A 64,205-nucleotide genomic window follows, 5' to 3' on the forward strand; every position below is an offset into this window, starting at 1 on the left:
GGCCGTTAGGCTCCCGTCGCTTAAAGTCTGTTTATTTGGCCTTCACCGGCCGTATCGAATGATCAGAGTATAAGTCCCGTGTTTACCGGATAGAGTCGGATCAGCGGTGAACTATCGTGATCGCATCTCCGTGATTTCGCGTATTTGTCTAACTTTATTCTTGTTATCGAGTAATTGGGCGAATGGCCCTGCTACCGCCTTGAACCGTCTCCGCCGTATCGGCTCAGGCCGAACGCTGCACATCTTTACCCTTGTAAGCCAAATTATGGAAATACATTATTGTTAACTATTAAGTATTGAGTTGTCCTTGTGTTCGCCTCTCACTCTAGATATCTACGTTAAGTAAAAGAACTGCGCCCTTCCTGCCATACTGAGCGGGGAGCGGCCGAGCAAATTTTGAGAACTATTAAAGTTACCGATACCGCGGTGCGATTATTCGCACCTGGCGCCCATTTCCGGTTACCGTTATCGCGTGAGTTACCTTGCTCCCGAATTGTGTGGAGTACCGCGAGTTACCGAATCGTGCAGTTATTGCCGATTTCGCGAGTTACCTTGCTCCCGACGAGCGTGGAGTACCGCGAGTTACCGAATTAAGCATCTGTTTCTGATACCGTAAGTTACCGAGTCGAGCAGTTATTGCCGATGCCTCGAGTACCGATTTCCATTGGGCGTGCTCCCTCGGATCTGGCGTGATTCCGAGGCTAGTTCTCGTCGCAAAACATAGGTCTAGAAACGTTTTATTATCACATCACATTAAAGAAACAAAAATTTATTAGCACTGTTCTATTACGCAACCTCTCATTAATATTGTTTTGCAACAACTCGAGAATTTCCATTACAGAACCCATGTACAAAAATCATATCTGCGTACTGTTTGTTCGAGAATACTTGTTTCATTTTAATACAAAATTGTACTGTGTACTGATACAATGAGACTGAAACAATGATATCTAATTTTTAGATACAAAGTAGCTCATTCATCGAAACTGATTATTTTCAATGATTTTAAATAATAAACATAGCTAGAATAAATTTATTAAACATGGCCGACCCACTTTAACATCGTAATGTATTAATAATGAATACGCTGTACATTTGATATCTTCAATCATTTTAATAAATCCTATATTTTCAGACCTATGTTTACATAATTTTCTTTATTTTGTTTCTACTCATAGAACATAAGACAAAGTTTGATCCTTTAATTTTGACATTTATATTAAATTAAACAAATTGTTTTTGAAGGTGATAAATATATGACAATACCTTTTTCTTTTAATTTTAGACAGGAGATTTATTGTTTTCATCGGACGATATCATAGTGAATTTGACTCATAATAAGATACAGCATATTTTTTTACACGATGCCGATAATATCATAAAAAAAGAAAGCAAAACTTATCGTAAAGTAAAAATATTAGTGGAAAATAATCCATTAAATTGTGATTGTGACGTGTATGATCTTCTACGTTATAACGACGGCAAAATGCTTAAGGTTCAAAGCCATTTTCAGATAAAATCAGACAATTTAACTTGTCATAGTCCGAAAGAATTGAAAAAAGTTCGGGTATATTCCAGAAATTTCATCTGTAAGATAAAAAACACAGATTCCATTACTGTGTGTTTCGAAAAGTGCGATTGCTTTTTGAAGCCTGATGATAAAACTTTTACATTTGACTGTTCTAATAGAAATTTAACAATTGTGCCAAATGATACAAAAAAGTCTAATATTTCCTCGATACAACGTTTAACAAGATCGATTGACTCAATCTTGTATTTTTATTTGAATTTCTCTCGTAATCGGTTAACGCAAATACCAGACTTGAACAAATTGGGACTGCAATCAGTGAATGAACTTTCTTTATCTTACAACAACATATCTAATATTTCTTTAAGTGATTACAACCAGGGAGATTTGACTTTATTGGATGGATTTTTTATGAATTTAACGAAATTGGAAGCTTTCGAGATGACAAATAATGGACTAGTCACATTACCGGAAGATCTCTTTTGGGGATTATCTTCGCTGAATGTGATTATGTTGAGCGACAATTACCTGCAAAGTTTGCCCGTAAAAATATTCCAGGATTTGGCACAGTTAAAAAAGTTATCATTGAATTCCAATAATCTAGAAGTTTTGCCTGATTATATTTTCTTAAATACTAGTCGATTAAGAAAATTGAATTTGTCAAATAATCGCATCACTTCTATTTTCGAGTATGTTTAAACTGCTTTTATTATATGATTGTTAATAATTATTTACGTTCTATAATTTTGTTGATTTAGAAATCTTTTTTATATTTTAGACAACTATTTGTTGGATTAGAATCGTTGGAAGAACTAAATATGGAACGAAATCGTCTAAAAATTGTTTCCGATTATAGTTTTAATTTTTTAAAAAATTTGAAGATTATCAAATTGTCTCATAATAATCTTACATTACAATCTAAGTTGTCCGATTATTTCTATGCCGGATCGTCATCGTCTTTCTATAATTGCACTTGGCTGAAAGAATTATATTTAGCTAACAATAGCATTTCGAAAATATTTGGAGATGGGATTATTAACCACGATAAACTTCACATACTGGATCTTAGCTATAACAATATATCTTCTATAAAAGTAAGTATTTGGAACAGCACTTTGAAAAATGCTAAATATAGGATGTTCTAAAGTTAAACGATTAAATTTCACCAGTTTGATCAAAAAGTAGAAATAAGAGAAAAATGTTATATAAACATAGAAACGTTTTATTATCACGTCACATTGAAAAGACAGAATTTCGTTGGCACTGTTCTATTAGACAACCTCCATTGTTATTTTTTTGCAACAATTCGAAAATTTCCATAACAGAAACTATTTACAAAAATCATATTTATGTACTTTTTGTTAGAGAATACTTGTTTTATTTTAATATAATATTGTACTATGTACTGATACAGTGAACTGATTTTAAGACTGATACACATTAGTTCATTTATCGAAACTGATTATCTTGAATAATTTTAAATAATAAACATGGCTAGAATAAACTTATTATAGACAAACATCGCCGATTTACTCTACCATTGTAATGAATTAACTGTGGAATATTGTTTTTATTTTATGTTTTATCTAATAGATGGCAGTATGGTATAGGATGGAGGGCAGCACTAAGAATCGAGCTTGCATTTTTTGAGCCATCTGAGTAACACACCTTGTTTTATGTTCTTATTATTATCTGAGACAGTAAAGAGAGAATTGTATTCATTATCACAAAAATATATTGTGAGTTTGATATCATCCAAGTGTTACTATTTTATTCCATCAAACAGCCTCAACTCCCACAATTGGTAGCAGAGGACCGTGGTTCGTTTTTAACCTCTTTCTTGAGGCTGTCGTGTGTTGAGAAACTTGCGTGATAAATAAAAAAAAAAAGAGGATGGCAGAGAATTGGAATCTTACGAGCGTGGAACAACTTGATGATACAAACTATTTCTTATGGAGCGAAAAAATTGAAGGAATCTTAAGAACTAAGAAACTTTGGAAAAAAGTAATAAATGTGAAGCCGCCAGAGAAGCCCGAAGAAGGCGTAAATAACTATGATGTGAAATTCCGGCAATGGAATGAATGGGACGATGATAATTACGCAGCACGAACAGTAATTATAAACACTATGAGTAAAGCGCAGTTGTTGAAATATAGCCATGAAAAAAGCGCGGATAAACTGTGGAACTTGATTAAGAATAATATGGCAGCAGAAACGGAACAATTAAAGGCAAGATCACTATGTGAATTATCAAATCTGCGAATGAAAAAGGATGAAAGTATAGACGCATACATAAACAGAGCTGAAGCATTACAAAATCAGTGCGTACAACTTGGTAGAGTAATAGAAGATTATGAATTGAGGATGTACATCATTAGAGGATTAAGGCCCGAATTTGACCAAAATGTACGAGTATTAGAAACTCAAAAGGAGATAACAATTAATGATATACGTTACGCGCTAAAACAAGAAGAATCAAGAAGATATAAACGAAAAGAAGAAAAAACATCAAGAGATGAGTATGTAAGGAAAGCGAGAGAAAAATCAAAAGGTGATATCGTATGTTATAATTGCGGAATGAAGGGACACATTTCAAGCGAATGCCGGAATAGACAAAAATGTTTTAACTGTCAAGGACTCAATCACATTGCGGCAGATTGTAAGGAACCAAAAAGGAACATACCGCGAGGAAGAGGTTATAGAGGTGCATCGAGAGGAAGAGGAACAGGACGAGGTTTCGGACGGGCTGAGGTTACATTGAAAACTACAGATGAAGCGGTGTTATCAGTAAGAGACAGAGTACATGTGAGTACAACATGCAATAAACAAGATAATAAAGAGGTAATGCATAAAAATTATATGTGGTTATTAGACTCTGGCGCGACAAGTCATATGGCAAATAGCGAGGTTATGTTTGATAATATAGAAAAAGATAGAAGAGATATCTCGTTAGCAGACAAAAACGGAAAGAAATTACTTTCTAATGGACGAGGAGAGATAGTAATGACGCAACATATAAATGACGATAAAATACGACTCAAAAACGTATTATGTGTACCAGATATTAACATGAACCTTTTATCTGTAGCAAAAATAACAGACTATGGATATAGTGTGGAATTTAATAAAAATGAGGCCATTGTCTACAGGAATGGAGGTGAAATAAAAATGACAGCTGTGAGAGAAGAAAATGCGTACTATGTGAGATCATCAATAATAAAAAATGAAATAGCTGCAACAGCGGATGACATTGATATTTGGCATAAGAGGTTTGGACATGCAAATAGGAGGCTTATTGAGGAGATGAAGAAAGAAAATCTGGTGATAGGAATGAACGAATGCAAAGAGCAGAGGCAGTGTGAACCATGCGTCGAAGCAAAAATGTGTCGAAAAGCACATCCTAGATTGATAACTAAAAAAACAAATAAGATTATGGAGCTATGGCACATGGATTTAATTGGCCCAATACATCCCTTGTCACGAGGCGGTAAAAAATACATATTTACGATAATAGATGATTATTCCAGAGTAATATTTGTTGAACTATTAAATAAAAAGGGAGAAGCAATGGAAAAACTAAAAAATTTAATTATTTTGAAGGAAAACCAGTCTGGACAAAAATTGAAAGCAATCAGATCTGATAATGGAGGAGAATTCACAGGAAAAGAATTAGCAGAATGGTTAAAAAAGAAAGGAATAAAGCATGAATTCAGTCCCGCTAGAACCCCACAATGTAATGGGGTAGCAGAAAGGGCAAACAAGTCCATAATAGAAATGACCAGAGCAATAATGGCGGATTCAAAGATGCCAATGGATTTCTGGGCTGAAGCAACGTGTACGGCAATGCATATCAAGAACAGGAGCAAATCAAGTGTGCATGGAAAAACTCCTTATGAGATGTGGAATGGAAGAAAACCAAATGTCAAGCATATGAAAAGATTTGGGTGCATGGCATATTTAATGAATAAAGGAGAGCAAAGAAAAAAATTTGATTCCAAGATAATTAAAGGAATATTAGTAGGATATGCAGCAAATAATACTTACAGAGTTTATATTCCAGAAACAGGAAAAATAAAAACGGATTGTGACGTCAAATTCGATGAGAGTAAAAAAGGATGCGAATTATTGAATAAAGAAGAATGGCAAAAACATATAATAGATGAAAAATTGACAATTGTAGGAATGGAAATAGAAGACAATGAAAGAAGGGGAGAACAAGCTCAAATTCAGGAATATGAAGAAAATGAAAGGACAGAATCTGAAAATAGTGACTATGAAGATGCAGAGTCAGAAGAACTTGATGATAGGTGCGAGACAGAAGATACAGAAGATGAAAATGAAGAATGTCTAAGAGAAGATGTGGATGTGGATGAAATCCAAGTACGACCGACAGAAATAAAGACTAAAGGAAGACCAAGAGGAACTACAAAAGCTATGATAAAAATACAAAAAAATCTAAGGCGTGAAGAAGAGGAAAGAAAAAGGGAACAAGAAAATGTTAGAAGATCAGAAAGAATAAAAAATCAACATTCTGCGATGATAATTACAGATAAGGATATTCCAAAAAATGTTCAAGAAGCAGAAAGATCAAGCAACTGGAAATGTTGGAGACAAGCTATCAATGAAGAATTGACATCAATGAAGAAACATAAAGTATGGGATACTGTGCCTAGACCTAAAAATAAAAGAGTCATCAAATGCAAATGGGTGTTTGACATAAAGGAAGACCCGAATACAGGGCAACGAAGGTATAAAGCAAGACTCGTCGCACTGGGATGTGGACAACGTCCAGGGGTAGATTATGGGGAAACGTTTGCTCCAGTAGTGAGAATAGAGACAATAAGATTGTTATTCAGTATAAGTGCACAAGAAAACAGGAGGTTGAAGGTCTACGACGTAAAAACAGCATTTTTACATGGAAGATTAAAAGAAGAAATATTTATGGAATTACCAGATGGGCTACAAGTTAACAAGGAACAAGTCTGTAAATTAAAGAAGAGTATATATGGATTGAAGCAAGCTGGAAAATGCTGGAATGAATTTCTTACCGATGTTCTAATAAAATGTGGATTAAAACAGTCCAAGGAAGACCCATGCTTGTTTTATGCAAAAAGGGAAAACAGATTCTTATACTGCGGAATACATGTGGACGATATGTCGACTGTGTCAAGCGATGATAAATTTGAGAAAAGTTATATAGATAAGATTAAAGAATACATAGATATTAAGGACCTCGGGGAAGGAAAAGTTGTGTTGGGAATGCAAGTGAATCAAGAAAAAGGAAAAATATACGTACACCAGAAAAATTATATTGAAGAACTACTTGAGTTATATGGAATGAGAGAATGTAATGCTGTGAAGACGCCGATAGATGTAAACACAAAGATGGAAAATTGTGAGGAAAGTAAGAAAGCTGACATTCAAGCATATCAGGAATTGATAGGAAAACTTATGTACTTAAGTGTACATACACGACCAGATTTATCATTTGCACTAAGTTGTTTATCACAATTCAACAATAATCCAAAAGAAATGCACATGACAGCATTAAAGAGAATTCTTCGATACTTGAAAGGGACTATTGATTATTGCCTTGAGTTTAAAAGGGAAGACTCAATAACAAAAATAAAATGTGAATCTGATGCATCGTGGGATAGAACAGAAGACGCAAAATCCTTTACTGGATTACTATTATATGTAAATGGAAACTTAATACATTGGAGAAGCAAGAAACAGTCCATAGTTGCGTTGTCTTCAACAGAAAGCGAATTAGAAGCAATGATGGAAGGATTAAAAGAAATAGTGTGGAGCTCTAGATTGTTACATGAGATTGAACCTTCGGAAGAAACATCAAAAGAATTAAATTGTGATAACTTGAACGCCATTAAATTGGCGAACGGTGGAAATTTCAAAACTAAATCTAAACTGATGAACCGAAGATGCCACTACATCCGAGAGACCGGGAGAAAGGAGAATATTATAGTAAGACATGTACCAAATGATAGTATGACAGCAGATTGTCTAACAAAACCACTGACAGGTCCAACTTTATCTAAACATATAAAAAAGATTATGAACACTATGGATTGATAAAACCAAGGGGGCGGATTGTGGAATATTGTTTTTATTTTATGTTTTATCTAATAGATGGCAGTATGGTATAGGATGGAGGGCAGCACTAAGAATCGAGCTTGCATTTTTTGAGCCATCTGAGTAACACACCTTGTTTTATGTTCTTATTATTATCTGAGACAGTAAAGAGAGAATTGTATTCATTATCACAAAAATATATTGTGAGTTTGATATCATCCAAGTGTTACTATTTTATTCCATCAAACAGCCTCAACTCCCACATTAACAATGAATCCGTATATTTGATATCTTTAATTATTTTAATAAGATCTATATTTTTTTTCAGATTTATATTTACATAACTCTCATTTTTCATTTTTATTCATAGAACATATGACAAAGTTTAATCCTTAAATTTTAGGACACTATGTATATTAAATTTACGAAATTGTTTTTGAAGATAATAAATATATGACAATATATTCATAATCATTTTTATTTAAATTTTAGACAGAAGATTTACTGTTTTCATCGAACGATATTATAGTGGATTTGACTTATAATAAGATACAGCATATTTTTTTACACGATGCCAAAAATATCACAAAAGTCGAAAGCAAAACTAATCGTACGGTAAAAATATTAGTAGAAAATAATCCGTTAAATTGTGATTGTGACGTATATCATTTTCTTCGTTATAACGAAAGTGAAATGCATAACATCCAAAGCTATTTTCAAATGGAATTAGACAATTTAATTTGTCATAGACCAAAAAAATTGGAAAAATTACGGATAAAAGACTTGATATCTGATTCTAAGCAATATCTGAAAAAGTTTACCTGCAGGATAGAAAACACAGATTCCATTACAGTATGCTCCGATAGGTGCGATTGCTTTATGAGGCCAGGGGATAAAACTTTCATATATGACTGTTCTTATAAAAACTTAACTAATGTGCCGGATGATATAAAGGAGCCTGATATTTCCTTGATTTGGAGTTTAACAAAATCGATTGACGCAATTTTGCATTTACATTTGAATTTCTCCCATAATCGGTTAACGCAAATGCCAGACTTGAAGAAATTAGAACTCAAATCATTTGATGAACTTTCTTTATCTCACAACATTATATCTCATATTTCTTTAAGTGAGTTACCGACAACATTGAAGGTGTGCAATGCAACTGTATTTTGTCCACAAAATAATTCATATAAAAAGAGTTTATGCAAATTGTAAGAATCTTATATTGTAAAAACATCAAAAAATTCGCAAATTATCTGGTTATCAAAATTTGACAAACTAATTTTTAATTTTTTCCATATTAATATACATAGAAATCTATGAAAAATATACATGTATATATACAATACATGGCTGATATAAAAAATATTAATCTTGAACTATGTAGTAAAAAATATTGAATTATACCATTAAAATTTGAAATTGATATATTTCAGGTTCTGGAACTACACAATAATAAATTGTCAAAAATACATTCTGACGTGCTGCAGTTTTGGGAAAACTCTGCCAATTTAATGCATTTGACGTTACATGAAAATCCGTGGAAATGCGACTGTGAAGCTAGAGATTTTTATAATTTTGTTTATTCAAAATCTGAAATAATCAACATGTCTAAAATAATATGTCACAGAAAGAGTATATCCATATCAAAAATGATCTGGGACGATTTTTGTCCATCTAACATAACAGTGATTATCAGCATGAGTGCAGTAATTGCTCTTATTGGTTTAATTATTGGTTTAATTTTTGGTTTGTATTTCAAATACCAAACACATATTAAAGTATGGCTATATGCGCATCATTGGTGTTTATCCTTTGTAACGGAAGAGGAATTGGATAAAGACAAATTGTACGACGCATTTGTGAGTTTCTCGCACAAGGATCACGAATTGATAGTGGACGAGTTGATATCGAAGCTAGAGAGTGGCCCGACACCGTTCAAATTGTGTCTTCATTATCGAGATTGGTTAGCAGGCGAATGGATACCGGATAATATTGCTAGATCTGTGGAGAATTCTAGACGAACGATAGTTGTACTGTCGCCAAATTTTTTGGAAAGCATCTGGGGAAGAATGGAATTTCGGGTTGCTCATCGTCAAGCGTTAAACGAAGGTCGGACGCGAGTGATACTGATTTTGTATGGTGACATCGGGCCTACAGATAATTTGGATCCTGAACTGAAAGCGTACATATCTATGAACACGTACATTCAATGGGGAGATCCTTGGTTTTGGAATAAATTAAGATACGCGCTGCCGCATCAAATCCAGACGACCTAAAAATAATCCCGCTCTTCGGGAAGTTTTCGAGAATTGTGAATTACAAACATATTAAAATAATAAGGAACTCATTCACTGTATTTTCACTTGCAATCACTTAATCGAATATAAACTGATTTTTATTATAATTTTCAGCTATAATTATGAATAATGAAATTGATACAACTGCAAGTAAAAGATTATTTTTTATAATACATAAAAAAAAAGAGAAGATTTTACAGCGAGTAAAAATAATAAATATGATTTATTACAAATATTTTTATGAGATAAATATTACAATTATTATAAATATTAAAAATTAAATATTATCCCACAATTTATACAATCTAGTAATGCAACCTGAAACAAAAATAATACAATTTTGCTATGTATGCGGAAAATTATCACTGTCTGTTTGAAATTTTGTGAGATCCGAAGCATCGAGCAAAACGTTAGCTTCTTGGCAAGGTCAATCTATCATAAGAAATAATATATATAATGTATGCAGAAGAAATAATAGGTATATATACATATTTAATGTATGCAGTAGTTTTTAAGAAATATGTAACATATTTACATAAATATTAAAGGTATAAATAAATATAGATATACAAACTCTATAATATTGAATCTGACCTGAACTTCTTCTAAAATTAAGTAAATCTATTCATGAGTAAATAAAACACTCTTTTTTACTGATTTACGAAAATACATTAAAGCAGTTAGCATGGCAATTACAGTTAGTACTATGCCAGTTACTGTTCCAGCTGTAAGTACGATTCATCGTGAGATTGTTATAGTAAAATATGAGAAGTAGAAAGTAACTAATTAAAAAAAAATTTGATTGTAAAATTTATTTGTAGCAAAACATCTTTACAAATAAAATTTAAAAAAATAGACTTTGTTCTTATATCTTGCTTTATTTAACGTCTAAGTATTTTAATCAAAATTGTCTTACCTTGTCTTGCCACTTGTCTTTAGTTTGTCTTACTAAATTGAATGTTGCTGTAATCTTCACGTAATTAGATGTCTCATTTTTTAAATTTAAAATGTGAAATTGAATATTCCAAAAACTTATATACCAATAACCTATATTTTTTATATGCCTTTTATATGTTTACAAAATATTTTTTTAAAATATAAAGAAAAATAATAAAAAAGTGGAAAAGAAAAAAGGACAAAATAAAAAAATCGGAACAGTATTCGCAATTACTTGAAATCAATCTACATCGGATCTACCAAGGAGTGATAATTCTCCAACTTTATCGGAGACGTAAGTTCAAATTATGGTCAACCGCATAACGGATAACTGATTGTGGTTGACGGTGTAATTTGAAAGTACAGTGGCGTGCAAAAATTTCCGACCAGTGACATTTTGTATTATAATTTATAAAAAAAGCCTAATAAGGTTTCATTAGACTTTTTTTTTAAATTAGAGATTACAAAATATCACTGGCCGGAAACTTTTGCACGCCACTGTATATCGTTTAGAAGTGTAAAATGCGACTACAGTTCCACAAATTAGATCGGCACGTTTTTCATATATTAGATTGTCTACCTATATGCTTATTTTATAATTTAAAAAAAAACAGTTACAAATGTATCGAAAGTAGTACAGAACACTGATTCTGTGCATTTAATAATTATTTAATAATTGCTATTGTTTTTCGACAAAAGAGAAAATCTAAACGTAATCCACATCCCAGATAGCACAATGAATTCACAAAGTATTCTTCAAATTTTCTTCTTTCCTGAATTGTAATTCTTTAGGAATTCAAGAGGAATAGTTTTAGAATAGATAAAGGATTACAAAATACTTAGTAAACATCAATTAACAGTAACATTACACCAATATTATAATTTTACTCAACATTACTCAATAATGTAAGTACATTATACATGTTGTATATAACAATTACATTATTGAGTGGCAAATTACAATATTGATGTAATGTCATTGTTAGTCGATATGTTTAGTAGATATATTAGTAACAATTATTAAAAGTATATAATAAATGAATCCAATTCAACCGTACTTACCATTCAATAAATTATCCGTGGATTTTTATAATATACCGCCTTTTTGCCTTTTTTAACACTACACGAGATGGATCGAAAGATGCGTAGTGTTTTGCGCATCACATGTATACGATTCTCGTTTGTGTGCGCGGAGGCCGCAGTAAACTAACCCAGCAAACACAATATATAGCTGCCATATAACGTAGAAATAACATGTAACAGATATTACATATAACAAATGTTACACTTTATTTATATTGTGATTATATAATATTTTTTATACATATAATGTAATTGTGTTATAGAATTGTTATTTTGCTTTGTTGCTTACTGGTTATAATAAAGTAAATGGCAATATAACTTGAATGTAACATGTTATATAACAAGTGCTTCGTAAATATTATTTTGATGTTATATATTTATTTATTTGTAATAAACTGAGTGTCGGGAGGAAACAACTGCATACGCATCTTGTTACGTGTGCGCACAGCGGCTACTACGTCGATGATTGGTAGCGAGTGACACTCGCGCAGACGTATGTGTAACACACAGCCATATCATGTCTTGATTGGTTCAGGAGCATGCTGGGAAGCGAGATCATACCGGCACAGGCAGGCACGTTGCAACGTTGAAGCACGCGGGAGACAGTTGCCGAATCGTATCGTAAGTTCTTTTCCCCGGTCCGATCATTATAGATTACGATTAAACGTTACCATTAACTAGCGTTAAAACATTTTACGTAATTAAATCCGGTTTTATATCTACAAACTTTATTAAACCTGATTAATGGTGGCATGTAATCGTACGATTTTATGTGCCTGTCGTACGACAAGCACGCAATGTTGCTGCCGACAAAATGTTAAAAAATGCATATTTGCAATTCTCTAGTCGTTTGGACGGGTTAAATGTATAGTGTTCTGTGATATTAGAACTCGTTGCAACCTACGCTTGTCGGACACTAAAATTTTTTGCATGTACGTGTGAAATTCTTTCGTCACAATTACAATTATTTTCTCTGCTTTCAAGTAAATACGCACACATACACATATACACATACACACACACCTTCAAGCATATTTACGTACATATGTATAAAAGCCAAATCTTTTTTAATACAATTACGTACAAGTGTTCTAATATAAGTGGTCTTATTTATGTTGCAGTGCTTTATGATTTAAGGATTGTCGCTGAAACGTTGCACTTACGCCTGTTGAAAATTGAAATCATTGCATAAGCCGTGTGCAACCCGTTCTCTCGTTCGGATACGAGTTACTTTTATATGTAAGTACAATTATTTTCTCTGCTTTCAAGTAAATACGCACACATACACATATACACATACACACACACCTTCAAGCATATTTACGTACATATGTATAAAAGCCAAATCTTTTTTAATACAATTACGTACAAGTGTTCTAATATAAGTGGTCTTATTTATGTTGCAGTGCTTTATGATTTAAGGATTGTCGCTGAAACGTTGCACTTACGCCTGTCGAAAATTGAAATCATTGCATAAGCCGTGTGCAACCCGTTCTCTCGTTCGGATACGAGTTACTTTTATATGTAAGTACAATTATTTTCTCTGCTTTCAAGTAAATACGCACACATACACATGCTGGATGTTCAAAATGAAGGTTCACTAATTCAATTGGCTTTAATTTCTAAAATAAATAAAAAAACAAGATTCTTTTTTTCATCTATTCATTGAATCAAGACAAATTTAACGAATTAGGTGTAGAACACAATGTCGTTCACTCAAAAAAATATTTCGCTGATGTAGTTAGATTTCTAGATATTGCAACAAGAATGTATCGCTATTTTTCGTATCTGTGAAAACATTGTTTGTCACATATAGAATTTATAGCAGTAATGTTCTAGCAATAGCTTCTGAAAAATTTAGGTACCATTGCTAAATGTTATTCATTGCGTGATATAAATGAGTTTTAGCAGTACAACTAAATATTGCTCACTGCATAGTATAAATGAGTATTAATACTGTAGCTAAATATTACTTACTGTATAGTATAAATGAGTTTTGATAATACAGCTAGAACAATCTTTATGAGTAGCTATCGATTATAACTGCAGCATCGAGATAATGTGACAATATATTCTAGATGTCATAGCTAACTTTTTTTTAACTACAGCTAAATTAATTTTATAAACTTTTAGTGTACCTATACAATATTTTATAATTGAATTTATTAGAAAAAGATGTGTTAAGCAATGCATTTTAATAAATTTATTATAATGCATTGGTTAACACATCTTTTTCTAATAAATTCAATTATAAAATATTGTATAGGTACACTAAAAGTATATAAAATTAATTTAGCTGTAATTTAAAAAAAGTTAACTGTGACATCTAGAATATAATTATTTAATCACACAAATATATCACTTCTGTAGAATATAATAAACTAAACTATAGTTAATCTTTTTCTACTCATAAATAATGGGAAGTCTAATTACTATGGCTATAAGCTATCTTTCTAGTTTCATTATTTATATTGTAGGTACATATATTAAATATGTATTTTTATATATTGTAGTAATTTGGCTTCTCAAACAATTTGTGCGTAGAAAGAAATAAAGTCTGACTATTAATACTTTTTCTTCCTATATATATATCAGTAACAGGATCAGTCTCTGGACACAGGATAGATAACTAAAAAGAAAGATTTATAGTTATATATGTATTGAAAAATACATATATAAATACTAATAGGCACTAATAAAAATACTAATATCTTATGAAAAAGAATACATTTATTTTCAATGTGTTTTCAATCTTTTATATATGTTAATGTTTTATATCATATAATGTTAGTGTTTTATATAATGTATATATATATATAAATATATATGTATAAACATTATCAAATACATATTTTTATTGCTACAGTAAATGATGCAGTGTGACATATTGTTTTCCATCACTGCCTTTACAATATAACAAAGGTAAATAATGTAAAAGATCAGTAATTAAAATTGCTATTATTTTAGCAGTATTACAAATACTATAACAATGAAAATGTTCATTGAACATTGTACAAAAAAGGACATTGCATACGAAACAGATATTATTATTATTATTTACCTATATATAAAGTAAAATTTATAAGAATTTCATTGCTGTAAAACTCAATCTCAAAATACCTCAAAATATTAAATATTAATTCTAAATATTAAATTTAAACAAATATTATCTACTTTAGATTATAATAAGATAGTACTGTAAGCCAATCACGAATAAGAAACTAGATTAAGGTTGTCCAGAACGTATTTTATAAATGGCGACCTACATCTTGATACTTAGTTAGGTCGATATATATATATCGACCCCTAATCTCGAAAGTAAAGAATCGAACAGAGCTGTATGCGAGAAAAGTTAGTCAGGCAGTTCTAGACCGGAACTCAGACGAGGCACATGGTGCGCAATAAAGTGCGTCAACAACACACAAGGGCCTCTGGACATTTATTTTATTCCGCCTACCGCTCCGTTGATCCCATCCTGACACATATTAGTTTTGCTACGTGCAGTGACTATCGTTTCTTAGTAATTTAAGTTTACAGCATCAGAAGTGGGATTCGAACCATCGGTTTGACCGGATTTGTGATCAACTGTGATCGATTTGGACCGTTTACGGTTGTATTTGACACATTAGTGCACATTAACTGTAAGGGTGTTGAGCACATTAGTGCACAGTGCAGCAAGGATCAATTAATGTCCTTTATCCACCGCCATCTTTATCGCGTCCGCGTGGTCATCGCGTCGGTTCGCGTTAGTACCGCCATTTTCGGGCCTCATAAGAGTCGCCGTCGATGATTGGCTTGCATCGTGGCAACCATTTTGTTAGACGCTACGCTCTATTGGTTTGTCACCAGAACGACACGTGCTGATTGGCTCTTGTCTTGTGCAACTGGACACGATGTTACGGTTATTGAGTTAAACATTTAGACCGTTCGACTAATTAGTGAAGGTGATACACATTAGAAATGGATCACAAAAAGGAGTTGGATCGTGCGAGATTAGAGAAGCTCTCGTTAGTGGACCTCATGAAATTAATGGAGAGATACGGTCTTACCCCTCTTAAGGCTCATCATAAATGCATCGACGCCTTAGTGGATCTTGCCGCAAAGGAAACACGTGGTGAGAATCGAGAATCGATTGATTTAAGGGATGCAGCCGCATCTAGTGAAAGTGGAACAAATAGTACTTCCGCTCAATCCGCAGATACTTCCGCTCAATCCGCAGATAATGCTTGGCAATCAGCATTTTCTAGTTTATTGGAACAAATAAGATGTCAGCAAGAGCAAATGAAGACATATCATGAGGAAATAAAAGCTCAAGGGGCTATGATTGCTCAATTGATGGATAACAATCAAGGTAATGTTAATAGAAGTCAATCTACCTCTTTTATTAATCCTGAACCTGCTGTGATACCATTAAGTCCGTTTAGTACAACGAATAGTTCAACTAATCAATCGCTGTCAAACGTACCTCCTGCTCAAGCGGTATCGTTGTTGGCGAGCCAGATTCCCGTCTATAGTGGAACGGAAGACGAAGATGTCGAACTTTGGGTACGTAGGGTTGAATTAGCAGCCAGTGTGCATGGAATTTCGGATAATATCACTTTGTTAGCATGTACTAGCAAGTTGCAGAAGTACGCTAGAGATTGGTTCGATTTGGAAACTAACCTTGCTGGAATAACATGGAATACGTTTAAAGAAGCCATCGTAAGAAAATTCAAAAGAAGGGTTCCTTTCCACGTTGCGATGCAGAAAGTGGACGCTCGTAAATGGATCTACCCTAAGGAAAGCTTTCAAGAATACGCTAATCAAAAGTTAAAAATGATGCATCATCTTCAGTTGCCAGTTCGTGACCGCATTCAATTATTAATAAACGGTATTGGTAATATGTCTCTCAGAGGAATTGCTGCAATGCGGAAATCTGAATCAATAGAAGAATTTCTGGAAGATATGGATCATCTTGTTAGTTCTTGCGGTGCTCCAACCAAAAGGAACTCGCCTCCTCCAATAAGGAAGGAAAAAACTAAGGATTCTACTGACTTAACGAAGAAAACTACTTCTCTTCTTGCGAAGAGTTCAAAGGATCTTGTTTGCAATTACTGCAAAGTGAAAGGACACATCAAGTCGGATTGCTACAAACTAAAGCGAAAAGAGCAGTCTTCACTCACGTCATCAGCGTCAGCAGCCCCGGTAGCAGCAGCCGAAGAATCTAAGGAGGATCTGCCAACGGTAGCCTGCCTCGATAAGAATTCGACTCGAAGGTTTGAGATAAGTAACTCAACTGTTGAAATTTGTTCTTTAAATAATATTACGTGCAATTTGTTAGCTTTACTCGATACCGGTAGTCCGGCCTCTTTTGTTCGGTTGTCAACGTACAAAAAATTTATTGATAATAATGCTCACTTTGACAAACCAGTAGTAAACCAATTTAAAGCTTTAAACGATACAAAGATTTCAGTTATTGGTTCTAAGACTGTTACATTGAAATTGTCGGCTCTACCGACGCACGAGACTAAGGTTAAACTTCATATTTTAGATAACTATTTTTGGTCTAATGACATAGTTTTAGGTCGTGATTTCTACAACGATAACGATTTAACAATAATAATACGTAAATCAGCTGATATAGATTTAGCTGAAAAAGTTAAATTGTTCAATGAGGTTGCGTCAACAGACGTTTTAGAAAATCCCTCAAATGATTGGGATATTAAATTATCGAATATTAAAACTGATTTTGATGAAAAAATTGATAAAAAACTGACTGATTTGTTAAGAACAGTTAATGAAACTAAAGTTCCTATCGTTGAAGACGACTATAGTGTAAAAGTAACACTTAAAGACGATTCTGTATACGCTTTCGCGCCCAGACGTTTTGCGTATAATGAACGTCTACAAATTAGACAGATAACTGACGATTTACTAAATAGGGGAATCATACAATATAGCCAATCGCCGTATTGTGCGAGAGTGGTACCTGTTCGAAAGAAAAATGGACAGTTAAGACTTTGTGTTGATTTAAGACCTCTAAACGCACGTGTAGTTAAACAAAAATACCCCTTTCCCTTGATAGAGGATTGTTTATCCAGGTTAGGGAATAAAACTATTTTCACCTTACTGGATTTAAAGGATGGATTCCATTTAATAAAGATTCATCCAGATTTCATGAAATATTTTTCGTTTGCTACTCCAGATGGGCAATTTGAATATACCAGATTACCATTCGGGTTTTGTGAAGCTCCTGCCGAATTTCAAAAAAGAATTGTTCAAATTTTACAGCCTCTTATTAGAAAGGATCTAGTTATCGTGTATATAGACGACATTTTGATACCCTCTTCCACAATTGCGGAAAACTTAGATGTTTTAAAGCAAACATTATTGTTGTTGAAAAGCTATGAATTCGATTTAAATTATAACAAATGTTGCTTCCTGAAAACAAAAATAGAATATTTAGGTTACGTTATTTCGACAACGGGTATTACCCTGAGTGATAGACATGTAAAAGCAGTTCAGAATTTTCCCGTCCCATCTAATGTACAACAGTTACAGAGATTTTTAGGTTTGGCAAGTTATTTCAGGAAATTCATACCTAATTTTGCCTCAACCGCTAAACCTCTACATAATCTTCTGAAGAAATCTACTCAATTTTGTTTTGATGATAATTGTCAACAAGCTTTTGCTCATTTAAAAGATTGTCTAATAGCATACCCTGTATTAAGACTATATAACCCACTGTTAGAAACAGAACTGCATACGGATGCTAGCTCTATCGCAGTAGCTGCTATCTTATTGCAAAAGCAAAAATCGGGTCAATGGGCTCCCATAGCCTACTACAGTCAAACTACCAATTCTGCAGAGAGCAGATATCATTCTTTTGAATTGGAAACTTTAGCGGTAGTAAAAGCAATAGAGAGATTTCATATTTACCTTTATGGCCTTAACTTTACAGTGATTACTGATTGTTATTCGCTAGTTTATGCTCTGAACAAGGCTCATTTGAATCCAAGAATCGCGAGATGGACGCTTCGACTTCAGGATTATAGATTTAAAGTTTTGCATCGCGAAGGCCGGAGAATGGTTCACGTAGATGCTCTTAGCCGTATTGTTTCTACAATTGAATCGGTATCTATAGAAAAAGAGTTGCAAGTTAAACAGCTTGCTGATCCTCAAATCCAATTACTGGCCCAGCAACTAGAGAAAGCTGAGCACGAAAAGTTTACTCTTATAGAAGGACTAGTATATCGTAAGTGTCTTGATAAGCCACGATTTTTCGTACCTGACACTATGGTTAAACATTTGTTATACTTATATCATGATAATTTAGCGCATTGCGGATTTGATAAATCATTTGAGAGTCTGAGAGTTAATTACTGGTTTCCGTCTATGCGTAGTAAACTGAGAGAACATATAAATAATTGTATGGTGTGTGTATTCGCCAACGCTTCTTCAAATTGTGAACGAGGAAATCTGCAAACTACAGAAACACCAGATGTCCCATTTGACGTAGTACACTTAGATCATTTTGGTCCTTTGACTATAACTCTAAATGGATATAAACATATATTAGTATTGGTTGATGCTTTCACTAGATTCACTTGGCTTTGTCCTTGCAAAACGACTAGTTCAAAGGAAGTAATCAAACATTTAAATCCTATCTTTTCTACCTTCGGTAACCCGAAAGTTTTAATTTCGGATCGAGGAACTGCGTTTACTTCTGGTGAATTTGCCGAATTTCTTGAAAATAGAATGATTAAACATCATCTGGTAGCCGTAGCTGCACCATGGGCGAACGGATTGGTGGAAAGAATTAATAGATTTTTAAAATCCTCTCTTAGAAAGGTAGTGGAAAATCAAGCTACTTGGTCTGATTGTCTAAATGACATCCAATACGTAATGAACAATACGTATCATAAATCCATTAAAGCCTCCCCATCAAAATTATTATTGGGCTATGAGTTACGTAATCGACCAGATTCAGATTTAACTTCATTTCTCTGTACCTTAGCCAAAACAGAATTGAATTTGAACGAAGATAGAACCGTAAGTCGAGAAATAGCCGTAGAAGCTACCAATAAAATCAAGCAATATAACAAGGAATATTACGATCAAAGACATAAAAAACCACCTCTGTATCAACCAGGAGATTATGTTGTAATACGTGACTCGGCTTCCAAGCCCGGTGAAGATCGTAAACTAAAACCTATATATAAAGGTCCTTATTTGGTTTCCAAAGTCCTTAACAAAAATCGTTATGTTATTGAAGATATTCCTGGGTTTCCGATAACTCAGAAACCCTATAATTCAATTATTTCACCTGACCGATTGAAACTATGGTTTAAACCGTTATCTGAATTGAATTAAGATTAAGGCTTAATATTTTAAGGTCTAATATTTAAGATTACACATTGTATTTAAGTTAAGTAGCATTTAAGCAGTGAAGTGATACTCAGTAACAGAACTGTGATTGGCAGAAAAGCCCGAAGAGACTGATTTATGAACATTTTTTATAATTTTTGCTTTTGTTTGCGACATATTTTATTTTTATTTTTATCGGTGCGAAAACATTGTCATCGTATTATATTTTGTTTGTTTCATGTATTAAAACATCCGGGACGAATGTACTCGCAGGATTGGCCGAGCTGTAAGCCAATCACGAATAAGAAACTAGATTAAGGTTGTCCAGAACGTATTTTATAAATGGCGACCTACATCTCGATACTTAGTTAGGTCGATATATATATATCGACCCCTAATCTCGAAAGTAAAGAATCGAACAGAGCTGTATGCGAGAAAAGTTAGTCAGGCAGTTCTAGACCGGAACTCAGACGAGGCACATGGTGCGCAATAAAGTGCGTCAACAACACACAAGGGCCTCTGGACATTTATTTTATTCCGCCTACCGCTCCGTTGATCCCATCCTGACACATATTAGTTTTGCTACGTGCAGTGACTATCGTTTCTTAGTAATTAAAGCTTACAGTACCTTAAATTATAGTAATTAGTTTTTGAGCGTACAAATAACAACCAAATATATAGTCAAAAAAATATATAAACTTAAACATATGCTTGCATATTTAATACGCATTGCATATATCAGACAAAAAATAAAATAACATTTAAAAGCTGAAAAATAAAAACAGATCTCGTATTTTTACTTACAAGAAAATTTTTTAAATAATTTTGGTAGTTGAGCATCAGACTTCCATTCATCAAATTCAGTTGTTAAGTTGTACAACGCCTTCTGAATGAGTCTCCATAAGCGATAACTTTCGAGAGAGTAGTTTAAATGAGCTGAGTGAATAATCTTAAAACATAGATCTAAAGCTCTTATTGGGGATTGAGCAAGAAATTGTGTCTCTCTGTCGAGAATAACGTAACAAGCATCTATGTCTTCTATGGATGATCCACAGACGAGAACATATGGCTGCATAGTAAGATTCCAGTGAATTAATTTTTTTTCTCTTTCTTGAATAAACGTTTGAAGTTTTTGAACACTCTAAAAATTAAAATATTTAAAACAAATTAAAATTAAATTAAAATATTTTTCCAAAAATATTTAAATCTTAAAGACAAAAGATATGTATGTAATATTTCTGTAGGATAAACACTTACTTCAATTTGGGAAATTACGCCCTCTTGAATTTCTCTATGAGGTGGCCTCCATGTACGACCGGATTTACGCGCAACTGTTACGACAGTATCTAAATAACAAAGTGACAATAATGCCACTAAATTTTTGCTATCTATTAACAAAAGGAAAAATTGACAATATAAAAGCCAATTTAAAATTGTAAAAAATGAATACTTTGCAATAAAAATAAAATTGTGTCCAACATTTTTTACCTTCTGAAATCTCATCATTTGCAAAAAGTAGACAATTATCTTTAACGGTCTCACATTTATTGTCTTCATTGTTTAGCGCTTGTATAATACGATTGCAAAACTCCGAATAAGAATTATAGGCCTTTAGTTTTTGTTCGGGATATAGTAAATCAAAATCTATTTCAAACTAAAATATAAAAAATAGAAAGTTAAAATACAAAATCAATTTATAGTACATGATAAAATGCAAAGCAGTACATAATATTAAAATAATATTAACCAAAGTGTATCCAAGTTTTTCTTGAAGAACTGGGTATTTTTTTAAATAAGTTGAAATATTTTCCAGCTCTTTCTTTTCTTGAATTAGTGTAGTAGTTTGTAGAATTACTCTGTTAGTCTTACTTTTATTAATATTTCTTTTGTCATTTTCTTTATTTGTAAGTCGAGATTTAGCATGCAATTGTGCAATTCTTTGTTTTGACGTATCTGTCCAATAATCTATTATTGTAGGCCATGGTTCTACATTTTCCTTAAGAAAAGCAAGTTTTCCTTGCAGATCATCATCTATTTAATAAAATAAAAATAACAAAAAATATTTAAAATTTATCATCTAATTACAGAAAAAACTGCAAATATAAATAAACAACAAACCTGCTACTAAATCATCTTGAGAATCTGATTGATCCTTACTTTTAGATGCAATAATACCAAGAGCTTTAAATTCTTTTCGTATAGAATAGTATTTTGTGATTAATTTTCCTTTTACCAACAGTTTATTTCCATTTATATATTTATATGGAATGTGTAATAAAGCTCCTGCAAAAATAAATTTAGCATAAATGCAAATCTACATAAAAATGTGCAGTATTTTATATTCAATAACTCGTTATTAAAATTTATATTATCTTACGCTATCTTCTTGGGGAAATAAATATTGAATAGCACCAACCAGTTCAGTGAACTCTGTAGGTGAAATTCTAAGCAGAAAAAATAACATTTTAAAAAAAAAGAGACAATTTATAAAAAACGAGAAAAAATGATTATGATAATGAGGATCACAATTTAAAATTATAAAATAACAAATAAGCTTACTTGTCACATTTGCTCAATTGATTCTCAATAATAATATCTGTTAACTTATTTCTATCTTTATCCTTCAAATAAGAGCCTTGCTTCGCTAGTTGTAAGAAACATCTACCTGTAGCTAACTTGTTTAGAAGGAAACGAAGTTGCTGGACAAAATTATTTAAAAAATTATTTAAAAAATATTAGAAAACGCATGCAAAAACAACATTTTAGAAAATTGCATTAAAAAATCATAAAAATATTCTCTTTATTAAATTTTGAACAAAAATGGAAAATCAGGGAATTTTCAAGGAATTTTTTTACAAAATTTGAATAGATACTTTGTAATATATTTTTACAAAATCGATTATTCATAACTTACTTCACCTCGTGTGACATTGCATTCGTCACTCTTTCTCTTTCTTTTTTTGAAAATATTTTTTGAAGCTTCTTGATGAATAGATTCCTCCAAATTTTTCTCTTGATTGTTGTTTTTTGGAATTTCTTCAATTTCTTGAATATCTTCTGATTCGTTTGAAATACTCTATGTATAGAATTGATAATTTAATATTTAAAAATAAACATTTTTAAGTTTTTTGAAATAAGCTTTTAAATTAAATACAATATTAAAGCATACTTACTAGTTGAAGTGAAAGAGGAATAACAGTCTTTTCACTTTTATCTTTCTCACGTATCTTTGTAAAATTATTTTCATCAATCTACAACAGAGTGGAATAAAGAAATTCAGAATTGAAAACGTAATGATATTTTAGAGATAAAGTTCTCAAAATTCGATTAAAGATATAAAGTTATATTATAATATAAAGTTTATTAAAAATATACTGAATTACAATTTATTTTTCTATTATCTCTTTCTTTTTCTACCTCTTTTTACAAATATATTTTAGACACTATAAATTATGTATTTAAAATTATTTCTTTCAAATATTTTAAAATCTTTTTTCTTTGCATTAAAATTAATTAACTTTTTTGCATGCCATATTCATTTTTACTCACACATTTGATATGTCACATTACTAAATATGCTGCAAATTTTGTATTTAATTTATATATTAATAAAATACTTGAATCTCTCTCTTTCTCAAATGTCACAAGAAATATTTTCTTTGAAAATGTAACAAGACATGTAAAAATTCAATTATATGTATTTCTATTTAAAGACATATATTTTTGCTAAATGTAAAGCATCCATATATTAATATCTATGTATTAACTAATTATATCGTACCTCCATTTCATTTGTGTTGTCTTTGATAAAAGTTTTCAAATTTTTCACGAATCTCATTCTGTGGCCAGAAAGTGGGATCAAAGATTCTAAAGTTTCCTTCCACTCAGGTTCTAATAGACTTTCAAATTCTGCGGTTTCTATACAATTACCTAATACAAAATAAATATAAATATTTATGAATATTTATTAGATATGTGATAAAATACTTATTTGAAGTCACACATAACTATATAATTTGAATAAAATACATATATAGTTAAATTACTATATATGTAATGTTTTATCAATAATAAAAACACATACATATATACTTAGGTAGCACAAAATATTCGTAGAATATTCTAAAATATTCGAGAATATTCTAAAATATTCGAGAATATTCTGCGAACGGTATATGTATATAATTGTATGTTCGCGCGCGTGCACGCAATATTCTTGAAATTTATATCCGAGAAAGGGCTTTATGACAAAAATTTATAACTATTTGTTGATATATTATAAAGCAGGAAAAATTTTGACGGTTTTTTTATTAACATACTTGCTTAAAAAATAAATAATGGCATGTGAAAGAAACTAATTTATTTTAACGATAGTGCAAAAAATTAATGCAATTGATATCTAATCTAATTATAATATTTAATCAAGTAAATAATTATATTCTTACTTTCAAAAGCCGATGCATATTGCTCGAGATTCCATGTTTTTAATAAATCTCTAGTCGTCAATTCGATGAAAATGTTATCATCTGACATTATTACACACACAACCGTCACGGTCAAACTTCTTCCACAGTAAAACTTTCACAAACACCCAAATGAGACACAAACTCGAAGCACGATTCGCCTATGTGTTTAATATGCGTTGTCCCTTTGTCTGAACTGGTATCAACATGTACTACACGATGGGCGCTGGCACGAAATTTTACGCAGTACGTGTTGCATGCGCCACACGCGGCGTGATCGTGATACACTAAGAAAAATGTTTCGCTGATGTAGTTAGATTTCTAGATATCGCAGCTAATATCTATTTTAAAAGAGCTAGACAAATTGGGCGCGTCATATAAACTGTTAGATGTGCAGATCATAAATTCATTTGTCTGCACTGTTGATTTTTTCTGTTTATTTCAATCAAACTTTCTAACACGTGATTGATATATGATCTAACACGTGATTGATCTTATATAGATAGGTGCTTTAGAGAAACTTTTTTTTTATAGTTTACAAACAATACAGATATATATTCTGTTTCTGTCATCTAAACTGATTAAGTAATTACATATGCAATATCACAACAGTTGCTAATCATTTATCTGTTTTACTTAATTTTTTACACCTAGAAAATTTTAGCTATTATTGCAAGATCATTTTTTTGAGTGTTCAAATGGCCGCTTCGGACTGATTGTGAGTTACAAATTCGAGCTCTTTTTATAGCATTTTGCTTGACACAAAGTCTCACATAAAGTAGTAGAAATTTGAGCTATTTCTGCACAAATGTTATTTTTCAGGTTATCAATTGTTACTGGATAATTCGCATACACTTTTCCTGAGATAGTTCCACAAAAAAAATCTGAAGATCTTGGAAGCCAATCAAAACTGCCAGAACGAGAAATGAAACGATCTGGAAAGATTGTTTGCAATTGTTTTTTTTTTATTTTGTTTTTTATTTTCAACAAGACGGTGCCACCGCACACACATATCGCGAAACAATCGTGCTATTATAAACAATCTTTCCAGATCGTTTTATTTCTCGTTTTGGCAGTTTTGATTGACCTCCAAGATCTCCTGATTTGATGGCTCCAGATTTTTTTTTGTAGAGCTATCTCAAAGGAAAAGTGATGAACAATTAATGAACTGAAAGATAACATTTGTGCAGAAAGAGCTCAAATTTCCACTACTTTATAAGAGACTTTGTGTCATGCAAAATACTATAAAAAGAACTCAAATTTGTGACTCAACCCAAAGCGGCCATTTGAACGACATTTTGTTTCACACCTAATTCGTTATAATTTGTCATGATTCAATTAATAAATAAAAAAAAGAATCTTATTTTTTTATTTATTTTAGAAATTATAGTCAATTAAATTAGTGAACCTTTATTTTGAACACCCTATACATACAATAAAAATAAGAAGAGAAATCTGTGTGTGTATGTATAAGTGTTAATTAATTTTTCTATATATTATCAGTGTAATACAAATATAGAATGTGTTATACATGAGTTAGATATGTTAATACATTGACGGTGGCGCATTTCACGCAAGTACTCTCATCTACCGTTGTTGTCTCTTATGTAGATTTTACTGTCTGCCATCATGCCAAAGGAATTTCAATATTTATCAAAAAGGCGAAAGAATCAAATAATTAAACGCGAATTGACTTATTATAAATATTCAAAATTATTACATTCAACCAATTCGAATATAGCATCTGATACAATAGAAGCAGAAAATAGTGGTAACAGTAGTTTCACAAATGTCGATGATACATTTAACGAAATTAATATTTTGCCTCACGATTTTGCTAACGAAATAAGTGAATCAAGTGTAGAATCACTATCGGATATAGAAAGTAACAAGGAACATAATGTTGAAGCACAAGATTATATTTCTGATATAAATAATATCTCTGATGGTAGCAATAATATAACGAGTTTACGAGAAGATTTACAAAAATTTATTATTGAACGAAATATTGCACATAATACTGTTAACGAGTTACTTACTATTTTAAGGAAACATGGCTATGTAGATTTGCCTAAAGACGTGAGGGTGTTACTTAAAACACCACGAAATGCGTCTGTAAATATAAAATCTCTGGATAGTGGACGCTACGTTCATTTTGGTCTTTTCTCTACTCTAAAGCGATCCATACAAATATATTCTGAATTTATTACAGGGAATAAAATAAAATTAAATATTAATATTGACGGTTTGCCAATTTCCAAAAGTAGTGGTAGTCAATTTTGGCCAATAATGGCATCTATTGAAGATGTAGATACATATACATTACCTTTTATAATTGGTATTTATCATGGAATGTGCAAACCTAATAATGCTAACGAGTTTTTACTCGACTTTGTTAACGACTTCATTCTCCTTTCTCAAACAGGCATCATTGTTTCTAATATAAAATATACAGTAAAGGCCGGAGCACAGACTTTTACATAAAGCATAACGCATAAGCATAAGGAAATTGATTGGTCTATATATAAGCATAAGCAAATGCATAAGGAAATGGACCAATCAATTTCCTTATGCTTATGCGTTATGCTTTATGCAAAAGTCTGTGCTCCGGCCATAACTCTTAATGCAATATTATGCGATGCCCCGGCGAAATCATTTATTATCTACACAAAAGGTCATACAGGATATTCCTCTTGCTCGAAATGTATTCAAGAAGGCGATTTCATATGTAACAGAGTAGTTTTTCAAGAAACTAACAGCATGTTACGTACAAATGACACATTTAAAAATCGTATACATGTTGAACATCACACAGGTAATCCCATATTAGAAAAACTCGGTATTGGAATGGTATCACAAATCTCATTAGATTATATGCACCTTGTCTGTTTAGGTGTTGTAAAACGATTGCTGCAACTATGGGTCAGAGGAAACAGAAATATTAGATTATCTAAAGAGGCTGTAAATTCAGTTTCGCGTTATTTAATTGCATTGAAACCCTTCATTCCAGCAGAATTTGTGAGAAAACCTAGAGGTTTAGATGATATTGATAAATGGAAGGCTACAGAATTTCGTCAATTTTTACTTTATACTGGATTTGTTATTATGAAATCAATATTGCCTACAAATTGCTATAATCACTTTCTTTCTCTTAGCGTTGGTATCAGGATATTAAGAGGATGCTGAAGTGACGGGCGAACTCCGACGCGAAAGCGCCATCATTTCGATGGTACTAAAAATGAAATGACATTATCGGCGCAGCCTACGGACCTATGCCGCGTAGGTCCGTGTGTACGCATTTGTTTGCAGTGGTGACTCACTACACTGACGTGTGGTCTGTGTACGTGTGTCATCGGAAGTTTGTAAACAAACGATGCTTGCGCTTGTTTCCTCGACTGAAATTTCGTCGCAAAGCTGCAATATAATGTCCGAGAAAACATAAGCGTATACAAGGTGTCAAATAAATACAAACTAAATATGACAAAATAATAAATAAAAAATATACATATAATACTATATATATCATTGAAGAAAAATGTCATATACTTTTCTTACTTTTATCCTTATGTAGTAAATACTAAATAACTAATTAATCAATTAATTAATATATACATATACACATATATTCAATAAATAGTTATCTTTATTTTGTATTTTATATGATAATGACTAAAATAATGAAAGTATATATTATTTCAGTTATATAAAATACAAAATAAAGATAACTATATTCAATATGTATATGTATGTATTCAATAATTAATTAACTTATTTATTTATTTTGTATTTGTTACATAAGAATAAAAATAGGAAAAGCATATAACATATTTTTCCAATTAGACATATAGTATTATACATACATTTTTCAAATAAAATATTTTATCATATCTAACTTATATCTATTAGACACCTTGTATAAGTCTATTTTGTCTCGTATGTACATCATTCAGCCATACGATAGAATTTCAATTGCGAGAAAAAAGGTTAAATGACCTTATAAATTATCTGATAAAATATAAACAGACCACACGTGCAGTAAATTGCTAACTAAAATAAATACGTATTTCTTCAAATCTGTCAGCTGACGTTAGATCGCCTGTGACAATATTTATTTAAAATTGTCAGCTCACGATAGATCGCCTCTGACAATATTTCTAACAATTTGCCAGTTCACGAATAAATCGTTTTTAGCTCTCTTTTTTCTAAACTGTCAGCTGACGTTAGATCGCCTCTGACTATATTTATTAAAAATTGTCAGCTCACGATAGATCGCCTCTGACAATATTTCTTACAATTTGCCAGTTCACGAATAAATCGTCTTTAGCTCTCTTTTTTCTAAACTGTCAGCTAACGTTAGATCGCCTGTGACAATATTTATTTAAAATTGTCAGCTCACGATAGATCGCCTCTGACAATATTTCTTACAATTTGCCAGTTCACGAATAAATCGTCTTTAGCTCTCTTTTTTCTAAACTGTCAGCTGACGTTAGATCGTCTGTGACAATATTTATTTAAAATTGTCAGCTCACGATAGATCGCCTCTGACAATATTTCTAACAATTTGCCAGTTCACGAATAAATCGTTTTTAGCTCTCTTTTTTCTAAACTGTCAGCTGACGTTAGATCGCCTCTGACTATATTTATTAAAAATTGTCAGCTCACAATAGATCGCTTCTGACAATATTTCTTACAATTTGCCAGTTCACGAATAAATCGTCTTTAGCTCTCTTTTTTCTAAACTGTCAGCTGACGTTAGATCGTCTGTGACAATATTTATTTAAAATTGTCAGCTCACGATAGATCGCCTCTGACAATATTTCTTACAATTTGCCAGTTCACGAATAAATCGCCTTTAGCTCTCTTTCTTCTAAACTGTCAGCTGACGTTAGATCGCCTCTGATTATATTTATTTAAAATTGTCAGCTCACGAAAGATCTCCTCTGGCTTGTCTTATTCTATATTGCCAGTCCACGACAAAGCCGCCTCTGGCTTGAAGACAAGAATAAGAATTTTCTTCTAATGCCAGTCCACGAGAAAACCGCCTCTGGCTTGTCTTATTCTATATTGCCAGTCCACGAGAAAACCGCCTTTGGCTTGTCTTATTCTATATTGCCAGTCCACGAGGAAACCGCCTCTGGCTTGAAGACAAGAATAAGAATTTTCTAATGCCAGTCCACGAGAAAACCGCCTCTGGCTTGTCTTATTCTATATTGCCAGTCCATGAGAAAACCGCCTCTGGCTTGTCTTATTCTATATTGCCAGTCCACGAGGAAACCGCCTCTGGCTTGAAGACAAAAATAAGAATTTTCTAATGCCAGTCCACGAGAAAACCGCCTCTGGCTTGTCTTATTCTATATTGCCAGTCCACGAGGAAACCGCCTCTGGCTTGAAGACAAGAATAAGAGTTTTCTAATGCCAGTCCACGAGAAAACCGCCTCTGGCTTGTCTTATTATATATTGCCAGTCCACGAGGAAACCGCCTCTGGCTTGTCTTATTCTTTATTGTAAGATACTTTTATTACGTCATATGCTTTATGTATATATATATATATAATGTATATTATATGCTCCACATTATCTATATTTATATCAAAATATTTTTCTAAGAAATTGACATCATTTTGTATACTCTTTTTACAATAAATGTATATGATATATGCCATATTTTTTATTTCTAAAGCATGAAATATAAAGATATTTTTATTTTTTTGTGTCCATCATTTGTAAAAAAATTTTGATAAAAGAAACAACATTAATTTTGCGACTTGCAATAATCTGTTTCATTATATGCTTCTTTTAAATACTTACACTTAGCCTTATTTTATGTGATTAACTTGGTATTTAAAATACGTATCAAAATCGAAAATGTATTTCTATTACAGTAGAAACGAAACATTCTTGTCTTACAACAGAGAGAAATGGCAAAATATAATATTGTCTAAAGTACAGTCCAATAAAAACTGTTAAAATTGAACATTTTATAAAACCACTGTGATTCATGAAAAATCAGAATTATTATTTCAAAAATATAGATATATTTCGACTGTGTGTTTTAAACTGCACTACACATTCAAAATTCACAGAATAAATTTATTTCTGCAAAGTTGTGTATAATGTCAGTGGAAAAGTGATTTATTTGTTATTACATATACATGATATTTTACCATTCCTTTCTGGTGTAAGACTACAATGTTTTTTTTCTACTGAACTAGAAATTAATTTTATATTTTGATGTGTATTTTAGATACCAAGGAAAACGCATAAAATAAGGCTAGTTGTAAGTATTTAAAAGAAGTATATATTGAAACAGATAATTGCAAGTCACAAAATTAATGTTTTTTTTATCAAGATTTTTTTACAAATGATACATACAAGAAACTAAAAATACCTTTATATATATTTCATGCTTTATAAATAAGTTATATGACATATACATTTATTATAAAAATATATACAATATACAAAATGATATTCATATAAATGATATACAATATACAAGATGATATAAAAAGTTAATTTTACATAGATACTTTGATGTGAATATACATAATATGGAGCACAGAATATACATAATATATACACATAAAGCACATGAATAAAAGTATTTTGTAGAAATTAGAATATGAATGTATGTAATTAAATAATATAAATGTTTGCAAAAATGTTGCAAAATTTATGTATAATACATACACTTTTTTATCCTTCAGAGTGCCTTCAACCCATTTTTTTCAGCCGGGTTTCGTAGCACATAACACAAACACACACACACGCACAACTAACACACACATAACTAACCTAAAAGATTCTGTATATGACAGATAGCACTGAGAACTGTATAGCGCCTCTATCCCAAAATCTCGGAACTAATCTATAGCTCTTTTTTACCTTATTCTTTCTATATTGCACACATGCTTTACATAAATCTGGAAAAGGGTGGCGTTTTGAAAATAAGTCTCTAAGCTCTATTTTTTTGGTTTTCCATTATTGTTTCATACGCTCTTCTTCGGCACATGGTCTTGTTTTGCAGATTGAAGCAGTATAATTTTGATATAAAAGATATAATTCTTTGAGGTGACATTGTCGGTAAATTTTCAAAAATTTTTTTTATTTTTTGGTTTAAATTTGACCAACTGCCGAAAGATTAGCATATGTACTTTATTTACACCAAAGGATTTGTAATTCTATTAAAGCAATAAAAAACGCCACCCTTTTTAGAAAATTGAAGTTTCGGTCGGTAACAATATGACTTCAGCATCCTCTTAACTGATCAACAACTATGTGTGCCATTCAACGCTTATGCGAATTCGTTGTTATTCTATTTTGTTTCCAGTTATGGAAATATTTATGGAGACGAATATTTGTCACATAACGTTCACAATCTTCTACATCTTTCCAATGATGTACAAAGTTTCGGTTCTTTAGATAACTTTAGTTGCTTCAAATTTGAAAATCAAATGCAAAAAATAAAAAAAAAATTGCATCAGTCGGGGGCACCCTTAGAGGAATTTTCTAATCGTACTTTTGAAGAATTACAGCTTCCCATTCGATCATGTAAATTTCAACAATATCCGATTGTTTTTTATAAAAAAAATCACGACATTTCTCATGTTCAATTTAAAAATTTTAAAATTGCAACCAATCAAGCCGATAACTGTGCTATTCTTTATGACAAATCCGTAATATTTATTTTGGATATATTTGAAGAAAATTGTGTTTGCTAAAACGTTTTTTGAATCCAAAGTCTTTTTTTTGTGTTCCGTGCTCTTCAGAAAGACTTGGAATATTTATAATATCAAACACTACTAATGCAGATATAATTAAAATTTCCGTAACGCAAATAAAAAAGAAGTGTTTCAAAATTAAATGCTTTGATGAAATTGGTTGTTATGTTACAATACCATTGCAAACCACTAATAATTAGATGTTATAACTTTGGTTGAATATATTTTTATATTTTTCATTTTTGTATGTGTGTTATATGATAAAATTTATGCATCGTAAACATATATTTCTTTTGCCTTTATATTAAATATATTGCAAGTGGAAAATCCTTGCTTAACGGATTTCTAGTTCATGGATAACAACATTTCAATGGTGAGTGTATAGTATTTTACTGTACAAAAGCTTCATGCTGATTTTATATAACCAAGACAAATGAAGAAGAAAAGATTTAGAAGACTGATTGTTTTATCTACATTCTGTTTCACAATTTTCTCTTTTAAAGATCTTTTTTTAATAAATTTGTAATCTATGAACATGAAGGATCAATATTCCTCAAGTTTTATGTATCAAGTATTTATGTAATAAAGTATTAAGAGAAATTTGACAACAAAAATTGATCTCACGACAATAGAGCTGTTTCTATAAAAAATGATGTTATGTATATTATGTTCAACTTTCTTTTGCTTTTAAAATTATTGATGTCATTACAAACTAATTTTTATTTTCAGTTTTTAAAACGTTGGACGTTTTCCATATCACACAAGATGAGCAACGAAAGTAAAAAATATGCGGTGGTAAAATTTTTGTCGGATTCTACATTGTTGTAACTGTGTGGGTTTTTCTGAGGCTTGTAATAACTGTAAGACCTTGTAATATATAAACTGTGTATTTCCTCAGTGAGGGTAAGGTAAGAAGTGATCCGCACGTTAAGGAACAAGTGTGCTCCTTCCGACGGTGCTACATGACGCGCCGCCTAGTAGCGTTAATGATCGCTGCGGCTTCTCAATTACACATATCTATATAGTAGACTAATCCGCGCGCATTACGAATCTCCACAACACCTTCCCTTCAAGGAGAAGCTTACTTTCTACGTTGCGGTTACAATAAATGGAAAATATTCTCTTAACATTATAATTCTTTCTTTAGGGTTCTAAGAAGTCCCCGTAACGTGACGGAGGTTTACGTGTTCTCGCCGAACGACGTATATCTTCCCTTATATCTACTAAGTTTCGATCTGTCTTGTGTTCTGGTTGTTGTGGAGTAGCGGGGCTTGCCGGAGTTCCAAACTCGTTTCCTGTTTGTTCTACCACTATTTCATTATTGGGTATAGTGTCATCACCCAGAACTTCTTCAATCGGGCCATAAACATTATTATCTTCATTTAATTTTGGAGTCCGATCTCCGATTCCGCGTAGCTGATTCGCGTGTCGTTTCCATGTTCGATCATCATCTAATCTTTTCTTATAATGTAGCTTACCTATTCTTTCTATTATTCTGCCAAATTTCCATTTTTTGCTTCCTGTATAATTTCTACAAGCTATTCGCTTTCCTATCGCAAATTCTTTCGTATTTATTGCTTCATTTACTGTATCTCTATCCACCTCTTTCTTCGGAAAGATTAGGTCTAATTTTGTACGCATTTTTCGTCCTAAAAATAATTCAGCCGGTGATACTTTCGTATTAGTATGTGGTGTTGCACGATATTGTAATAACATTTGCTCTAATTTTATTATAAGATTTGTTTCGTTTGCATTCATACGTTTCAATGCATTCTTAAGGGTTTGTATAAATCGCTCCGCTTGTCCATTTGTGGCGGGATTGTAAGGTGCTGTACATTTATGTATAATTCCGTAACTTTTAAGAAATTTTTTAAATTCTTTTGAAATAAATGTTCTTCCATTGTCTGTAACTAATGTTTGTGGAATGCCATACGACGTAAAAATATTTTTACATTCTTTGATAATCGTTTTCGCTGTAATGTTATTAACAATTCGTACTTCTGGCCATTTCGAAAACGCATCAATCATTACAAAAAACCATTTTCCTAAGAAAGGACCTGCGAAATCCGCATGTACTCGACTCATCGCTGTTGCTGCCGGTTCCCAGTAATGTTGTTCCACTTTTGGTGGATTATTTCGTACTTTGTTGCATGCTACACAATTTTCTACTAAATTTTGAATATCGTGATCTATACCCGGCCACCAGCAATAACCGCGTGCAATTCCTTTCATTCTACTTATCCCAAAATGACCAGTATGTAATTGTTTTAGCACTTTAGAATGCAATAATTGTGGAATTACCACTCGGAATCCTCGCATAATAATACCATTTTGTAAATTAAATTCTTCTTGATTTAAATTAAATCTATCCTTGCTTGGTACTTCGTTTCCTGTTTGCAATGCTTGTAGTAATTTTCTAAGTTTCAAATCCTGACTAGTTTCATATTCAATTTGCTTTGCGTCTATTGGGAAATCTTGTAATTTATTTAATTGAAATGCTTCTACTACGTCCATTTTCGTGTTAACCCCTGGTAATGGTAATCTAGAAAGACAATCCGCATTACTGTGTTCTTTAGAATTTCTGTACTTAATCGTGTAATTAAATCCTTGTAAAAAGATTGCGTAATGTTGCATCCTCATTGCACTATAAACTGGTAAACTTTTGTTTGATGCGAAAATTTGTATTAGTGGTTTATGATCCGTTATTAGTGTAAATTTGTTACCGTATAAATATTGGTAAAATTTCTTAATTCCGTAAATTATACTGAATGCTTCTTTATCGATTTGCGAATATTTTTGTTGTGTTGCTGACAAAGTCTGTGACGCGTATTGTATTACTTTTTCCGTACCATCGGGATATAATTGTGATAGGACGGCTCCTATTCCGTAAGGACTCGCATCTGTTGCCAGAATTAAAGGTAATTTCGGATTATAATGTGCCAAGATTTCATTGCTTAGAAAAGCTTGTTTTGCATTCATAAATGCTTGCTCTTGTGCTCTTCCCCAAATAAACGGAACGTTCACGTGTAACAGTGTATTTAATGGTTGAAGTATTGAGCTTAAATTTCGTATAAATCTACCGTAATAATTAACCATTCCTATAAATGCTCTAACTTCCCAAACATTTCGGGGACGCGGCATTTTTCTTATAGCTTCCATTTTTGATTTTTCTTTGAGTATACCTTCTTCGCGTAATGTAAATCCACAGTACTGTATTTCATCCATCATGAACTTCGATTTTTCTAAATTTATTCTTATATTATAATTTTGTAAACGCTGTAAGACTAAATCTAATCTTTGTAAATGCATTATCTCTGTATCGCCTGTAACAACAATATCATCGAGAAATACTGCCGTTCCTGGAATTCCTTGTAATATATTTTCCATTGTTCTCTGCCAAATAGCAGGTGCAGAAGCAATTCCATACATTAATCGATTTACTTTATATAATCCACGGTGTGTATTTAAGGTTAATATCTCACTACTTTTCAAATCTACCTCCATTTGTAGATAAGTTTGACGTAAATCTATTTTTGAAAACTTTTTCCCACCTGCCAGCTTTGCTAATATTTCGTTAATTGTCGGGAGCGGATGCTCATCGACCACTAGCTTGGGATTGACTGTAACTTTGTAATCACCGCATATTCGTATTCGTCCGTCAGATTTCAAAATTGGTACAATTGGAGTTGCCCATTCCGACGTTTCGATTTTTGTAAGTACTCCGGCCCGCGATAATTCATCTAATTCTTCGTCTAACGGAGAGATTAATTTAAAAGGCACGGCTCTTGCCTTAAGGAATACGGGTGTTGCCTTTGGAATTAACTTTAGTTTTGCCTGTACTCCTATTATTTTCGCCCAATCCTTAGAACGTAAATCTTTGTATTTTTCTAATACATGTTTTAAGTTAAACTTTTTCTGATTTATATTGTTTATAGCATTGCAATTCAGGAACCCGAGTACATCTCCGGGAACGGAGAGTTGGCGAATCCACTCTCTTCCTAAAAGTGGTTCCCTATCTACCTCTGTGATATAGATATTCAATTTGCGCTTATTTCGCTCGTCTTCGATCGCTACCGTAATGTATCCGATTATTTTTATAACTGTTTTACAATACGCGATTAAGTTTAAATTTGTAGGATAAATGATCGAACCTGAAAAGTACCGACGTGCATCATACCGATTCATCACGGACACCGCTGAGCCGCTGTCTATTTCAAACTTAACTGACCTGCCATTTACTTGTAGTGTGCGGTAGAATTTATTCCGAAACTGTGGATGCTCAAGCTGGAGTATTTCCTCTAATTGATTTGTTTGCTCTTTTGTTTTGAAACATACTCGTTTCAGATGCCCTTTTCCACCACATCCAGAACAACAAACTTCTCTGCTTAGTGTACATTGTGAGGCTAAGTGACCTCTGCCGCATCTATAACATATTGTTTGATTATTTTTCGCGTAATTTGAATTTCCTGCATGGTTTACATTAGAACGGTATTTCGGCGCTGAATTATAACGAAAATTATTAGAATTGTTAGTAGACTTCCCTTTTTGTGAATTCCGTAGCTTATTCGCTCCCGTCTTTCGCTGCTGCTTCGTTCCTGCTCGGACGACATCCACCTGCGCTGTAGGCTGGGCCGGCGCTACCTGAAGCGACGCTGAACTCTTCTCCGAAAGTTCCATTGTTGTAGCTACTTTCAATGCCTCCTCGTACGTCAAGTCCTTTTTTTCTAATAGTCGCGTTTGAATCTTCTTACTGGATAACCCAAACATCAATTGATTCCGTAGTGCAGTTTTTAGATATTCACCAAATTTACAGTGGATACTGAGTTTATGTAATGCGGCAGCAAACTGTTGCACATTCTCGTTACCCTCCTGTCGACGTTGATGAAACCGAAAATTTTCAGCAATTTCCAGTGGTGGAGGATCGTAAAATTCCTCCAATGTATTAGTGAGTCTTTCGAAAGTTTGCCGAAAAGGGTCTTCTGGGTCAAGTCGATCACACAAAATATCGAATGCTGTTGGTCCCACGTAATGTAAAAGATAGGGCACTCGTTCTTCACCTCTAATATTGAAAATTATAAAGGCTCCTTGCAATCTTTGCAGCCATCTTCGCCACGTGGTATTTTCGTTATCGAATGGTTCTATCGTCAACGAATTTGGTACTGCCGTTGCGGGTATACGCAGTGCGCTGGAACTTCCAGCTGTCCCCGGCCCTTCGGGCAATGGCATTTTTGTTTTATATAATTTCTATGCTCACCCTCTGTGCTTCTTCCTTTAACTTGACCATTGGCCGGAAAAGAAAAAAAAAAAAATAATAATTTCCTTGCTCGCCACGTGGTTTGTGTTTCCGATTACTGTATCGTAATCTGCCGACGGCTCACACGTTCCCTTTCGTATAATTACTTATCCCATCCTCGTCGCCACTTGTTGTAACTGTGTGGGTTTTTCTGAGGCTTGTAATAACTGTAAGACCTTGTAATATATAAACTGTGTATTTCCTCAGTGAGGGTAAGGTAAGAAGTGATCCGCACGTTAAGGAACAAGTGTGCTCCTTCCGACGGTGCTACATGACGCGCCGCCTAGTAGCGTTAATGATCGCTGCGGCTTCTCAATTACACATATCTATATAGTAGACTAATCCGCGCGCATTACGAATCTCCACAACATACATATTCTGAAATTCCAACAGCATGGCTTTTAAAAAAAAAATGATATTCAGCAATGTTGGTGGCCACCTCGAACAGCAAACAGTGCAATATTGATAATGAACTGTGAACGTCCTGATTTTTATACATGGAATCATTATGAAGTAAACATCGTAAAATATTGTAGTAAGTACTTGCATTAATATATTACCGGTCTTATTATGGAGAAAAACAATTTTTTACGGAGAAAATACACTACCGCTCATAATTATTCGATTTAAAGAATTAAAAAAATAGAAGATTACATTCGAAGAAAGTAATATTCATTGCTGAAAAGTATTTTACATGGGAAATTTAGAGAGAGACTATAATATTTAATTAAAAGATTATTCGTTAATTCGTATTTAACTAATACTTATTAATATGTGCACTCTCTTTGCTTTGATTACTGCTTTATTAACATTTTGCATTCATTGAACTAATTTCATCGTTGTCTCTTTTGATATTTTATTCCATATAATTTGTTCCTTATGTCCTCTTTGTTTATAGGAAATATAGATTTTAATAAATAAAATAATAATACGGACTAATTGGAGAGAGTTCGATAAACGTTGTTTCAATAATTTATCATTCTTAGTAAATATTAAAAGTATTATGCTAGTCGGTGTACAAAAAACTAAATGTTAATTTTTTTTCTTTATTGCAGCATCTCTTGAGTCAGCCCGAAAGAATGCAGCAGACTCTAATTATGACACAACTGATGAAGAACGACTGGGCCGAGGAAAGAGGTTACATTTGACATATAATCGTTTCAGGAGCGATGAAGAAGATGATTCTCATCAACCTCGAAAATATATTAAAAGTAAAGTATGGTTGATACATATCATAATTCACTATGGCTGTGTACATTTGTTTATGTACTGTATATAATTTCCGTATAATTATCTTGCATTGTTATTGTTCACGATATCGTTGCAATGTAGTATATTTATACGGAGGGACGTAATATTATGGAATAAAATTATTTGGCTGTTTACAGAGAAACAAATCAATAAAAATACTGTTCAGGTAACTCTACCTGAATGTCCTTCGAATTTGGATATAACCAAACAATCCAACGTCTTAACAATTAATAATGCAAGTGAAAACAACATTGTAACTTTGCAAAATGGTATGTTTTTATAATAAAGATATGTGAAGTATGATAATTATTATTGCAATTACAGTTATTATAGTAATTTATACATTTCCAGAAGAAGAAAATGACCCATTGCTGATAACAGATAAGGAGAATGAATATTCTAATCTGTACAATGTACCAATAATATTACAAAGTATGTATTATGTTATATAAATATATATTATATAAATTATAATATTAAAATATCACCAAATATTAATTGTAATTACAAACTTTAATGAAATTTTATAGGCAATACTCCACCGATTGAAAACTTAGAAAACATCTCTACTATAAAAGGTAAATTATTTTTGCATATTATTTGTATTCAACTTACAAATTATTACTTTGTGTACATCATTTTTTTATTATATTGCAGATGACATACAACAAATGTTGCGTATGCAAGCAGTATCAAACATTACACTGAAAGATATACAGCAACGATTATTAAAGATGGAAACTGCCATTAAAGACCGCGTGTTGAGTCCTGTCGAAATTAATAATGATCTCATTGCACCATTTTTACCGTTAACAACAATTGGAGTCGTGAAAGAGTTTGATGCATTACTAAAAATGTCGGGTGAAGCTGTGATACAGTTCGTAAGTACAAAAATTTTAGCATGATTGGCATATTGATTAGGATACAGAAATTTTCTACTTTTTTAGTAAAATTTTTCATGATTTCCGCATTCTTCTACTTTTAACAGTGTACATTTGCAGTGTACGTTTGCATTTGTTTGGTTGAAAAACATGTCAATAAAATCATTTAATTAGACAAAAATTATTACACAAAACTATTACACATTTCTGTTGCAATATTATTCTATATTATTGCTACGATCAATTTGAATACATGTCATATTATTTATTTACTTATTTCTTTTTCTTTTTTTTATAGAAAGAGTTTTTGTCAAAAACTGGTGGAAATAATGTCAGAGACAATATTCACCGTATCTTAAGAAAAACATTAACAAACGAATGTTCTATGAAGTGTTCCTGGAAAGGACTACGAAACAATTTCAGAATTTCAAACTTACATTTAATAAAAATTATGAAAAGTATGTTGTAGGCGTATTAAACTTACAAATCACAACTTTTTATTATGATGGTTTTATTAATTGTATTATGTCACTTTCTTTTCAGGAGAGATAACATTGCGTTATGCTACATGCACGGAAACAGATTTTGATAACACAGTTGCAGAGTGGTTACGCTTTGCAGCACAGCGAAATAAGAGAGACAGAGCAAAAGAAAATATTGCTGACGGAAATAATGCTGAGGAAAATATTGGTAACGAAAACAACCCTGAAGAAAATAACTAAAACAAGTTGTTTGTGATATAATTATTTTATATAATATATAATATATATATTTTTTATGTACACACACATGCACATATGTATATATTATGTGTGTTGTAAACATAAAAATGATGAACTAAAATAGTTGCAAATAAGGTAAAAGACCCAGTGTTCGGACAGTTAAGGCTGCACTGCAAGAAATAAATATTTACCTTAAATAAGTTCTTAAATATACAAAATTTTTTTATTGTTTTATAAAATAGTTGATTTTAATTTTTTAATATTGCAGAAATGATTAATAATCTTAATATTTCGCTGACAGCCCAAACATTAGGATATGTCCGAACACTGGGTCTTTTACCTTATAAAGTATAAAGATATATATGCAGTTATAAAAGAAGTATAAGGAAGTATGTTACAAACTATAGTAGTGATAATATATAGTTGTATTAATAATAACATACAAATATATTATTGATATAATAAATATGTAAAGTATTTTTTATTTGATTCCTATACAAATTTACAATTAAATAGTAATAATATAATTATTACGAAAATGTCCTTTAGTAAACTCAAATCAGAAATAACAGATTCCTAAATTAATTCTAAATAAAATTCTATATACTTTTATTATAATAAATTTATTATCTACAATAAGTCGTCTATGGCTGTAGGATATATCGCATATCGTATGACGGATATCATTGTGTCTTACCGTTTTACATAAATATCATGTCCCAGCAAACACAGTTGTATAACCGCAACATTACCATAATAAAACTGAATGTAACAAGTAATATAACGTGTGTGTTACATGTAACATTTATGTTAGTTGTAATTTCCCACTTATACAAAATTGCAGTTATAATACATGAATATATCATGTTACTAAAATATTACATAACCGTTACAACAGTAACTGAAATGTTATAGAACAGTTATATAGATTATTGGAATGTTATGTAACTGGAATATAAATTATGTAATTGTGTTATATAACTATTCTTTTATTTGTTGCGAAATAGTAATATAACTGTTACGAAAATGTGCTTTAGTAAACTCAAATAAAAAATAACAGATTCCTAAATTAATTCTAAATAAAATTCTATATACTTTTATTATAATAAATTTATTATAATAAAATTACTAAAATACTGTTACGAAAATGTGCTTTAGTAAACTCAAATCAAAAATAACAGATTCCTAAATTAATTCTAAATAAAATTCTATATACTTTTATTATAATAAATTTATTATAATAAAAGTATATAGAATTTTATTTAGAATTAATTTAGGAATCTGTTATTTTTGATTTGAGTTTACTAAAGCACATTTTCGTAACAGTTATATTACTATTTCGCAACAAATAAAAGAATAGTTATATAACACAATTACATAATTTATATTCCAGTTACATAACATTCCAATAATCTATATAACTGTTCTATAACATTTCAGTTACTGTTGTAACGGTTATGTAATATTTTAGTAACATGATATATTCATGTATTATAACAGCAATTTTGTATAAGTGGGAAATTACAACTAACATAAATGTTACATGTAACACACACGTTATATTACTTGTTACATTCAGTTTTATTATGGTAATGTTGCGGTTATACAACTGTGTTTGCTGGGACATGATATTTATGTAAAACGGTAAGACACAATGATATCCGTCATACGATATGCGATATATCCTACAGCCATAGACGACTTATTGTAGAATAAATCTTAATAACTGTTACAATTATTAAAAATAACATAATATAATTACACACTAAGCTCAAACATTTATTATACTGCTTTCAAGCTTATCTGCTATATTCATTACAGCAATAAGTAATTTCATTTATTTATATTATTGAAAATTAAAATTTAGATTAGAATTAAAAATTCTTCCTGTTGCTCGTGTGTGAAACGGGATTTTTATGAAAACGAAAGAGTGACATATAATATGGTACGTGGTAGGAAAAATTAATTAAACTTTTTGATAAAACAATTTTTATTAGTTTTCTTTATACAAACATTGTTAATTTATAGAAACAATTTTAATAAATAATTTCTTTTTTTAATTGTGTGATGTATGATTTCTAATTGACAAAAGAAATAATCAAAGTTGTTGCATCTGTTGATATCGAGAGTTCGTCAATTGTGTTAGATATACATATATTTAGGCTTTTTTGAAAATGAAAAAAAGATATATACAGGGTGTCCCAAAATTTTTGGGACACCCTGTATATGTAAATAATAAAAATGACACGTTAATTACACAAGTAATTATTGTTAACAAAAAAAATAGCACAAAGCATATGAGTGTAGAATGGATAAATATTTGTGTCATACATAATAACCTGGAAAAACTTTATAATATTTTTTGTTAGTACAATCTGCAGTTTATCGGTTTGATTGAAATTGTCAGCGCAAAACTGATTTACAATAGCAATATAAATCCGATATCGTCGTTAGTTGGAAAATTGGCTACAGTTCTATGTGTTTTTATTAATTATTTTATACAACACGCTGCATATTTTTATTTGTACACACATAAAATATACTAAGTAGGCAAACTGATCATTATGATACGTTAATTTTAAAATAATTAAACAAATTTGTTATTGTAAAAAAAAAACAATTAGATAGTAGTTAATATAATGTTTGAGGAACTCGTCGTTTCCAAATTATCCGGTTGGAGATCCACCACAGTATTACGATTGCCTTCGACAGGCACAAATACGAGACGTATACATTTAAACGTATCACAAAACACAAAACATTTATTACTTTCACAATACTTTTACATTAGAATATTACACATGTTTACTTATTAAAGATAAATTGTAAACAACAACAACGGTTGCTAAGAGAAGAGATTTTATATCAATCTGTTGCTAAGGACAACGATTAACAAAGACAGACGAAATTATAACATATGATATAACATATGAAATAGAAATACAAATGAACCAACCCCCTTCACCGTAAGCTGCTTGATCCACTCGTGAATGAAAGGTAGTTGATCATTACCTTTATCAAAGATTGCATATAAACAATTTACATGCAACCGATAATGATATAAAACTCTGTCGGCGACCGAGCAATAAACCTATTTTTTGATGTGCAATATTATGTAAAAAATTATTGCAGTATTATGCATTGTGACGACAAATTGATGAAACATATTTTTACATTTTTAACTACAACATTTTTAACTACAAACATTATTAAATTCAGTAAATTATTTATTTATTGCAATCAACTGAAAATCTTATTTGGCCGTGTTACACTACACTCTTCGCTCGATTCCTGGCTCTGACGAGCTAGCCCAAGCGTCGGGAAAAGCAAACCGTTTCACACAAATAAATCAACATTTCTTTTACAACATTTCTTTGTGTGGATCTACTAGTTGAAGAACGTATAATTGTTGTAATATTTTTCCGTGCACTGTATCGGTGTATGTATCTTTCTTTTATTAATACTTTTAATATCTTTTAGTATTTCTAACGTGCTTATATATTGAACTATTTATACTTAACTATATTTATATACTATATTGTGATGTTGTGAACAAGAGTTTTAGCGTTTCTTAAGAATTTTTCATTTTACGTATTGTTAACAAACGAGTCCCGTTCCTTTTGTCCAAGTATATTTAAGCATAAATACTAAACCTATAACAAAATATAAAGTTTTATTATATTAATAAAGAGTATACGACATTTTTATATTTTTTACATTAACTTAATTGTATGAATCATAAAAAAAATGTAAAAATTAATAATTTAAATAATATATGTATACCGTCATGTTTCTTCATTACATTACCTTATAACAATTGAATGATTAAAGTATCAATCGCATTGTTCCGCAAAATTTTTCATGTCTATACCTTCGTTCATTCTACTATCTGAACATTTTGTAAAAATGCAAATCAATTCTTTACGAAAATTCTTCCCAGTTGCGCTGTAGAGAACAAAATTTATTCCGTAATTTATAAGATTTAAAAATATGCCGATGGGATAAAGTTCGTGAACAATCTTATTCTGTATCTGCAAATATAATTATAAGCACTATAAGTTATTATTAAAACAAAATAAACAATAACACAGTTTTTATATCGTTTGCGTTAAAAGAAATTTAAAAATAATAAAAAAAATTTTAAAATTAAAAAATTAATTAACACTTTTTTATAACATGTAAAATGCATTTGTAAAATAAAGAAACTTTGTATTTGATAATTGATTTTTGTTAATTGTAAATGTTAATACGTACGTCATAGACTATATACATTACAACAACTTGTTGAGGTATATTCAAACATATGAATAAGCTTGAAATAATAACAAGCATTTTTGTGACTTGAATGTGTGACTCTTCATTGTCAGAACTTTGTGTTTTCTTGTTGGAAGCAGAAGAACTTGAAATCATGTTTCTTCGAATACGATTTTGCTTGCGGATGTTGTACATTATTAGAACATTAAAAAATGCTATCATTATTGCAGGTAAGACAAACGTTATGATAGCTTCAATGGCGCTTACAATTTTTGCCCCGAGTATATTTGTTTCATTAATTTCTGTAGGTAATAGATTGTAAAAGAAAATACTGGACAGAATAAACCAAGGGATAGAGTATAAAACTGCTAATCCCGCCAATCTAATCAATATGATTATCGCTCGATTAACTGTGCACAAGGAGCAACGAAGCGGCCACTTGATCGCTATATATCGTTGAACTGTAAAGGCCACTACAATCCACACACTCAGGAAACAAAATAACCATCGTAAACCAAAAAAAAGAGCGATCAACCAATTCTCATAATATAGAATATTCACAAAATGCAACCACATCATAAATGACGTCAACACACCAATGTCGCTCATCGCGAGTGCACCCAAGTAGATGCTGGATGAATGGTAACGCAGTTTTGTGCAAAAGAGTACATATACGGATAGACTGTTGCTCACCAAAGAAAGACTCAAGAAAATCGGTATGCAGTAGTCTCTAATACATATAACACTTATATAAAATATATATAACGCTTTCGGTATTGTATCATATTCGGCGTCCATCCTTATGATTGATTTTGAATTGTTAGCTGCAGTTGTTAATGAAAAAGGAAGTGGAAAGTGTCTGAACGTAGAGTGGATAAAACCTTATGTTATAAACAGTGTTAAACAATTCCGTTGTTATTATAAATTCGATTATAAAACGGTAGATATAAACCGGTTTGTTTGAAAAATTGTCAGAGCGTTTTACGGTAGCAATATAAAGTCGATACGTACGATTGGAAAACTGGCTACAGTTCCGTGTTTTGTTTAATAAAATTTTAATTAATATAAGTAAAATTTAGTAAAATATGTACTGCTTATTCACCGTTAGATCAATTAAGCCTTCTTAATGTTACTGTTACTAACATTTGAAAACATTATATAATTTCACATGAAACGTCAGTTATACACTGCACTATTTTCAAGCTTGTCTGTTGGATTAAAGTAGACTTTATTTACATTATTAAAAATTAAAATTCATATTTAAATTAAAAATTCTTGCTGTCGTTTATGCACGACATCGAGCTCTCGTGAGAATCGGTGAGTTACACATACAATAGGTGTGGAAAAGTTAATTAAATTATAAGTGGTAGAAAAAGTTAATTAAATTTTTTAATTAAACGTTGTTAATTGCACATATATTTTTAATTCAAAATAACTTTAATTAATTTTTGTTTAAATCGTGCAACGTATAATTACTAAAATATAAAGTAAAAAATTATAAAGTAAAATAAAAAATTATTATATAAAATCAAAAAACAAAAATACATACATATGTAACACATGTGTTACTTAATAAGCGTTATTCGTAAATATCGTTTTGAAACAATTAAATATTATACGATAATTATGCCTTATCGTGTTTTATCATTATAATTGCACGATAGTATCATACCATTCCTCATAAGTTTGCATCTTTAAGACATCTTCGTTTTTTCTAATGTCTAAACGTCTGGTAAACGTTGCAGAAAATTCTTTTCAGTTGTACAATAAACAACATAGTATACAGTAACATTTGTTCTGAAATTTGTTACAAATACCCAACTACTGATACATTTACGGTCGAAGCATAAATCATTTGCAAACATGATTATTATCGTTATATGTCATTATTAAAAAAAATGTAAACAATAATACAGTTTTTATATCAATTGAATTTATATAGTCTTAAAGCGTAGTATTTTTGTAGCTATGATATTTTATTCATATACATACTTCGAACTTCATAAAACTGTTATATAATGCAACAAAGTAAACGTCTCAACAATCAAACAATTAACAGGCAGATGTTTTTATTTTTATTTTTCTTCAATATTGTTTGAGAGTTTAATATTTAAAAATAGTTATAATATTTCTTTTGTTAATATGTAGTAAAATATGTACATGTCCGAGTGTTAGAATATTTTTCTTGTTGTTGATAAATATAACGCGCGCGCGCGATTAAACGTTAAGAATTTTAAAATAAAATTTGAAATTTAGGGAAAAGTTAATTAATATTATTTTATAATATTTAAAATATTGCCTGCAGAGAATACATTTTGAAAGTAAAAAAACTATATATTTGATTATTAAATAATATTAAAAAACTTTTTGAATACTTCATAATAAAATAAGTTGAATTAGATTTTTTAATCTCACCATTGTTAATTGCAATTAGCAATTTTTAATTAAAAATAATTTAAAAAATTAAATATTACGTTATATAATTCATATCGTGTTGAGATGCCGTATGATATAATCACTAACGGATCCTGATGTCGATAATAGGGGGAGTTTTGACCTGCTTTAATGCATTTTTTACCAAGATTCTTGAAACGGATCTAGCAAAATTGATTTTTTTAAACTTAGAAAAGAAGGGGTTTTAACCTCCCCTCCTCCCCTCAGGATCCGCTAGTGGATATAATTGATTTTGTGCTTCATAATACCTTATAATAATTGCATGGTTAAATAACAATCGCACCGATTCTTGAAATTTTCTATCTCCATCTTTTTATTCCTTCTAGTATCTAAAATTTTCGTAAACATGCGAATCAATTCTCTGCGAAAATTCTTCCCAGTTACACATTAAAGAACGAAGTTTATTCCGTAATTTGCTTGCCATAATTATTGACTAATAAACCAAATTATGTCAAAAAGTTCATTAGAGGTCTGTAAATATAATTTTTATTGTTATATGTTATTATTAAAGAAATATAAACAATAATATAAATTTTATTTTAATTTGATTAGATATTAAGAACTATAAAAAGCTTTGAATTTTGAAAACAACTAATCAATAGCCTTCCATAATATATAAAATGCACTTTTAGAGTAAAAACAACTCTGTATAGTCTGTACTTTTTTAATTGCAAATATTAATACGTACACCATAGAAAATGAAAAAAGAGCAGATTTGTAAAGGAGCATTTAAACATATGAATACGCTTGAAATGTTTACAAACATTTTTGTGACCTTAATGTGTGACGTATCGTTAAGACTTTGTATATTCTCATTGAAGGCAGCGGAACTAAAAATCAAATTTTTTCGGATACAATTCTGTTTACGAATATTGTTCACTATCAAACTATTAAACATTACTATTAATGTTATGGGTAAAACAAACATTATAATAGTATTAATAGCATCCACCACCAGTACTTGAAGTTTCTTTTAACCTTTGCATTAAAATACTTGTACTTTTTACTGACAATGAGTATAATAAACTATGGGAAAGAATATAAAACCGATAACCCCACCAGTTTGATCACAACGATTTTCGCTCTGTTGACTGTGACCAAGGAATGACGAAAAAGGCCAATTGATTGCTATACATATATCGTTAAACAGTTAAAGTTACCACAATTTACATACTCAAGAAACAAAATAATATTTGCAAATCAAGCACACAAATTATCAACCAATTTTTGTGATTTGCTTTTAGTATCTGTTGGAACCAGTTCTCGAATTCCATTACCAGAACATCGATGTCACTTATCGCCAGGGCACCCAAGTAGATACAAGACGAGTAGTAACGTAGTTTTGTACAGAAGAGCACATACACGGATAGACTGTTGCCCAGTAGACAAAAACACAAGAAAATTGACAGGCAGTATCGTGAAATGTGACTAAAAAACAAATTCATATTTAATTGCGATTAGGCTGCGATGATTACTATTACATTTTTCTGTCTGATTTCTATTTGAATTTGGATAAATGGAAGGCGAGCAGTCAATGTGTTTGTTCGCTATATATATATATATATATATATATATATATAAGTATATTTATTACAATTAAAAGCATCAAAGAGATACTTCGTCACAGATGTTCCGAGATGACCTGCTTTCGATAGCTCGATCGTCTTATTCCGCTTACCGATCGATCTTTTTTCCTTTGCCGTCTTTTATTTTCTCTGGAGAACTGAATTCTGCAAAAAAGAAAAAGCTCTCATTCCGCGATTTGGATATTTTATACAGTTTTAAGAATCATTGCATTACTGCTCCGAAAACAGGGTTAATTAGATACTGCTATTTTTCGGAATCTGAGTTGCCATTAATCCGACAGTAAGAATCAAATTTTGTCGCTCGATTACAAAATACCGTTTCGACCCGACACAACGTGCGCGTAATTAAACATTAGGATTTCGAAAATAAAACTTTAATTTGACGATAATAATTAATTAATATTTTTATATAATATGTGAAATATTGCTTACAGAGAATACATTTTGAAAATAAAGAAACTATGTATTTGGTAATGAGATGGTTTATATTTAAATAGAAGATTACTAAATTCAAAACTTCACAATAAGACAAATTTAATTAGATTTGTTTATTTAAACTTTATTAATTGCAACTACACTTATAATTAAAAATAACAAAAAAATTAGTTTTAATAAAAAGTAATTAAACAAAATATTAAATATTATAATATAATAGTATAATTGATGTCGCGCTTCATCATTACATTACCTTATAATAATTGCATGACAGAGTAACGCACTAATCCTCAAAAACTTCCATTCTCATATCTTTGTTCCTTTTAGTATTTGAACGTTTCGTAAACATATGGATCAATTCTTTGCAAAAATTACTTCCAGTTGCGCAGTACAGAACAAAATTTATTCCATAATTTATTTCAAACAACAAATCGCAGATTAGAAAATATATCAAAAGATACGTATCAACGTATCTCACATCCCATGTCTGCAAATAAGATTATTAGCATTATAAGTTATTATTCAATAATTATAAACAATAACACAGTTTTTATATCAATTGCGTGAAAAAAAATTTAGAAATAATAGCAAAAAATTTAAATATTAAAAAAAATTAGTTAATACTTTTTTATAACATGTAAAATGCATTTGTAAAGTAAAGAAACTTTGTATTCGATAGTTGACTTTTTTAAAATTGTAAATGTTAATACGTACGCCATAGTTGATACAAAGTGTACAGACTTGTATAGGTACATTCAAACATATGAATAAACTTGAAATAATAACAAGCATTTTTGTGACTTCAATGTGAGACGCTTCATTGTCTGAACTTTGTGTGTTCTTATTGGAAGCAGAGGAACTTAAAGTCAAATTTTTTCGGATACAATTTTGCTTGCGGATGTTGTGTACTATTAGAGCATTAAAAATTACTACCATTGTTGCAGGTAAGACAAACGTTATAATAGTATCAATAGTGCTTACAATTTTTATCCCGAGTGAAAGATTTGTTCTATCATTTTTTGTGAAAAATGGTACGTACAATAAAATACTGCATAAAATAAACCAAGGGATAGAGTATAAAACTGCTAATCCTGCCAGTCCAATCAATATGATTATCGCTCGATTCACTGTGTACAAGGAGCGACGAAACGGCCACTTGATCGCTATATATCGTTGAACTGTAAAGGCCACTATAATCCACACACTCAAAAAACAAAATAACCATCGTAAACCAAAAAAAAGAACGAACAACCAATCCCCATAATACAGAATATTCATAAAATATAATCACATCATAAATGACGTCACCAACACTCCAATGTCGCTCATCGCAAGTGCACCCAAGTAGATGCTGGATGAGTGGTAACGTAGTTTTGTGCAAAAGAGTACACACACAGATAGACTGTTGCCCACCAAAGAAAGACACATAAAAATTGGTATGCAGTACTGTTCAATGTACACAATCACATTCAATGCTGGATTATGTGCGTCGCTCATCCTTGCGTATTGATTTTGAATTTGTAGCTTCGGTTGTTAACGAGATAAAAAGTAGAGTGTTTGACGTAGATTGGGTAAAACCTTGTGTCATACACAATGTCAAATAATTCCGTGTTAATAAAAACAAACTGCAGTTTGATTACAAACCAGTTGATATAAACCGGTTTGATTGAAAAATTGTCGGCGGGTTTTACCGTAGTAATATGAAATCGATACCGCCGTACGATTGGCTACAGCTCCGTGTATTGTTTTTTTTTTTTTTAATTTTACATAATATAAGTGCAATGTAGTAAAATAAACGTGTTGCTGTATTATACACTATAACTACGGACCAGTTCAGCTGTTTTAGGTCTATTCTAATAAGTCATAATATGCTGTCTGGCGCAAACATACTGAGCTGTCTGTCGGAACCAATTATCTGAAGTCGTGCGTCAGAGACGGGAAAAAAGATGTTTAATTTTTATGTATCTTCTTTCCTGTTATGACAAAGAACATATTTATTAACTTTTTAATATTGACTCAAAATTCAACTACAACAATAGATGAAATTTTTGACGATATCATATAACAGCAGCACGAATTTCTGTTGACAAAGGTTTTTTACGACTTCCTTTATGTAGTTTTATTCATTTTTGTGACAATTATTAAACTTTATTTTTTATATTATAACATGATATTTAATGTAAAACGGTGTGTCACAATGATATCCATCATACGATAGGCGACATCCTACAGCGATATACGACTTATTGTAGAATAAATCTTAATAACTGTTACAATAACTTAAAATAACGTAATATAATTGCACATTAAGCTCAAACATTCATTGTACTGTTTTCAAGCTTATTTGTTATTTTTACAGCAGCAATAATTTTATTTATTTACATTATTAAAAATTTAAATTTAAATTTAAATTAAGAATTTTTCCTGCCACTCGGGTTTGAAATTGGATCTGATCTGCCAATAGAGTGTGAAATCTTTTATTAGAATCAAAGAGTAACATATAATATGGTACGTGGTAGCAAAAATTAATTAAACTTTTTGATAAGACAGTTTTTATTAATTTTTTTTATACAAACATCGTCAATTGTATATATGTTTTTAGTTAGAAACAATTTTAACTAATTTCTCTTTTAATCGTGTGATGTATGATTTCCAAATGACAAAAGAAATTATGAAAACATATATATGTACATATAAACATTTAATAAATTTATTCGACTTATATACTTGACACAAATAAAAATTGTCAATAAAAAAAATAAAAATTGAAAAAGGTAAAATAATAAAAATTAAGGTAGTTCCAACAATTTTCCAATTATTCAATTATTATTTCATTTTCATAATTGCCGGCACATATCGTTATTTACACGTAGAAAATACAGTCAAGGTGCATCAAACATATAAATATGTTTGAATTTTTGTAACTCTAGTGTGTGACGTTTCATTGTCAGAACTTTGAGTTTTGTTATTGGATGCAGTGGAACGTAAAATCAAGTTTCTTTATATACGATGCTTGCGGATAATGTGATTACTATTAGAGCATTAAGAATTGCTATCATTTTTGCGGGTAGCATCAATATTATGCAAAATTCATCACCAATATATCAAGTTAGACAAATTCTTGAATTTTGCAATCTTTATAACAAACCATGGGATCGAGTATAAATTTGCTAGTCCCGCCAATCCAATTATGATATTTGCTTGGTTGACTGTGCACAAAAAGCGACGAAGTAGCGGCCACTTTATTTAAGATAATTTTTGTATCTATGTATCGTTAATTACACATACGTTTTAATAAAAAATTTTAATTAATTCTATTTTAATCGCATATTGTATGATTTTGAAAAAACAAAGGAGCAGCAAAAATAATTTTATACATATTTTTATTTAAAAAATTTGCTACTGTAATATACTAAGAAAACAATTTAAAATTAGAAAATAAACTAAAATTATAAATTATAAATTATAAATTAATAATTCATGTAAAATGTGTGTATGTATTGTGTCTGTGTGTGTGTGTGTGTGTGTGTGTGTGTGTGTGTGTGTAACATCATGTTTCATCATAATATTATTTTATACATAACAATTGAATGATTAAGTATGAATCGCACTGTTCCTAAAAATTTTCATTCTACATCTTCCCTTCTACTTTCTGAACGTTTCATAAACATGCAAATTAATTCTTTGCGAAAATTCCTTCCAGTTGCGCAGTAGAGAACAAAATTTGTTCCATAATTTATTATATATAACAAACCGCTGACATGTGAATATATGTCAAAATTCATATTCAATATCTGCAAATAAGATTATTAACGTCATAAGTTATCAAAACATAATAAATATAAATTATAATAAATTATAATAATTATAATAAATATTATAATAAATATACAATTACACAATTTTTATATTAATTGCATTAAAAAAATTTAGTAATAATAGCAAAAATTAATTTAAATATTAAAAAAAGTTAATTAATACTTTTTTGTAATATGTAAAATGTGTTTCCAAAGTAAAATAATTCTTTATTTGATAGCTAAATTTTCTTTAACAATAAATGTTAATACGTACCTTATATAAGAAACAAAGTAGAATGACGTTCCAAGGTGTATGTAAACATATGAATAAGGTTGAAATGATAACAAGCATTTTTGTGACTTCAATGTGAGACGCTTCATTGTCAGAACTTTGTGTGTTCTTATTGGAAGCAGAGATACTTGAAATCATGTTTCTTCGGATACGATTTTGCTTGCGGATATTGTATACTATTAGAGCATTAAAAATTACTATCATTATTGCAGGTAAGAACGACGTTATAATAGCATTAATGGTATAAAAAATCTGCCAGATCATTTCTTCTTCAACAATATTTGAATCCTTGTACGCTGTGTTCCATATAACAAGCCAAAAAAATATAGAATATAAAACTGCTAATCCTTCCAATCCAATCACTATGATTATCGCTCGATTAACTGTGCACAAGGAACGATGAAGTAGCGGCCACTTGATCACTATATATTGTTGAACAGTAAAGGCCACTACAATCCACACACTCAGGAAACAAAATACAGTTTGAAAACCATTCAATAAGATTAGCAACCAATATTCCATAGTTTCCACGTTTCCAAACAACTTTATGCATACCATCACCAACATACCAATATCGCTCATCGAAAGTGCACCCAAGTAGATGCTAGATGAGTTGTAACGAAGTTTTGTGCAAAAAAGCACATACACAGATAGACTGTTGCCCAACAGAGAAAGACACAAGAAAATCGGTAAGTAGTACTTCTCAATATGATTTATCACATTCAATGTTGAATTATGTTCGTCGCTCATCTTTGCGTATTGATTTTGAAGCAGCTTGCTTGCAGCTTGTTAGCAGCGGTTCTTAACGAAAAAGAAAGCAGAAATCTTGTGTCATACACGACGTCAAACAGTTCTTTAATATAATAAACTGCAGTTTTCGGGTTTGATTGAAATTGTCAGAACATTTTTGCAATATAAATTTGTTACAGTTTTGTTTTATTGTTAAAAATTTTAAATAATAAAAGAGCAATTTAGTAAAATATGTAATGGTGTATTATTCACCGTTATTATTAGATTAATTAAGCCTCCTTAATGCTACTGTGACTAAGATTTGAAAACATTATATTATTTCAGATCAAACGTTTGTTATACACTGTACTATTTTCAAGCTTGTCTGATGATTTAAAGCAGACTGTATTTCATAATTAAAAAAAATTAAAATTTATATATAAATTAAAAATTTTTTCTGTCACTCTTGTGTGTATAATATCGGACTCCCATGAGGACCTCCACATTGAGTCACACATGCAATATGATGCAGAAAAGTTAGTTAAATTATAAATGGTAGGAAAAGTTAATTGAATTATAAGTAATAGAGAAAGTTAATTAAATTTTTTGAAAAACTATTTTAATTAAATATTTTACTTAAACATTGTTAATTGCACATATATTTTTAATTAGAAAAAATTTTAATTAATTTCTGTATTAATTGTATAATGTATGATTTCTGAATGACAAAAGAAATAATAAAAATTGTTGCATGTGTTGATATCGGGAGTCCGTCAATTGTGTTGGATATAGGTACATATATTCAGCCATTTTTGAAATTGTCGAAAAGATATATGTATGTACATAAATGATAGATGTGACATGTTAACTTTACCTTTCGAGTGCTATGGACACATACATATATGTTTTTAATAAATTTATTCGATTTATATTCTTGACACAAATAAAAATTGTCAATAAAAAAAATAAAATTAAAAACAGTTAAATAATAAAAATTAAGGAAGTTCCAACTATTTCTCAATTATTTAATTATTATTTTATTTTTATAATCACCGGCACATATCGTTATTTACACGTGGAAAATACAGTCAAGATGCATTAAACATATAAATATGTTTGAATTTTGCTGACTTTAATATGTGACGTTTTATTGTCAGAACTTTGAGTTTTGTTATTGGATGCATTGAAACTTAAAATCAAGTTTCTTCGTATATAATGATAGGGGATATTGTGATTACTATTAGAGCATTAAGAATTGCTATCATTTTTGCGGGTAGCATCAATATTATGCAAAATTTATTACCAATGTATCAAGTTAAAAAGAAATTTTTGAATTTTGTAATCTTCATAACAAATCATGGGATCGAATATAAATTTGCTAATTCCGCCAATCCAGTTATTATGATTTTTGCTCGGTTGACTGTGCACAAGGAGCGACAAAGTAGCGGCTACTTTTAAGCTAATTTTTTTACCTAAGTATCGTTAATTACACATGCGTTTTTAATTAAAAATTTTAATTAGTTCTATTTTAATCGCATATTATATGATTTTTGAAAGACAAAAGAGCAACAAAAATAATTTTGTACATATTTCTATAAAAAAAATTTGCTACTGTAATATACTGAGAAAACACTTTTAAATTAAAAAATAAACTAAAATTATAAATTATAAATTATAAATTAGTGATTCATGTAAAATGTGTATGCATTATATACATATATGTATGTATATACCCCATCATGTTTCATTATAATATTATCTTATATATAACAATTGAATGATTAAGTATCCATTACTGTTTCCCAAAATTTGTCATCTCTATACCTTTGTTTTTTCTGCTATTTGAACGTTTCATAAACATGCAAATCAATTCTCTGTGAAAATTCTTCCCAGTTGCGCCTTGAAGAAAAAAGTTTATTCTGCAATTTGCTACCCATAATTGGCAAATGACTCAAATTATGTATGAAAGTTTACCAGAGCTCTGTAAATATAATTATTATTATTATAACTTATCATTAAAAAATTATAAACAAAAATAGTTTTTATATGAATTGGATTAAACGATAGGAATACTCGTAATAAAAAAATTTTAATTTTGGAAAAATTAATTAATAGTTTTTTATATGTAAAATGCGTTTTTAAAGTAAACAAATTCTGTATTTGAAGTTGATTTTTCTTTAATAGTAATTACCTTAGATATCTTATCGAAGGCAATAAGTTGTTGAAAAATTAGGAAAGATGCATTTAAACATATAAATATGCTTAAAATAATAACAAGTTGTAATCAATTTTGCGTACTTAATGTATGGTTTTAACGATTTAGTGTCAGAACTTTGTGTTTCCTTATTGGATCCTAAAATTAAGTTCCTTCGTATACGATTATTCTTGCGGATATTATGCAATATTGGAGCATTAAAAATTACTGTCATTGTTGTGGATAAGACAAGCGTTATAATAGCATCGATAGATTCTAAAATCCATTACCAGTATATCAAGTTTTTTCTCTCATCATGTGCATCTAAATACGTGTACTTTATGCTGTATATAACAAACTATGGGATAGAGTATAAAACTGCAAACTCTGCCAGTCCAATCACTGCGATTTTCGCCAGGTTGAGTGTGTCCAAAGAGTGAAAAAATTTGTAGCAGATATTATTTATTGTAACAGCGTAGTACATGATACGACGTCTGGGACGGAACTAACTGCGCCAGTCAAACGAACAATACAGTGCCGCGTGTGCCACGTAGCAGGACTCGTTTATTTTTCCGCGAAACTCAAACTCTCATCAAAATTAAAATTACTTGATCGTTATATACCGTTGAATAGTAAAAATCACAACAATTTACACATTCAAGAAAATAAATAACGTTAGTGAAACAGTCAGAAGAATATCCAACCAATAGTCATTATTTAAAATTTCTATAAATTCGAGCCAGCGTACGAAAACCGTCACCAACCACTCTTGTCACTTATCGCGAGCGCATCTACGTAGATACTGAACGAGCAATAACGTAATGATGAGCAGAAAAATATATACACGCACAGACTGTTTCCCAACAAAAAAAGAAACAAGAGAATCGGTAAGTAGTACGGTGAGATGTTACTAAAAGTTTCTATCGCAATTGATACCGAATCATTTTTGTCACCAATTTTTACGTATTGATTTTAAATTGTTTATAGCAGCTTTTAATAAAAATAGATTTACTGGAAACTTATAATTAGATAATAATAAAATAATATAAATTTATTTTTTGTAAAGCAATGTAGGAAAAAAATGTATTGGTCTATTATACATTGTGATCTTAGATCGATTGTTTTTTTAATAGCTGTTGATTTGAACTGTAATTTGAAAACAATATATATCCTTTTTTATTGATACTATTAATATTCTTTAGTAGTTCGAACGTGCTTATTGAGCTTTTTATACTTAACTATATTTATATAATATACTGTGATTTCGTGAACAAGAGTTTTAGCGTTTCTCAAGAATTTTTTATTTTGTGTATTGTAACAAATAAATCTCCTTTTTTTGTCCAAGTGTATTTAAACATAACATGTAAATCTATAACAAAATATAAAGTTTTATTACATTAATAAAGAGTATAGGAAATTTTTTTTATTTTTTCCGCATTAATTTAATTGTAGGAATTGTAAAAATAATCGTAAAAAATAATGGTTAATAATTCATATAATATGTGTATACCGTCATATTTTATCATTACATTACCTTATAACAATTGAATAATTAAGTATTAATCGCACTGTTCCTTAATATTTTTTATTCTACATCTTCCCTTCTACTATCTGAATGTTTCCTAAACATGCAAATTAATTCTCTGCGAAAATTCCTTCCAGCTGCACAGTAGAGAACAAAATTTATTCCATAATTTATTATAAATAAGTAATTGCCGATTTCCATAAGTATGGTAATATATATATTCCGTATCTGCAAAATTAGATGATTAGTGTTATAAGTTATTATTAAAACACAATGAATAATAACACAGTTTTTATATCGATTGCATTAAAAAATTTAGAAATAATACAAAGAAAAAAATATTAAAAATTAATTAATATTTTTATGTAATATGTAAAATATGTTTTTAAAGTAAAAAAACTCTGTATTTGATTTATTAGCTGATTTTTCTTCAATAATAAAAGTTAATACGTACGCCATAGCTGCTACAAAGTGTAACGACTTCTATAGGTACATTCAAACATATGAATAAACTTGAAATAACAACAAGCATTTTTGTGACTGCAATGTGTGACGCTTCGTTGTCAGATCTTTGTGTTTCCTCATTGGAAGCAGAAGAACTTAAAATCAAGTTTCTTCGGATACGATTTTGCTTGCGAATATTGTACATTATTAAAGTATTAAAAGCTACTACCATTGTTGCAGGTAAGACAAACGATATAATAGTATGAATAGTGCTTAAAATTGTTTTCCAGAATTTTAAATTTGTTATGTCATCTTTTGTATTAAATCTCATGCAGAAAAAATTACTGCTCACAATATACCATGGAATTGAGAATAAAACTGCTAATCCCGCCAGTCCAGTCAATATGATTATCGCTCGTTTAACTGTGCATAAAGAGCGACGAAATAGCGGCCACTTGATCACTATATATCGTTGAACTGTAAAAGTCACTACAATCCACACACTCAGAAAACAAAATAAATATTGCAAACCAAGCCATAGAATTAACCAACATTCCTGAGTTATAATTTCCATCTGTCTAAACCACCTCACGAATACCGTCACCAACACACCAATGTCGCTCATTGCAAGTGCACCCAAGTAGATACTGGATAAGTTGTAACGTAGTTTTGTGCATAAGAGCACATACACGGATAGACTGTTGCCCAGCAAAGAAAGACACAGAAAAATCGGTACGTAGTACTTATTAATGTGCCCAATCACATTCAATGCTGGATTATATTCGTCGCTCATCCTTGCGTATTGATTTTGAATCTGTTACTTCGGTTGTTAACGAGATAAAAAGCAGAAAGTGTCTGAACGTAGAGTGGATAAAACTTTGTGTCATACGCAATGTCAAACAATTCTGTGTTAATGTAAACAGTTCAATTATAAACCGGTTTATGTAAACCGGTTCGAGTGAAAAATTGTCAGCGCATTTTACGTTGTAGTAATATAAAATCTATACAGCCGTATGATTGGAAAACTGGCTACAACCCCGTGTTTTGTTTTATTTTTAATTTTATATAATATAAGTGTGATTTAGTCAAATATGTACTGCTGTATTATTCACCGTTATTACAGATTAATTAAGCCTTCTTAATACTATAGTTACTAAGATTTGGAGACATTATATCATTTTAGATCAAACGTCTGTTATACACTGTACTATTTTTAAGCTTGTCTAGTGGTTTAAAGCAGACTTTATTTATATTATTAAAAACTATAATTTAGATATAAATTAAAAATTCTTGCTGTCACTCATGTGGCTAATATCGGGCTCTCATAAAAACCGATGAGTGACACATATAATATGTTGCGTTGTAACAAAAGTTGATTAAATTTTTTAATAAGACAATTTTATTTAGATTTTTTATTTAAACAACGTTAACTGCAATGTCAACATATATTTTTAATTAAAAGGAACTTTAATTAATCTCTGTTTTAATCGTGTAATATATAATTCCTAAGGCATCAAGTTAAAAATTATAAAGTAAAATGAGAATTTATTCTATAAATTTAAATAACAAAAATATATATACATGTAACACATTTATTACTTAATGTAAATGCTATATGTAAACATTGTTTTGTAAAGTTAAATATAATACGATATTTCTACCGTCGTATTTTATCACAATTGTAATTGCATGATAGTATTAATCACACCACTCGTTATAATCTTTCATTTTCATAATATCCATGATGTCTCTACGTTTCTGCTAATGTCCGAATATTTCGTAAACATCTAGATTAATTGTTTGCGAAATTTCTTTCAAGTTGTATAATAAACAACAAAATTTATTCCAAAATTTGCTGTCTAAATGCAACTACTGACAGTAACTTATGGAATCGAATCATAAATTATCTGCAAACATGATTACCGTTATATGTCATAATTAAAGAAATATAAATATTAATACAATTTTTATATGAATTAAATTTATATTGTTTTAACAGTAATGCGTAATAATTTGGCATGCATTTTATTTAAATACAAACTTTTAACTTCATAAAAATATTGTATAATATAATAAAGTAAATATTAGTAACCAACTATTTGACAAGTATAGTTACATTTATTTTTTTTTTCTTTAATACCGTTTAAGGATTTAATATTTATAAATAATTGTAATTACTTTTTTATTATTATGTAGTCATATATGTAAATGTGTTCGACTATTGTAGCATTTATTTTATAGTTAGCAAATGTAACGATTAAACATTAAAAATTTAAAAAAAAAATTTAATTTTAAAGAAGAGATTAATTAATTAATATCCTTTTTTAATATGTAGAATATTGCTTACAAAAAATACATTTTTAGTAAAGAAACTATGTATTTAATTAAATAATAAATAATTAAATAATATTTCAAAATTTTTTTCTAATATATAATATAACATAATATTGCGACGTGAACTGGCCTCGGAATCACGCCAGATCCGAGGGAGCACGCCCAATGGAAATCGGTAGCTCGCGGTATCGGCAATAAATGCTCGATTCGGTAACTTACGGTATCGGAAGCAGATGTTCGATTCGGTAACTCGCGGTACTCCACGCTCGTCGGGAGCAAGGTAACTCGCGAAATCGGCAATAACTGCACGATTCGGTAACTTGCGGTACTCCACAAAATTCGGGAGCAAGGTAACTCACGCGATATCGGTAACCGGAAATGGGCGCCAGGTGCGAGTAATCGCACCGCGGTATCGGTAACTTTAACAGTTCTCAAAATTGCTCGGCCGCTCCCCGCTCAGTATATGGCAGAGGGGCGCAGTTCTTTTACTTAACGTTAGATATCTGGAGTGAGAGGCTAACGCAAGGATAACTCAATAATTAACAGTTAACAATGATGTATTTCAGTGATTTAGTTTACAAGGGTAAAGATGCTTAAACTATTCGGCCGGAGCCGATACGGGGCGGAAATAGGTTGATACGATAGTAGGGCCCTTTGCCCTATAAATTCGGTAACGAGAATCGAGTTCGATGCCTACATCAAATCTCGGGAACGTGATTACGATAATTCGCCGCTGATCCGACTATATACAGCCAACGAAGGACTTATATTTTGATCATCCGATACGGCCGGTGAAGGCCAAATAAATAGACTTTAACGACGGTAGCCTAACGGCCAGAAAGGATATGTCGCGGGTCGGCTATTTTTCGCGGGCTCTCACGCTTCTCGCCGAGACGCTAACTTTGCGGTAACAGCAGTCTCGCGGAGAACGTTCCCGAATCAAAATCCGCCCGCGAACATTCACCCACGGTACGGTGCTAACGCGACCAAAAGACGGTAATAATCGGTACTTTCAAAAGAAACGGTAACGGAACGACGGTAGCAATCGGTATCTTCGAAAGAACGATAACGGTAGAACGGTACGGTAACAAGACGAACGACAAACGAAACGGTAACGAGAAGAGACTGTCGGCACTTAATCCCCGCAAGTCGGAGAGACTTTTTACGCGCTATCCGAAGCCGGCTGGACATGCGGTAATTGAGCGTAATTGAGCGCTCACGGTATCAGAACTATGGTTAATTGTGTGAGAGACACAAAATACAGACATAACTCACGCTACCAGCCATAACCGGACGGAACTCTACGGCTACCCGAGAGGCGGCTTACAACGAGTGGACGTCTTCGGCGTCTTCGGTGTCGTCGGGCTGAGTCCCGGGTGTCGTCCTCACGCACTTGCGGCACACCGAACAGTGGCTCTTCTCGGCTCTGCACGTAGGTCCTCTCCAAGTCCGCGTCGCCTTCCTGCGCATCCTGCCGATTTTCCGAAAAGGGGGGCCCCTGAGAACCGCCCACAGTTCATCCAGGGCGCCCCCCTCCGCTCTCTGTGGTTTCCTCAAATCTTTCGGCCGTTAATCGTGTCGATGAGTCGATGTTCCCGGAAGAGACTGGTTAGGCTGGCCGGGCCATACTCCGGTCCTTCCGGGTGCAGCATCTTCGGGGTCCCCGGAGCCGTCTGCAGCCGGGCGAGGTCCGCTGCTGCGTGTTTCTGCGTTTCTTAGACTCTGTGGCTGAAACCAAAGCAGAGTTAGATAGGGCTTGGATGGCGGAGGCGACGGGATCGCGGTACCTGATCTTATGCCGTGGGGTCACTGACGCGTGACACCCGTCGATGGTCCCTCGGCGTCCGGTCTTCCTGGCGATGCTGCATCTTCGCCCTGAGGCACAAAACACGCAACGCCGCCCGCACGGGGTCTCGCCTTACAATTTAAAAACGATATTAATGACATAAAACGGGAATGACAATACAAACAACGCGTACAACTTGTGGAGTCTCGCGGGTTGCTCTCTCCACGCGAGGAGCAACACCAGGACTCTTTGCTCCCTCGGCCAGGCCATCGCCCTTGTGACGGCGCTCGAAAAGCGTCACGTCACAATATATAATATATATAATTTAATTAGCTTTTTTGATGTCGTGTTTTATTATTATTTTATTTTATAATAATTGCACGATTAAATAATAATTGCACTAATCTTTGAAATTTTCCATGTCCATACCTGCGTTTCTTCTAGTATCTGAAGATTTCGTAAACATGCAGATCAATTCTCTGCGAAAATTCTTCCCAGCTGCACAATACAAAACAACGTCCATTCCATAATTTGCTAGCCATAATAATTTGGCGATGTACAGAATTATGAAACAATATCTACCACAGATCTGTAAATATGATTAGTATCGTTACAATTAACTATTATTAAAAAATTGTAAAGAATAATACAGTTTTTGTATTAATTCACATTTTATTTAGTAAAATGTTAAGAATAATAGAAAAAACTTGAATTAAAAGAAATTTATTAATAGCCTTTTATAATATGTAAAATGCATCTTTAAAGAAATCTTGTATTTGATAGTTGATTTTTCTTTAACAAAAAATGTTAATACGTACGCTATTGAAGAAATAAAGAGTAACGACGAATAAAGGTACATTCAAACATATGAATAAGGTTGAAATGATAACAAGCATTTTTGTGACTTTAATGTGAGACGCTACATTGTCAGAACTTTGTGTGTTCGTATTGGAAGCAGAAAAACTTGAAATCATGTTTCTTCGGATACGAGTTTGCTTGCGGATGTTGTATACTATTAGAGCATTGAAAATTACTATCACTGTTGCAGGTAAGAAAGACGTTATAATACTATCAATGATATTAAAAATCCACCACTAGTACAATAAGTTTTCTCTCTTATCTGCATCTAAATTTGTGTACCATATGTTTTCCATAATAATCCATGGGATTGAGTATAAAACTGCTAATCCCGCCAGTCCAATCACTATGATTTTCGCTCGATTAACTGTGCACAAGGAGCGACGAAGTAGCGGCCATTTGACCACTATATATCGTTGAACTGTAAAGGTCACTACAATCCACACACTCAAAAAACTAAATAAAAATGTCAAACCAATACATAGGATTAGCAACCAATATTTCTGAGTTATAATTTTCATATTCCTTAACCACCACACGAATTCCGTCACCAACACACCAATGTCGCTCATCGCCAGTGCACCCAAGTAGATGCTGGATGACTTGTAACGTAGTTTTGTGCAAAAGAGCGCACACACGGATAGACTGTTGCCCAGCAGAGAAAGACACAAGAAAATCGGTAAGTAGTACTTCTCAATGTGATTTATCACATTCCACGTTGAATTATATTCGTCGCTCATCTTTGCGTATTGATTTTGAAGCAGCTTGCTTGCTTGTTAGCAGCAGTTCTTAACGAAAAAAAAAGCAGAAATCTTGTGTCATACACAACGTCGAACAGTTCTCTATAATATAAATTGTAGTTTTCCGGTTTGATTAAATTTGTCAGCGCATTTTAGCAAT

The 64,205-nt window shown here is 31.3% G+C and overlaps 4 protein-coding genes, 2 long non-coding RNA genes and 1 pseudogene across 18 annotated transcripts; 3 read left to right on the forward strand and 4 right to left on the reverse strand.

Moving 5' to 3' along the window:
- The first annotated feature begins 7,675 nt into the window (after nucleotides 1-7,675).
- On the forward strand, nucleotides 7,676-11,997 carry LOC105680121 (protein toll-like; annotated as a pseudogene).
- A 65-nt stretch (nucleotides 11,998-12,062) lies between these two features.
- Nucleotides 12,063-28,839, forward strand: LOC136997294 (uncharacterized). Its single transcript, XR_010888101.1, has 4 exons — nucleotides 12,063-12,561; nucleotides 13,062-13,179; nucleotides 13,347-13,464; nucleotides 26,361-28,839. It is a non-coding gene; the product is annotated as an uncharacterized lncRNA (long non-coding RNA).
- LOC105676539 (uncharacterized) lies at nucleotides 20,502-25,131 on the reverse strand. 4 transcript variants are annotated; one of them, XM_067347886.1, is made up of 12 exons: nucleotides 24,732-25,110; nucleotides 24,068-24,216; nucleotides 23,460-23,537; nucleotides 23,201-23,362; nucleotides 22,846-22,985; nucleotides 22,664-22,730; nucleotides 22,405-22,569; nucleotides 22,034-22,317; nucleotides 21,775-21,940; nucleotides 21,544-21,674; nucleotides 21,091-21,427; nucleotides 20,502-20,914 (listed from the first exon to the last, which is right to left on the reverse strand). In XM_067347886.1, the coding sequence occupies exons 1-7, from the start codon at nucleotides 24,817-24,819 to the stop codon at nucleotides 22,537-22,539; spliced, it is 717 nt and encodes a 238-aa protein (XP_067203987.1). In that variant the 5' UTR covers nucleotides 24,820-25,110; the 3' UTR covers nucleotides 20,502-20,914; nucleotides 21,091-21,427; nucleotides 21,544-21,674; nucleotides 21,775-21,940; nucleotides 22,034-22,317; nucleotides 22,405-22,536. The 4 variants fall into 4 exon arrangements, with proteins under 4 accessions (XP_067203987.1, XP_067203986.1, XP_067203989.1 ...); XM_067347885.1 differs by having other exon boundaries at nucleotides 20,502-21,427; XM_067347888.1 differs by lacking the exon at nucleotides 23,460-23,537 and having other exon boundaries at nucleotides 20,502-21,427; nucleotides 24,732-25,131.
- Nucleotides 28,840-32,755: 3,916 nt separating the features above from the next.
- On the reverse strand, nucleotides 32,756-38,263 carry LOC136997296 (uncharacterized). Its single transcript, XR_010888103.1, has 2 exons — nucleotides 38,133-38,263; nucleotides 32,756-33,284 (listed from the first exon to the last, which is right to left on the reverse strand). It is a non-coding gene; the product is annotated as an uncharacterized lncRNA (long non-coding RNA).
- On the forward strand, nucleotides 38,122-41,083 carry LOC136997293 (uncharacterized). 2 transcript variants are annotated; one of them, XM_067347882.1, is made up of 8 exons: nucleotides 38,122-38,298; nucleotides 38,819-38,974; nucleotides 39,152-39,283; nucleotides 39,366-39,446; nucleotides 39,545-39,592; nucleotides 39,672-39,895; nucleotides 40,194-40,353; nucleotides 40,439-41,083. In XM_067347882.1, exons 1-8 carry the CDS (start codon nucleotides 38,232-38,234, stop codon nucleotides 40,615-40,617), a joined length of 1,047 nt encoding a protein of 348 aa, XP_067203983.1. In that variant the 5' UTR covers nucleotides 38,122-38,231; the 3' UTR covers nucleotides 40,618-41,083. The 2 variants fall into 2 exon arrangements, with proteins under 2 accessions (XP_067203983.1, XP_067203984.1); XM_067347883.1 differs by lacking the exon at nucleotides 40,194-40,353 and having other exon boundaries at nucleotides 40,439-40,578.
- A 745-nt stretch (nucleotides 41,084-41,828) lies between these two features.
- LOC136997042 (probable G-protein coupled receptor 139) lies at nucleotides 41,829-45,669 on the reverse strand. The gene is made up of 3 exons (XM_067347208.1): nucleotides 44,872-45,669; nucleotides 44,425-44,648; nucleotides 41,829-44,270 (listed from the first exon to the last, which is right to left on the reverse strand). Exons 1-2 carry the CDS (start codon nucleotides 45,667-45,669, stop codon nucleotides 44,451-44,453), a joined length of 996 nt encoding a protein of 331 aa, XP_067203309.1. The 3' UTR covers nucleotides 41,829-44,270; nucleotides 44,425-44,450.
- Nucleotides 45,670-52,712: 7,043 nt separating this feature from the next.
- On the reverse strand, nucleotides 52,713-59,203 carry LOC105675263 (probable G-protein coupled receptor 139). Of its 9 annotated transcripts, none has more exons than XR_010887925.1 (7): nucleotides 58,338-59,203; nucleotides 57,893-58,111; nucleotides 57,598-57,727; nucleotides 56,356-57,504; nucleotides 55,989-56,145; nucleotides 53,418-54,236; nucleotides 52,713-53,140 (listed from the first exon to the last, which is right to left on the reverse strand). XR_010887925.1 is itself a non-coding variant. In XM_012372264.2 (2 exons), exons 1-2 carry the CDS (start codon nucleotides 59,118-59,120, stop codon nucleotides 57,944-57,946), a joined length of 951 nt encoding a protein of 316 aa, XP_012227687.1. In that variant the 5' UTR covers nucleotides 59,121-59,203; the 3' UTR covers nucleotides 57,836-57,943. The 9 variants fall into 9 exon arrangements, 1 of the variants encoding a protein (XP_012227687.1); XR_010887926.1 differs by having other exon boundaries at nucleotides 56,463-56,517; nucleotides 56,649-57,727; XR_010887924.1 differs by having other exon boundaries at nucleotides 56,356-56,517; nucleotides 56,649-57,727.
- Nucleotides 59,204-64,205: the final 5,002 nt, after the last annotated feature.

Source organism: Linepithema humile, chromosome 1 (assembly GCF_040581485.1).
Source record: "Linepithema humile isolate Giens D197 chromosome 1, Lhum_UNIL_v1.0, whole genome shotgun sequence".
In the NCBI taxonomy this organism is placed as follows: Eukaryota; Metazoa; Arthropoda; class Insecta; order Hymenoptera; family Formicidae; genus Linepithema; species Linepithema humile.

Coding starts and splice junctions, on each gene's coding strand:
- LOC136997042 (XM_067347208.1), bottom strand. CDS start 45,669: ATGGACGCCGAATATGATACAATACCGAAAGCGTTATATATATTTTAT. Junction 44,649..44,871: donor TAATGTATATAGTCTATGAC/GTACGTATTAAC, acceptor TTATATTTGCAG/ATACAGAATAAGATTGTTCA.
- LOC105676539 (XM_067347887.1), bottom strand. CDS start 24,819: ATGTCAGATGATAACATTTTCATCGAATTGACGACTAGAGATTTATTA. Junction 22,731..22,845: donor CAATTGAGCAAATGTGACAA/GTAAGCTTATTT, acceptor TTTTCTGCTTAG/AATTTCACCTACAGAGTTCA. Junction 22,570..22,663: donor TATTTCCCCAAGAAGATAGC/GTAAGATAATAT, acceptor TTATTTTTGCAG/GAGCTTTATTACACATTCCA.
- LOC105675263 (XM_012372264.2), bottom strand. CDS start 59,120: ATGAGCGACGAATATAATCCAGCATTGAATGTGATTGGGCACATTAAT. Junction 58,112..58,337: donor CACTTTGTAGCAGCTATGGC/GTACGTATTAAC, acceptor CTAATTTTGCAG/ATACGGAATATATATATTAC.
- LOC136997293 (XM_067347882.1), top strand. CDS start 38,232: ATGAACTGTGAACGTCCTGATTTTTATACATGGAATCATTATGAAGTA. Junction 38,299..38,818: donor AAACATCGTAAAATATTGTA/GTAAGTACTTGC, acceptor TCTTTATTGCAG/CATCTCTTGAGTCAGCCCGA. Junction 39,593..39,671: donor AAACATCTCTACTATAAAAG/GTAAATTATTTT, acceptor ATTATATTGCAG/ATGACATACAACAAATGTTG.